Source organism: Podarcis filfolensis (genome assembly GCF_964270895.1).
Source record: "Podarcis filfolensis genome assembly, chromosome: 3".
NCBI classification, from domain to species: domain Eukaryota; kingdom Metazoa; phylum Chordata; class Lepidosauria; order Squamata; family Lacertidae; genus Podarcis; species Podarcis filfolensis.
Window position 1 is genome coordinate 109,555,068 of NC_139606.1, and position 72,089 is coordinate 109,627,156.

A 72,089-nucleotide genomic window follows, 5' to 3' on the forward strand; every position below is an offset into this window, starting at 1 on the left:
TTTGATTATCTCAAGAGTAGCCTATGCGAAGTCCTCTAAGTGATGTAGACTACAACTCCCATCATTCCTGGTCATTGGGCATGCTGGATGGGATGGATGGGAGTTGTAGGCCACACATGTTCTGAAGGATCCCATGTTGGCTACCCTTGCACTAGGCCAAGCTGCTGACTGAGTGCAATGAGCAAATCACCTTTCATGGGACCAAAATCCCAATGCAGCAAGAAGCAGAAAGCACTCCTGCAGAAAGATCTGTTCTCCTATATACTATACATTTTAGAAAGTGTTCTATTTGTCCATCTGTTTGCTATAGGTGTGGCTACCTCTCAATGTACTGTCACCAAACTTGGCATGAAGGTTCCCACAGTCTTCATTGATGTTCAGATGCCAGGCACCATATTGATTCAAGATGATGGACCAAAATATGACATTGGCATGATTTCACCTTTTATTTTTATTTTTCCTTTTCTTTTTCTTTTTCCTTTTCTTTTCTTTTTTGCATAGGTGACGATGTCTCTTGAAATAATGAAGTGGGAGTGGCAATTTACATCAAGATGGCAGGACAAAATGTGGCTTTGGTGTGAATTTGCCCAATTTTTGGCATGATGGGGCAAATTCGCAAATTGCACTACCCATTTGAAAAACACAATAATTTTTGGTTTCTACAAATTCCCAGGCAGTGCCAGGCAGCCTCCACTACTTCACCATGCTGGGGAATCTAGAAAGGCTCTAACATGTCCTTCTTTTGACCAAAGTGGATGGAATTTACAGGCACAGTAGCCCCTCCAAGTTGGATTAAGTGTGTAAAATTGCAAACAAATAGGTCCAAGGGCAATTGTGGTGGAAGCAAAAGGAATTCACTTTCCTCCATAGTGCATTGGAGGGTGGAAGAAAAGAAGTCTGTCTCTTTCTTATGCTTAGATGAGCAAGCAGTGTGTAGTCCTACTTGTACATTAAAAAAAAAAAACTTTGCAGCTTGACAACAGCCCTTCCTTTCCAGTGCTTCTGTCCTCCAGTAGACATTATAGGCTTGAAAAAGTCTTACACTTCTTCAATGGACTTTATAACATGGGGCTTTCCAAAACACTGTCTGTGGAGTTCTGAAAAGCTCTGAATTGTTGTTTTCCATAAAGCAGAGCATCACCGTTTGTTTGTTTGTTTGTTTGTTTGTTTGAAAAAAAGAAAGCTTAAATGAAGCTTTTAACTTTCAGAACTGCAAGCATTCCACATCTGGCAGAACATTGATTGGATTACAGGCCCAGTGCATTATGGGAAACTCCTTGCTAAGCCTGGTTCTCTCTGCTAGGCCTAAGGCATCCCAAAATAGAGGAGAGTCCCTACCACATAGATTGACAAGATAGCAAGACGAGAAAACCCCTTCCTGCTGCAAAAGTTGGGAGTCTGGAGGGACGGGATTATTAAAATGTATTTGAAAGAAAGATTGAGTTTTGTGCTCCCGGCATTTGCTGCAAATACAGTCGCTTCCGATTTGCATCGTGAGGCAGCAGAACTATTTCCTTGTAATTATGTGAACGTCAAAGTGATTGGCAGGGGGAAACGGGCTGAGCTGCTTTGTGACAGCACACCTGCCTGCTTGGTCTGCTGCAGAACGAGGATCTGTCACTGGCGGTGGACACTCGCTCTCAATCCTTAGTTCTCCGAGAGGCGGTTGCCATGGATACAACCCAAAGATTGCCTTTGTTCAATATGAGACTTAGTTTTGAAGCCTTGGAATCAGAATTAGGATAACATTGCGTTCAGGTGGGGGGAATTGTTATCATGCAATCTGCCAGCCCAAATATCAGGCCCTTGTTTTGTGTTTTGTTATTAAGGACACGTTGATAAAGGGCCTACCTGTGCTCCAGAACCAATGCCTTCATTCTATGCTAGACACATGGAGATGGCCGCTGATATCAGGACATCTGTAAAAGGTGAGCCAGGAATGCAGGAACCAGAAACTAGGAATCAAAGTTCAGGGGGGACACAGGGATACACCAGATAAAGGAAGACCTAGGTGGTCAGACAAGGTCCCAAACCAAAGAGGAACTTCTGTGTATCCCTTCCTATCCAGGAGGACCCAATGTGTGGTGCCAGTCCAGGGTCTATATCGCAATCAAAAGGATGTTTCAAGTTGCAGGACTGGTAGTTCATCACATGGGGCAACTATTGAAATTGCAACAGCAGGGATCATTCAGTTTGTAACTTGAGGGTTAACATATTGGTAAGTCAACCAGGAGAGGTGTGCACTATTTTAATGTTTATTTATAAATCATTTGTATGCCACCTTTCTGAGCACAGCCCCTCCAGAGCAGCTCACAACATCACAAAATAGTACATCTATAAAATCCAATAGCAAAAACAACAGAACTATAGCAAGGGGATTTGCCATCCTTTAAAAACCGAAGCCACTTAAAACAAATATCCATATAAATTACCACCCGGCCAACAGAGTCATTGATGTTAAAATAGCCAATTCTGAAAAAACAACCAATGGGGCTAAGAGGCCCAAAATAGACATGTTTTCAAGGCATGCTTAAACATGTAGAATATTCTAAGTCAGGTGGAGCCAGACTCAGTGACAGCAGTGGTGGCAGGTGCCCATTGTGACTCATAGGAAGGAAGGCAAAGAGAGCAACAGTAGGTAGGGCCTGAGCCAATGACAGGAAAATCGCCCGTCTGACTGGTTGTGAACAAGAAGGCAGTCGGCTGTGGAGTGGTTAAGGCAGATTGAGGTTGGTGGGACACTGCCCCATTCAGCCTAATGGAACAGCCTCCACTGCTTCCAAGGACTACATGCCAGTGGTGTTGCAAAAGTGGGTGGAGCAGCAAATGCAGATTTTACCTTGGTCCAGTAGGTTAATTCAATAGTGGCCACTGAGGCCACGCAGGTGGGGCACCATTGCTCTCCCAGCTTCACAAAACACCAGCCTTTACCCAGATAGAGCAGGAAGGAGTAAGGCATGGTGTCAGGGACTGACTAGATGAGGAGGAGTGGTGGAAGCCACCTGAGTGTCAGGAGCTCGTCCTACACTCGAGTAGGACCCTGGCAGAGACACATGCCCGACTGGCATGTTCTCTCCCTCCTGGTCGATCGTTCGGGAGCTTCAAAAGCTTTCTTCAGCCCGAATATCACAGCAACCGGTGCCAACGGACATCGGCACACTTAGGGATCTGCAGAGTCTTCGCAGCTTGCGTAACAGACCTCAGCAACTCAGCATTTTGGCTAATCTACTTTATTTACATATAAACACACACGGAGCACTGCAACATGGCTCCCTCTCTCTCTAGCATCAGGCAGCAAAGAGAAAAGAACAAAGGACAATAGTCCCACTTCATGGAACACAGTAACACAAACATCCTGTCTCCGTCACTTCCCACTCTGTGGAGTCAAAACATACACCGTCATGTGATAGACAACAATCCCATGACTGCAATCATGGAGCAGACATTCTAACACTGAGCCCCCCAGGGAAATCACAGAGGGAGAGGATTTGGACTCTGGCTCCTGGTGGTGGGAAACCAGCCACACCCCAGAGGAGGGGATGAGCTGGGAAGTACTGAAGGCAGGGAGCTTGAGAAATAGTGAAGAGGAGGAAACAGGCAAGGAAACAGGGCAGGGACAGGAATCAGACTTGGCAGAACCACTCTGATAGCTTCTCTGCTGACAGCTTGCAGCCCGCCCTTCCAGAAGAAGGCGTTTGTTGCACGTTGCCAGGCAGAGAGCCAAGCAGACACAGAGAGGGTCCCTTGGGGATTGCCGTAGCCAGAGGGAGGGGCCTGAGATAGAGGGTTAGGGAGTGAAGAAGGGGGAGCTAAAGGCAACAACTGCTTCACCAAGACAGGAGCAACCTTCAGAAGCCTCTGTGTGTTCTTTGTTCCTTAAAAATCATTATAATAGTAATAACTAGCTGTAAGCTAGCCAGGTGTTTCACTCTCTTTCTCTGATCTACAAGCAACCTGCTCTCCTTGACGGCTTCCTGACACATGGGAAGATTGGGCCAATGCAGTGCAGGGTTGGGACAACCCAACAGGATGCTGGACTAAGTGGGCCATTGATTCGTCTTATGATCTTAAAAAAAAAAAGGTAAAGGACTCCTGACAGTTTAGTCCAGTCGCAAACGACTCTGGGGTTGCGGCACTCACCTCGCTTTACTGACCGAGAGAACCGACGTTTGTCTGAAGACAGTTTTCCAGGTCATGTGGCCAGCATGACTAAGCTGCTTCTGGCGAACCAGAGCAGCACACGGAAATGCAGTTTACCTTCCCGCTGGAGTGGTACCTATTTATCTACTTGCACTTTGATGTGCTTTCGAACTGCTAGGTTGGCAGGAGCAGGGACCGAGCAACAGGAGCTCCCCCCGTTGCGGGGATTCGAACCGCTGACCTTCTGATCGGCAAGTCCTAGGCTCTCTGGTTTAACCCACAGTGCCACCCGCAGTTAATCACTAAAGCCATTTGTGTGTTCAGACCCAGAAACCTCCCCCCTAAATAAATTCACACTTGACTCAAATTTTTGGTTTGGTTTTTGGCAGAATTTAGGCCACCACTTTACTGATTACAAAAAGTGACTGGTTGCATAGGCTCTGGTTCAACTAGCTCCCTGCCATGCAGGTAGTGCTGACCCAGGGCACCAGCATAGGTCAGCCAAGGGTGAACACCTGGATAAGCGGAAAGCCTGGCACGGGCTAACTCCACCACCCAAATGTCCCCCTGGACTCAGGCATGGGCACAACCCCCTCACAGGGGTTGACCAAACCATTGAGTCCCTGGATTCCTTTAACGGAATACCCTTCACATAGGGATGGCGAGACCATTCTCCCATCCCTATCACCTGAACCAGAGCCTATCTGCAACCTTACAAGTTGTGATCATTTGCTACACAGCAGGCGAAACCCAAATGGCAACAGCCAATCCGCCAAGTGGGGAAAATTCCTGCCGTGCCCCTGTCCCAAAGACAGATAACACACGATGGCATATCAAGGTCAAGTGCAACAAGCCCTAAAAGTAGGGAGATGTGACCCCAGTCAAGCTTGCAAAAATATATCACTTGCCCGATAATAAATGTTGGAAATGTAAAGAAAATGAAGGTACATACTTTCACCTTTGGTGGACATGCCCAAAGATTAAGGCTTTCTGGGAGATGATATATAATGAAATGAAAAAGGTATTTAAATATACCTTCCTGAAGAAACCAGAGGCCTTTCTCCTGGGTATAGTCGGCCAATTGGTGCCAAAGAAGGATAGAACTTTCTTTATGTATGCAACAACAGCAGCAAGAATACTTATTGCAAAGTATTGGAAGACACAAGAGCTACCCACCCTGGAAGAGTGGCAGATGAAGGTGATGGATTATATGGAATTGGCGGAAATGACTGGCAGAATCCGTGACCTGGGAGAAGAGTTGGTGGAAGAAGACTGGAAGAAATTTAAAGACTATCTTCAGAAACACTGTAAAATTAATGAATGTTAAAATGATGTTGGACTGAAAATAAGTGGCATTAGCAACAAAGTTAATAAGAATATGCAAAAATGAATTGATAAATGGATGAAAATATAAAGTTATAATATGTTAAGATATAGAGTTAAGATAAACGAAAGAGGGTAAGGATTTGCTGACTTGATTATTTAAATGGGAATACGAAAAGGGGAGGTGTGAGGAGGACAAGGAAATAAGATAACGAGTTAGGGTTACAAAAATGGATTTGTTTTTATTTTCCTTTTCTTATTTTATGTACTTTTCTATGTTTCTTTTATTGTATTTCTTTCTTTTTATATGATCTTTTAAATTCATGTCTTTGTAAAACTCCAATAAATATCTTTTTTAAAAAAATTAAAAAATAAAAGTAGGGAGATGTGGGCGGGTGTTCCGAATGCACTCGCTGAAAGAGGAAGCTCTGGGTCACGTGCATGGGCATAAATAGGTCCCTCGAACCATTTGGACTGCGTCCCATTGGCCAGATTGCTTTCGAACTGCTAGGTTGGCAGGAGCTGTGACCGAGCAACAGGAGCTCACCCCATTGTGGGGATTCAAACCACCGACCTTCCAATTGGCAAACTCTAAGCTCAGTGATTTAGACCATAGAGCCACCTGAGTCCCTTATGATCTTAACCCATGGGGTTCCCACAATGCCACTGAATTCAGAATCTAAGGCCGTAATCCTTTACACAATTGCCTGAGCAGATAGACATGTATAGGACTGCAGTGTACATTTTCCTACTTGTGCCACCGAAACCAAGTACAGCAATCCTAATTAGATCTTGCCATTTCCATCCCACGACGCTTGGAAAGAGACACGGTGTAAACCTTCAGCCATATCTATATCTACTTACATCAGCATACATATTTTTTTAGGGGAAGCGACGAAGCTGCAGTTTGCTCACATTCATCCCTCGGGGGATCCAAACGGTAAAAGAGATAACCGTCTGGAGGAAGCTGATTTTCCTTAGAGCACCCTAAGAAAAGACAGCACCAGATCGCTTCCCGAAAATTGCACATATAAAAAACAGAAGACTCTGGTTGCTGAAAACAAAGCAACAATGTCAGATTCTCAGTCTACTTCACTGCCCCCTCCAGCCCCCGCTTGAGTGCTTCATCTCCCAGAAGACCAACTAACTCCAATTACTTTGCCAACAGCTGCCACTGGAAAGGGAAAAAAATATGTGACAAGCTTCAAAATATTTCCTCTCCTTTGGCGTTTTCAAATTTTGAGAGATGGGCAGAAATTGGAGGCCCTCTTCACTGAATCAATGTTGTGCCAAGGAAAGTCTGGGCAGTATTGTTCAGAAATTCCTACATTCTTTTTCTCCAAAAGTTGAAGAAGGGAGAGAAAGTGGTTGTGTGGATTTGTGGCTCAGCGATGATCTGGCTACAGCTTCTTTAAAAACACAACACTTAATTGAATTTCCTGCAAGGGTCACTCGGTGTTTTTTTCCCCTCAGTTGTAAGACATTTAATTAAATATTGTGTATGGGTAGCATCCTCATCACATATTATATTTAATACCCATCCTTCACCATAAGGTGTCAGAGCAGGTTACATCTAAAAAAAGATGTTGCAGTATAATAAATCAAGCGAAACAAGCACTGCTTGTTTTTTTTTTTTTGTTTTTTTATTCATTAAATTTATATCCCACCCTTTTATCTGAGAATCACAAGGCAGTTTACAGCATTAAAAAACAAAAATGCATAATATAATAACGAACAAAACTACCCCTCCGCACACATAGTTTAAAAGGCCATAGATCACTTAAACAGCCAAAAACCAGGGAGACAAGGAATGTTTTTGCCTTGCACCTAAAAATGGGTTGTTTTAGTATCATTCTCTTGGTTGGGTGATAAGATGATAGATAGAATGATAGATAGATAGATAGATAGATAGATAGATAGATAGATAGATAGATGATAGATGATAGATAGATAGATGATAGATGATAGATGATAGATGATAGATAGATAGATGATAGATAGATGATAGATAGATAGATAGATAGATAGATAGATAGATAGATAGATAGAATTATTAGGTGTACATCTTAACCCCTGTGAGCAAATACAAGGAATAGTGCTCTGATCTTTTCTGCAGCTATTAGGGTCAGGATGTTAGCAGTTCTTTCCAGGTCATGTAGGGAACCCCTACCATCTGGAGCAAATTTGGAGATGATACATAGAGAGGAGATGGAGGGGATGTTCTATTGCTCTCATGCAATTATTTCGCATGCAGAATCATTTAATTGGATATAACACAGAGATATTTATCAAAATACTTGTATACCACAATTTCATTAAAAAGGTTATAAATACACATATATATACCATTTCAGAAAATAAAATTAGCCTAACATCTATTGCATATCCTGTATTTGTCCTCCAATTATTTTTCTGATTTGAAGGCTCCTACTCACACACCATTTCAAAGAGTAAAGTCAAATTTAGATATTCCCTTTAATAATTTCTGCTCTTGAACTATTCCAGATTTATAGTTGTAGGCGGATTTGTCCAGATTAAATGACCAGCAGATTACTTACTCAAATAGCATACATTAAGAATGAAGAGTGAATATGCCGTTGATGTTTCTGGAGGTTTTACTACTCCGTCCTGTGCATGCAGTTGAATATGAGAGGCCATGCCATTCCGTTACAGAGGTTGCTGTACTTTTAGATGGTTGGGCCATTGGAGAAACCCAAAAAGGGAGGGCACAAATCTGTAAAAGTGATGCTCAGAAGCAGAGAGCACTTATGCCAGCCTTTCTCAACCTGTGGGTCCCCAGATGTTGTTGAATTACAACTCCCATCACCCCTAGCTAGCAAGGCCAGAGCTCAGGAATGATGGGAGTTGTAGTCCAACAACATCTGGGGACCCATAGGTTGAGAACTGCTGACTATTTGGTACCAACAGTCAAAACACTGCACCATTGAAAACCTGTGATGGAGAGACCATCACAGACTGCAGCAAGCAGATGAAACAATGGGAAGATCACTATTGAGAATTGTACTCATGGGAAAACATGGTCTTTGACACAGCAAATCACAGCATCCAGACTCTGCCTGTCTTGGAAGAGCTGGATGTCTCTCAGTTGATGAGCAAAAGAACACCATTGACTGTCAAGCATGCGAGAAAGCCCCAAGCAGGACAGAATCACAACAGAAGTGCGGGAAGTTAACCTCAAGTCCTCTCTCATGATGCACCTCCATGGCCTTCTCTCGCAGTGTTGGGGAACAGGAGCCATGCTACAAGACATGCACAACTCCAGCAATGTGACCCTCTGCTGGAACAAAGGTGACTGCCATGACTGTAACAACTACAGTGGTATCTCAGGTTACATACGCTTCAGGTTACAGACTCCGCTAACCCAGAAATAGTACCTCAGGTTAAGAACTTTGCTTCATGATGAGAACAGAAATCGTGCTCTGACGGTGCGGCAGCAGCGGGAGGCCCCATTAGCTAAAGTGGTGCTTCAGGTTAAGAACCGTTTCAGGTTAAGAATGGACCTCCAGAATGAATTAAGTTCTTAACCTAAGGTACCACTGTACCATGCAATCTCCCTGCTGAGCACCTGTGTACTATTCAACAGATTTAAAGTCACTCGCTGAAAAGGTCTACCCAGAGTCACAATGCGGCTTTTGAGTTCAGAGGTCAACAATCAACATGTTTTTTTCACTTTGTCAGCTGCAGGAGAAATGCCGGGAGCAGAGACGTCAATAATAATAATAATAATAATAATAATAATAATAATAATAATAATAATAATTTATTTATACCCCGCCCATCTGGCTGGGTTTCCCTAGTACATTGCCTTCTTTCACCTGATGATGGCCTTTGACCTTGTCAGTGAAAAAGGACTTCTCACACTGCTCAACAAGATAGGATGCCCCCACCTAAACTCTAGGCAAATTTTGAAAGCTGTGTTTCGGTATGCACATGGTTTTGAGAAGTGCAAATAAAGTAGATCCACATTAAAATGCAAACTGAGCTGAATTTCTCCCCCACCTCTAATTCCAGGGCATTCCAAGAAAACTAACATGCAGATAGGAGCTGGGTGTATGGCACCAGACAGCTGTACACACACCGTCCTCAAATATAAACCCTGCCCCACAAAATAGCTGAAATGCCTCCTCCCCGGTTTCACAGCCTGGGAATGGCTCCACTCAACTGCATTTCAATTCAGCACCAAGGTTGCAGAGACATCTTGATTTATGCTCATAGTTTTAGCCTGCTGGAACGTAACTGTGTTTTGTTGCATTGTAAGATAACAATTTTCAATAGTCCACATAAGTCAACAGCAACCTAACAGCCTTGGATACCATTAAATAAAACATGGAAAGCGTCTTTGTGTAAGATGAGGATATGCAGACATAACACTCAACAATGATTTAGCATTATGAGAGGGTGGAGCAGCAAGCCTCAGGCTCATACGCTTCCCCTTCATTCAATCCTTGCATGCAAGGGGGTAGAGATTTAAAGCCTCGCATCACATTTATCGCAAACAACCGTTTCCCATGCAGAGCCACTACAGGAAACTGTGGTTTGCCCAAGCCGTAGCTAACAAATCAGAGCATCCAGCCACAGGGATTGCACTGTTTTGATAGCCTGGTTTCTTTGCCAGTTACAATCCAAATGACACTGCAAGCCTGAGACTCCCTGAAATGGGCTCTCATCATGACAGAGCAAACCACAGTTTGCTCCATTAATCTTCCCTGCATGTTGGTGCTGAAAATGCAAAGTTCGGTTTAGCAGCACCAGGCAAAGACACTTGGGGGTGTTGAAGGAGGTGACATCAATTTTGCATGTCATTTCCCTCGGCTAGTAAACACATCAGATTTTGGAAATAGTATGTTTTTTTCTTTCTTTCTTTCTTTCTTTCTTTCTTTCTTTCTTTCTTTCTTTCTTTCTTTCCCAAGACAAGCTGATTCCTCCTTTCCCACCCATCCTACCTCCCCACCCATCCCACTTCCATAGCTTAGGCTGATGGGCTGCTTAATTTCCCTGCCCAGACTTTGATGCCATTAGTATCTCTGCAGCATTATGTGGGTGATTTCTTATTCAATGGCTCAGGGTGACTCCAATCTCTGTGAGCAGCTACTGAAGGGTTTTCATGATGTGACAGCCGAGTCAGCTAGCCGAATAACAAAGGCAGAGCCATCAACCTTGCATGGTGTGGGATGTCGAATTAGATTCGCAGGCAACAGCATCTATATCGCCTGCGAGAGAAAGCTGCACTTCATTAAGCCGGTGGGCGATGAGGTGATATGTGCAAAAATAGGGCTAGATAAGGAATTTGCATTCCATTCACACAGCAGGCAAATATATGAGCCAATGTTCTGATGTGAGCGCAGCAAAACTCAGGACTATCCATACCAGTGACCAGAATGACCTGCCATGTAGTGAATTTGAAGATGCTCAAGATACGTTTAGAGACACCAGCAGGCATGGACAAAGCAATTGGGGCTTTGTAGCTTATGGAGAAAAGACCAGTAAGAAGCAACATTACAGAGGTGTGTAAAAATATGCATGACGTAGAGAAAGTGGACAGAGAAAATATATTTTCTCTCATAACACTAGAACTCATGAACATCCAAGGAAACTGAATGTTGGAAGGTTTGGGACAGACAAAAGAGAAAAGTTGTTCACACAGCACAGAGGTGAACTATGGGGTTTTTCCCTCGCAAGATGTAGTGAGAGCCACCAAACTGTTGTTGTTTAGTCATTTAGTCGTGTCGGACTCTTCTTGACCCCATGGACCAGAGCACGCCAGGCACTCCTATCTTCCACTGCCTCCCGCAGTGGTCAAACATGGTCAAACTCATGTTGGTAGCTTTGAGAACACTGTCCAACCATCTTGTCCTCTGTTGTCCCCTTCTCCTTGTGCCCTCCATCTTTCCCAACATCAGGGTCTCTTCCAGGGAGTCTTCTCTTCTCATGAGGTGGCCAAAGTATTGGAGCCTTAGCTTCAGGATCTGTCCTTACAGTGAGCACTCAGGGCTGATTTACTTAAGAATGGATAGGTTTGATCTTCTTGCAGTCCATGGGACTCTCAAGAGTCTCCTCCAGCACCATAATTCAAAAGCATCAATTCTTTGGTGATCAGTCTTTTTTATGGCCCAGCTCTCACTTCCATAGCTTTAACTATACGGACCTTTGTTGGCAAGGTGATGTCTCTATTTTTTAGGATGCTGTCTAGGCTTGTCATTGCTTTTCTCCCAAGAAGCAGGCATCTTTTAATTTTGTGGCTGCTGTCACCATCTGCAGTGATCATGGAGCCCAAGAAAGTAAAATCTCTCACTGCCTCCATTTCTTCCCCTTCTATTTGCCAGGAGGTGATGGGACCAGTGGCCATGATCTTCGTTTTTTTGATGTTGAGCTTCAGACCATATTTTGCGCTCTCCTCTTTCACCCTCAATAAAAGGTTCTTTAATTCCTCCTCACTTTCTGCCACCAAACTAGGTAGGTCTAAAACATTAGACGAACTGGCTTCTAATAGGCATTTGGGTGGCCACTGTGAGAACAGGATGGTAAACTTGAAGTGACACTGGTCTGATCCTGCAAGCTATTTGTATGTTCTGAAATCTGTCTATTTCTAATCTGTGGCACTTACAGGTGGTTTTACACATTATTGCATTCTGTTTCCACATCAATCTGAGATATTTTTTTTAAAAAAAAAAAAACCCTCACAAAATATGTCCTGCAGGGCATATTCTCAGATGTATTTAAATGTGTCACCTCTCTATAAATAAAAATAGAAATTCAATGATTATTTCCCCCCCCCCAAAAAAAAACAGCCACAAAGTCTTATGAGGAACGGTTGAAGGAGCTGGGTATGTTTAGCCTGGAAAAGAGGAGACTGAGAGGAGATATGACAGCCATCTTCAAATATCTAAAAGGCTGTTACATGCAAGATGAGCAAGCTTGTTTTTTCTCCTGCTCTGGAGGGCAGGACTCAAACCAATGGCTCCAAATTACAAGATGGTAATACAACTGTGGTACTCCATCATGCTCATAAGACCTTAATTCTCGAACCTTTCTTCATAGAAGGTTGATTAAGTGTCACTGGAAACTGGAAACTTGTTTTACATAAAGTGCATGGTTTGAGGGCCTGGGAGAACTGGCTATGGGAGAACTAATCTTTTACAATAAAAATATAAGGGACATCTTGGTGCCTTTGCAACAAGCGTTTTGGAGAATCCTTGTCCATGCTTCTTTTTACTGTGTCTTCCCATTCTGGTACTATTTATTACTATTTATTATGGTCACTCCATGTTTCGGGAGTGGCCTTCCCTCTGAGGTGTGTCATGCTTCAACATTACTGCCTTTCCAAAGGTAGGTGAGGACATCACTCTTTGTCCAGGCCCTTCAAAGGTCGAGGGGTGCATTGTGATTCATTGCTGCTGCCTTTGGATTTGGCCATTGCCGGTGATTTATACTTAGTTTGGCTCCGTATTATATTTTGTTGCATCAGATTTTAAAATGTTTGTTGCTGTCCTCCCACCCTGTGACCCAGGCAAGGGTGGGTTATAAATATCTGAAATGAATAATTTAGCCAGGATACGTTTGGGGACGGGCTGCACAGATATCATATATCAGAGGTTGTTATAGTACACTATTATAGCTTCATTTCTTAACCCATAATAAAAGGGGTTGTTATTTGTTTTGGTTTTTTGGTTGGGGAAGTCTGCTGGAAGAAAATCAAGGGGGAAACATTGTATTCCCCCCTGCTGGATCAGGCAAGATGAATCTGTAATCCTGCTTTAGCATAAGCAGAATTTGTTCTTTTTGTGACATTTTTGTGACTTTAAGTACTAATGTAAATTAAAGAAACCATGGTGAATGTTCCCGTATTGTGACTGAGAGAATAACCTTTTATTTGATAGTCTCAGAGCAATGCTCAGCTGTTAAAGATTCATTATGATTCTTCAGCAGAATTATTTTTCTTGCCTTTATGCGTAGCACTACTGCAAATATCAAAGTTCATATGCAGTATTAGCAAAAGGTCTATCCATACAATGGACTGTGGGTGCCATAAAACCTCTCTCCTCGCAAGCGGGTCGTCTCATCTGCTTGCCTCAGACTTGCAATGGACCCTGAAGCCCCCACGGTGCCCTGCCATTGGCTGATTTGCTCTGATGTCACAGCACCCTGGGGTACAGTGCCAATCTCACTGTGTCATCACCTGCTGAGTGCTAAAGGGGCTGTGGAGGTATCATAATTTGAATTTAAAGGTCTGCAAGCAATTTGTCTTAATTTTTGCCTCTGTAATCAGAATGCCCAGGTCTCAAAGCTCTTGAGTAACTGGAGGCTCCAAGGAGTCCTAGAAGCAGGGATAAGGGACAACTGTCCATCTAATTTGATCAGAAGCAGTTGAGCATCCCAAAACAGGCAGGAACCAGCTGGCTGAATGCTCAGGCTAGCTTGATACTGCAGCCTAGGAAGTGTCCTCAGAGCTTGGTCTTCTTGGATTATGGTAGAAGCAAAAAGTGCTACTGGTGCAGCAATACCTTGGCTATTGGGAGTTTGGGCTCGATTTGTGTGTAATAAGCCATTTCACCTTACACTTTGGGAGGCAAGCAGGAGGTGCCCTTCAAGATGGTGCCTTGAACCAGAGAAATTTGAGAAAATGTGTCTAATACTGACCTGTAAGCCTGTTTCCTGTCCGATCCCCAACAACAGCACTAGCCATTACTAACCAGATATGCCTACCCCAGTGAACTCTGAGTTTCCTGATCCATAAGAATATAAGAAGAGCTTGCTGGATCAAGCCAATGGTCCATCTATTCCAGCATCCTGTTCTCACAGTAGACAACCAGATGCCCCAGTGGGAAGCATGCAAGCATGCAGCAACTTTCTCCCCACCTGTGATCCCCAACAACTGGTTTTCAGAAGCATTACTGCCAGCAACCATGGAGGCAGAGCATGTAACCACAGAGAGCCTTCTTTTCCATAAGGATCCCACAAGCAGACCCCAGTGTGGGGTTGTTGTTGTTTAGTCATTTAGTCGTGTCCGACTCTTTGTGACCCCATGGACCAGAGCACGCCAGGCACCTCTGTCTTCCACTACCTCCCACAGTTTGGTCAAACTCATGTGGGTAGCTTCGAAAACACTGTCCAACCACCTCGTCCTCTGTCATCCCCTTCTCCTTGTGCCCTCCTTCTTTCCCAACATCAGGGTCTTTTCCAGGGAGTCTTCTCTTCTCATGAGGTGGCCAAAGTATTGGAGTCTCAGCTTCAGGATCTGTCCTTCCAGTGAGCACTCAGGGCTGATTTCCTTAAGAATGGATAGGTTTGATCTTCTTGCAGTCCATAGGACTCTCAAGAGTCTCCTCCAGCACCATAATTCAAAAGCATCAATTCTTCAGCGATCAGCCTTCTTTATGGTCCAGCTCTCACTTCCGTACATCACTACTGGGAAAACCATAGCTTTAACAATGTGGACCTTTGTCGGCAAGGTGATGTCTCTGCTTTTTAAAATGCTGTATAGGTTTGTCATTGCTTTTCTCCCAAGAAGCAGGCGTCTTTTAATTTCGTGGCTGCTGTCACCATCTGCAGTGATCATGGAGCCCAAGAATGCATAATCTCTCACTGCCTCCATTTCCTCCCCTTCTATTTGCCAGGAGGTAAGGTAAGGGCACGTATATGCAGCCAACTCATGTGCCTTTTGCGCTAGACCATCCTCCCCCAACCAGATGCCCTTTCGATATTGTTGGACTCCATAAACCCCAGCCACAGTGGCCAATGGCCAGGAGTGATTGCACAAAACAACTGGAGGGCACCAGGTTAGCTAACGCTGTCCTAGGCATTGCCAGGAAGACAAGAGGAACAGTTACGGGTCAGCACTAATCACATATCCCTTACATCATATTTGGCCCCAGGTTATGAATATGCATTGCATTGTCCTTTAATGCTATGTAAGGTAAAGGGATCCCTGACCGTTAAGTCCAGTCGCAGATGACTCTGGGGTTGCGCGCTCATCTCACTTTACTGGCCGAGGGAGCCAGTGTTTGTCCGCAGACAGCTTCCAGGTCATGTGGCCAGCATGACTAAGCCACTTCTGGTGAACCAGAGCAGCGCACGGAAACGCCATTTACCTTCCCGTCGGAGCGGTACCTGCTGATCTACTTGACTTTGACGTTCTTTCAAACTGCTAGGTTGGCAGGAGCAGGGACCGAACAATGGGTGCTCACCCTGTTGCGGGGATTTGAACCGCCAGCCTTCCAATCGGCAAGCCCTAGGCTCTGTGGTTTAGACCACAGCGCTACCCGCGTCCCTTAATGCTATGTACATTAACTGTATTACCCAGTATGGATGGTGGAAACAAATGCATTTAAATCTGGAACAACCAATATGGTGCCCTCGAGCAGCTGTTGGACTACAATTCCCATTGTCCCTGACTATTGGCTATGCTGCATGGGGCTGATGGGAGTTGAAGTCCCATGGTACACTTGGAGGGTACCATGTTGGCTACCATAGTGTAGCACAACTATAACTTTTGGCTGTTGCTAATGCTCTGTGCATGTGTTTTTAGAAGATGATACTGAATTTCTACCTTTATCAACATCTGCTTGCAAATGCAATTATCACCTTTAAAAAAGAAACACATTCTTTTGACCCTGGAGGCCACAAGGAATTAGGAAACCCCAATTTCCTGACATAATTCTGCTTTCTGACTGTAGATCAAGGAGCCGAGGGAGCAAAGGTGTCACAGGAGAGCGAATTTCACGTGGTGATTTGAAATTAGCAACCAGGCCATTGGTTTGCAGGTATCGAATGCAGAAGCAGTCGATGCTAAAATACCAAACAAAACCCAAACTATATAAAATGCTGGAGGAGAGGCAGCAACATTAAAAGCTATAAAAAAGATTTATCAGGAGGTTACAATTGAACTATATGGATTTATCAATAGTGCATTAAAAGCTGGGATGCTTCCCACACACACATACCCATCTGGTGCAATAGATCAAAGGGTATCTCTTTGAAATAACGGTGGAGAGCCTGGGCCAGTTAACATGGAACAAATAATGCAGCAAAACCCTGGTTTGGTTTAAGTTAGTAGCAAAGGCTGCATTCTTTGTAAGTTTCTTCCAGCTTTTTCTGAAATACTGTACACCCCAGGACAAACCAAGAACAGCCGGTGCTGTCTTTATTCTGGGAAAGTCAGTCCCTCATTAAAGAGTCCACAGACATTTCAAGACACAGGAACATAAAAGTTGCCTTACACTGAGTCAGACTTTTGCCCCATCAACCTCAGTAAGCTCTGCATTGACCTTGAATAAGTGCCAACTAAGAGATGGTCTCTTCTGGATTCTATCTAACTGCAACTACTTTGAAATACCCAATTTCCCCCTTGGTATCTGCTCCCAAGAACTGAGCATTTCAGAGGTAGTTATCTGACCAAACTCTTGCTGGTTTCCTGAAGAAATGTCATTATTGAGCTGCATTTCTAAGTAATGCCCACCAGTCTTGGATTGCCGCTATAGCAAGTGGCGTTGGTGGTCTCTGATACGTTCTTCTCTCTTACATCATGAGTGTTGGCTTATATTATGGATGGGTGTTCTACTCCAAATTTGAGGGTGCAGTTCTCCAACGAACACAAGGGTGCAAACATGTGTACATTGGAGGGAAAGTGCATAATAAAAACACACAAATTGGTGAAAACAGCATGCAAAATGAATTATATTAGGAGGGAAAGACGCTTGAAAAAATGTCTGTAAAATTCCATGCATGCAAAAAGCATTATTATTAGGAGAAATGCATACAAAAATACAAATGGCCTTTTTAAAAAAAAAAGTTCAAAGAGATGGAAAAATGTGGAAAAATGAACTGAATAACTTGCCTATTGAACAACCTGCCTATTTTGAATGATGGTTTTGGGGTTAGCTCTTTGGGACCTGTCATGTTCTTCGGTTGAGCTATCTATTGTCGATATATTTCTGCCATGCCCTGGCTTGGGCTCACTAATTATCTCAAGCTTTACAAAAAAATTCACTCTTCTTTACTGCAATATCAATGCAGTTGACTTTGTAATAGATATTGATGCCAGTGAACATTAAATGTTTTAGAGCAGAACATCATCTCAGTAACATATCCTTCCCGACTGCTATTTATTATGGTGTGGGGTATGGCGGCTGTTGTTGTTTTATGGATTCCTCTGACCACTGTGGAACTAAAATACAGGCTCTCCTCACAGGACTAGAAATCGACTGGCAGTACAACCCTATGTGTGCCTGCAAGGAAGTAAGGCCCACTGAATTAAATGGAGTTTACTTCCAGGTAAGTACATATCGGACTGTAGCCATAAAATCTAAGACAGGCATCCCCAAACTCGGCCCTCCAGCTGTTTTGGGACTACAATTCCCATCATCCCTGACCACTGGTCCTGTTAGCTATGGATCATGGGAGTTGTAGTCCCAAAGCAGAGTTGGATTCAGTGCAATAGTCGTTGCATGAATAGTCTTGCATCCAGAAGTGGTTTAGTGTGGTTTGGTGTGGACCTGCTATGATAATTTATTGGCAGGTGGATCACTGTTGCAGTGTTGCTTACTGGGATAGGGTGAGGGAGCAGGGCGGTGGGTGCGGTGCAAATGCACCTGAGGGAAAACCAAACAGTCGTTTGCACCACAAAGACCTCCCTGCTGCCTCCCCAACACCCCAAGTAAGCAACAGCAACCTACCTGCTGGGAAGCTAGCATATAGTGGCTGCACCCTGCCCACCAAGTCATTTCTGCTTGCATCCATACAGGAAACCTACACCCCAAAATGTTACCTCAACTCAGGCACACCTTCATTGTGCAAAGTATGTCCCTGGTAACCTGTGAGGTGGAGAGGGGATGCAGTGGTAGCAATGCAACCAAGTGGCAATGATAAGAGCCAGATCACAAACATGCACACCTCCTAATTCCTCTTTCCTTTTGTTGCTTATGAGACAGGTGGCGCTGTGGTCTAAATCACTGAGTCTCTTGGGCTTGCTGATCAGAAGGTTAGCGGTTCAAATCCCCGCGACGGGGTGAGCTCCCGTTGCTCAGTCCCAGCTCCTGCCAACCTAGCAGTTCGAAAGCACATCAAAAAGTGCAAGTAGATAAATAGGTACCACTCCGGCGGGAAGGTAAGTGGTGTTTTCATGCGCTGCTCTGCTTTCGGTGTTCCATTGCGCCAGAAGCGGCTTAGTCATGCTGGCCACATGACCTGGAAAAACTGTCTGTGGACAAACGCCGGCTCCTTCGGCCTGTAAAGCGAGATGAGTGCCGCAACCCCAGAGTCGTCTGCGACTGGACTTAACTGTCAGGGGTCCTCTACCTTTACCTTTTTGTTGTTGTTGTTGTTGTTTACTGAACACTTGGTTGTTAGACGCTAACTGTGCGTCTAACTCGGTTAGAAAGCAGAAGTTCCATCTGTTGCATTGTATATCTGTGATCTGTGATGGCAGGTTTACACAATCACTTCAGCGTTGGAGATTGCAGTCAACTGATCAGCATGCACAGCTTGAACCAAGCCAATGCCACACCAGTAAAATCAAGAAATGTAGGAAGCCACGTTGTCAAACTCTTTCTCCAACTAACTCAGCATTGATAGCAGAGGGTCACACAATCTGTTGGAATCTCAGCCATATCAGTCAGAGGAATTTGGCCACTCTCCAGGTGCCCGGCTTGGATTCCTTGTTGATCTCCCCCGTCAGCGACTCCCGGCAAGACAAGGCGAGATCTCTATCGGCCGATCCTTCCCAACGTGAGAAGAACACAACCATCCCTCCTCCCTCTGTCCCAGGGAGGGGAGAGAGACAGACAGAAATGTATTTACATGCCTTTATTTCTGTCTTTCCAGCAGTGCAGAGGAAACATGTCTGCACTCTTTCTACAGCAATAGCAGAGAGGGAAGCTCCACCCATGTACTTCCAGTACAGGGTCATGTGACACTCTGAGCTAACATCCGGTGCTCAGTGCACATAATAGACTGTTCCTTGTTCCCACGGTACAGTCCCAAAACATCAACATCCTGTTTGGCTTTCCAGCCATCTGGAGCACTCAGCAGCATTGCTCCTTTTTCGTAACACAATCTACATACACACACATTTTTGCAAGGCCGTTTGTCCCCTGCAAAAGTACAGCGACTTTTTTGACAGTATGTATAGGTCTCCCATGGAGCTATGGTCCTCCTCCATCTTGCACTAGACAGTCCATCAAATGAAAAAGGAAAACCAGCAAGCCTCTCCTTCGCTTCCCCTCTCTATATTCAACATCCAGAATGCATTTCCTGTTGGAAGAAATTAAAACAGAGAAACAAAGTAGGGACTCGTCAGGCGTTGTTACAGCCAGAAGCAGTTTATTGGGTGGGGTGGAGCTCCTACTCTTGCTTCCTAGCAAATAAAGGTAAAGGGACCCCTGACCCTTAGGTCCAGTCATGGCCGACTCTGGGGTTGCGGCGCTCATCTCGCTTTATTGGCTGAGGGAGCCGGCATACAGCTTCCAGGTCATGTGGCCAGCATGACTAAGCCACTTATGGCGAACCAGAGCAGCACACGGAAATGCCGTTTACCTTCCCGCCGGAGCGGTACCTATTTATCTACTTGCACTTTGAAGTGCTTTCGAACTACTAGGTTGGCAGGAGCAGGGACTGAGCAACGGGAGCTCACCCCATCGTGGGGATTCGAACTGCTGACCTTCTGATTGGCAAGTCCTAGGCTCTGTGGTTTAACCCACAGCGCCACCTGCGTCCTCCTGGCAAATAGTGGATAGCTATTTCTTACTGGGATAGAAAGAAGGAGGGGCAGCAGGGAGGTCAGCTAGGTGCAAATGCACCATGGAGCTAATCCAGTGGTCTTGCTGGTGAGTTTGCTCCATACCAACCTCTCTGCCTCATCACCAGTTCCCCATCATTCCTGGTAGGCAACAGTGGTCCACCTGCCAGGAACCTAGCATAGCAGATCTGCCCCACCTGGCAATACGCTTCTGGTTGCAGGTATCTCACACAAGGTTCCCTGAGATCATCTGATTCTGGATCAAGCTGTAGGCTTTTTCCTGTGAGCTTGCGAGTGAAGCCTCTTTACCACCTTCTTAAATTCCTACATGAGTCTGTTTTCTGTACTCCCATTCTTTTATTGCATCCTCTTAACTGCTCTTTGATCCTAAATCTCCCATTTCTTCATGGTCTCCTTGGAACCTATACGTGCTTATCTTAAATTTACGGTTCTCTTTCTCAATGAATGCCGTTCCCATAATATCTATTTTACCATAAATTTCAACAGCCTGCCATTAACCGTTCTTATAGTTTGCAAGTCCCCCACTTACTCCTCCCGTCAAGTCAGAAACCTTACAACACTATTTACTTTAATGTGTCCGTGATTGATCTTTTCGCCTTTCTGCATGTATGTATAAATGAATATATTTCACTACACTGCTAGAGCTCCCATTCTTTCTCCTTTTGATTCCCGTACAGAGTCTTGGAGGATTTCCACGGCATCGTTTTACTCCACTTACTTATTTATTTTGACTATTTTCAAAAGGCTGTTGCCACATTAGCTCCTTGGTGTTCAGACACGTGTGCATATCTAAGCAAATTCCATTTGCGAAGAGCTTAGCTCTGCATATACTAATTCAGTCAGAAAGGTGTTTCATATTCCTTTAGCTAATAACACTAACCTTGCAACACTGAATTAATGGCTCAGTTGGCATAGTCCCAACTGTGCAGAGTGGAATCCAGCATCAAAGCACATTTTTATTTCTTCCTAACTTCTCCTGTATCAAAAAGAGGTCAAGTGACAGTTAGGAGTGGATGGATTTGTCTGTTTCTGGTCTATGCCACTTTTGCATGGTGTTTGTTCATAAGTCTATTCCCTCCTGTTTCTGCATCAATCTGCATTTAAACACACACACACTGCTTTATTTTTGTACATATTTTCCCCACAAACATAGAGATACAGGAAGCTGCCTTATATTAAGTCAGAACATTGGTCCATCTAGCTCAAGATCACTGTTGTCTACTTTCCCTAACAGCATCTCTCAAGGATGTCATATTGGGGACACTTCCAGCCCATTGCCAGGAATTGAACCTGGAATCTTCTACAAGCAAAGCAGTTGATCCATGACTCACCTGTTGCCCTTGCCCTAAAATAAGCATTTGTGTACACATTTCAACCCAATGTCTTTAATTTGCCACATTCCTTTGAGCCAAGAACTGTATTGCCAAATTCTGGAGGACAACTGAGTTCCTATCTCTATATTAGTCCAAGAAGAGTGAATCCTCAGTAGTAGAGCTTGGTGAAATGAGGCCTTGTGTTGTCCCGGGTGAGTACTTTGCCTGATAACTTGTCCAGTTCTCTGCTGTTTTTGTTCTTAGGGCCAAGGGGATGATTGTGAACAATCCTAAGACTCAGAGGAAGGCCAAGCATTCTGTAAAACATATACACCCATGTGTCTGGGTTTAGGCACAGCAGTTCTCAACCTGTGGGTCTCCAGATGTTGTTGGACTACAACTCCCATCATCCCTGAGCTCTGGCCTTGCTAGCTAGGGGTGATGGGAGTTGTAGTTCAACAACATCTGGGGACCCACAGGTTGAGAAAGGCTGGACTTTAGGGGGATCAAAGGATAAGCTGGCTGTCAAGGAGTCTCCACTAGGGGAAGGCAGCACCTTGGGCTCCCAGCATGTACAAAGGAGGTGGTTATTAATCTTTGACCCTTCAGATGTTGTTGGACTCTCATCAGACCCAACAGAATGGCTGGTGGTCAGAGATTATGGGAGGTGGGTTCCAGTAAACATTTAGAGGGCCACAAGTCCCCCATCTCTGTACCAGTGGCTATAGGAGGCTCCCTAACCAAGGAGATCCCACTTGACCTGAGCTTCAGAAGCTGGCCAGTCATAAGATGGATCCAAAAGGAAAGATTTGTATAACTTTGACCTTCAGGGTCAACTCTTGAACGAAAGCATTTCCCCCTCCCCATTCACAAAATTTCTGGGCAAATTTGAAGGTTCCAGCTTGGTGTGGGGAAAATCTCAGGGTTTGGGGGGAGGGTTCAAGCACCACATTGGGGGAAAAATTGCCACGAATTCTTTGCGGCGCTTTAGCAGAAAAGCTCAGAGTTCCAGGTTCTTCAGTGCAGTATATTTATTGTGATATATATATATATATATATATATATATACACACACACACACACACACACATACATACACACACACACACACATATACACACACACACACACACACACACACACACCATATTTTTCGCCCCATAGGACGCACTTTTTCCCCTCCAAAAATGAAGGGGAAATGTGTGTGCGTCCTATGGGGCGAATGCAGGCTTTCGCTGAAGCCTGGAGAGTGAGAGGCGTCGGTGCGCACCGACCACTCTTGCTCTCCAGGCTTCAGGAAGCTATCCGCAAGCCTTGAAAGCCCGGTGGGAGTTCCCGCGGGCTCACAAAGCTTGCGGGCAGCAGCCTGCAGCCCAAAGCACGGGGCACCCTCCGGAGGGTGCCCCGTGCTTCGGGCGGGTGTGCGCAAGGCTTGGGGCGGCAGCCGCGGCTGGGGGGGGAAATAATTTTTTTTTATTCATTTCCCCCCCAAAAAACCGAGGTGCGTCCTATGGGCCGGTGCGCCCTATAGGACGAAAAATACGGTACATACAAATATCTACAAGCTATAATACACGAGCAGTTCATACAGTCAAACAGAGTACCTGGCTGCACCTTAAGGCAAATAGGAAGACTCTCTCTCTCTCTCTCTCTCTCTCTCTCTCTCTCTCTCTCTCTCTGACCACACTCCACTCCTCTACACCACCATCTTTACTGCTGGACAGGTTTCCCTTTTAAACCGATGGCAGCCAATCAACTGTCAGCACATTACTGCTGAGTCATTCTGACCCAGCACCTCCATAGAAAGTATTGCAGGCTATTTGCATCAGCCAGCTGCATCAGCTAGCAAACTCAAGCCTGCAGACTTATTATCTCTCGCAGCATTCTGTGGATCCCAACAAAGATTTCTGCATTGCATGGGGTTGGACTAGATGTCCCTCATGATCCCTTCCAACTTTCCTGTTTTACGATTCTATGATTCTAAAAGACCCTGAATAAAATGAGCCCAATTTCTCATGCAGCAATTCACGCATCCCATTCAGTGACATACAGTATGGTTCTTTTTGAAACATAATGGCTTCCTACACTGAAAGAGGCAGCCTTCAAACTCTGAACGTGCTGCCTATGTAACTTTTTAAAATGTTTTGACAGAGAAGAATGTGTGTGACTTAATCCAGGGTGGAAAAGGGAAATGGAAGTCATACTTCAGCTGAGAGCAGTTAATGATCAATAGCGACAGGTAACAATAAACACAGTAAGAGAGTCCCCCTCATTTTCCTCTCTCTTCCTGCCTGCCATACAACCCTATCATAACTATTCTTGAGGAAAATTAATTTGGCTGACTCTCACTCTTAGAAAGTTACTGTAAATACAATAGGAAAGGGAAAATGAGCTGGAGGGAGGGAATGAAAGATATCTGGTTGAGGACCAAACAAGATGAGCCTGTATAGGCAAACGGTTTGTCTCTGGAAACTGGGTGTTGTTACTGAAAGACCTGGATAAAAATAAATCATTCTTCTTGTTGTCGCTGCTGTTAAGACAGCATCAAACTGCTTCAAAAATTCCCACACACCATAACATCTAGTACCAGGTGTGGCCCTTCAGATTACCTCTGAATACTAGTTGATGGGAGTCACAACTGGGGAGAGTGTTGTCGTATTCGTGACTTAAGTGACTCAGGACCACAATATCTCAGGAACCACATCTCTCCATATGAATCATAGAATCATAGAGTTGGAAGAGACCACAAGGGCCATCGAGTCCAACCCCCTGCCAAGCAGGAAACACCATCAGAGCACTCCTGACATATGGTTGTCAAGCCTCTGCTTAAAGACCTCCAAAGAAGGAGACTCCACCACACTCCTTGGCAGCAAATTCCACTGTCGAACAGCTCTTACTGTCAGGAAGTTCTTCCTAATGAACATGAACCTGAGCATGAAAATTTGAGTGCATTTCTGTGCTTCTTTCTCTCAATTTTCTTAATTCTCCTTGATTCAGTTGGCATTTGAAAGCAAACTTACCTTTTTTGTACTCTTGGAAACAGTAAGAGAAACAAAACACAGACATCTCTTGAAATTCACCCATCTCTAAATTTTGCAAATTCTCCAACTGAGCAATGTTGCATTAAAATTCAGCATATTAAAGTGTGCCTAAAAATGCATATATTGCTGGAAATAACATACAAAAACTCATTATACTAGTGGGAATTGTTTTGCAAAAAATGTGTGCATTGGGGAAAATTGTATACAGTGTGCGTTAAAATAAATTTGCAGTAATATTCTGATGACTTTTCAAAAATGAAAAACCGAGAAAAACTAAAATTGACAAATTTGCCCATCTGTAGCTGTCACTGTGCATTATTTGTAACTTCTTTGTTTGATATATATTGAAGTGCATATATTTGCTCCAGCCTTTTGCTATCAAGGATGCCATAAAGTAAATATGAACAGGACAGAACTGTTGCTCCACCTTTTCCCCAGTCCATGCTTCCATGTGTTTTAAAGGAAGCAGCAAAGACCACGCACACAAATGCTTTGCAACTGACCTGATGTGCATATGAATTTGCATATGTGGATTTGTGGTCCGGGAGCCCTGCATAGGTGCATATTACCACAAGGTAGGCTAACACCTGTAAGAAAGAATTCTTGGTGGGTTTGTATATTGCCGAGTCCCTCCATGCTCCAGCGAGTCTGCGGTTCCAGCAGAGCTTAAAGACGACAGTGTAGAAAATTATCCACAAGTGAGGAGAGGAATCTCGTGAATTGCCGAGATGGTTCAGAAACAGACGGAAATTGAGCAAAAAGCACATGAGCTCCTAGGGAAGTTAGGCAACGTTAGCAGAAAGAGATGCTTCATTAGCTCAGTTAATAAAACGTGTCCCTTCTCCCACTTTGATTGTCACTGTAAAGAAAGACTTTGGGAGGGGGGCAACAAAGGTTCTCTCGATTTTTCTCCTTTTCTTATTTCAGCTGAACTGAAATGTTGCAGAAAAAAGAATAAGAAATGTAGACAATGGCTGGTTTTTCACACACAACCTTTCACAACCCAGCAACACCTGGTATAAAGGTAAAGGTAGGAGACCCCTGGACAGTTAAGTCCAGTTGAATTCAACTTTGGCAGGCAGCACTCATCTCTGCTTTCGGGCTGAGGGAGCCGGCGTCTGTCTGCAGGCAGATTTCTGGGTCACGTGGCCAGCATGACTAAACCATAGCTGTCAAGTGTCCCTTATTTGAAGGGACAGTCCCTTATTTCAGCACCATGTCCCACTGCTGTCCCTTATTGATGGATGTCCCTTAAATGTCCCTTAAATGATGTCCCTTAAATTTCAAAGGAAGCAGCTCCTCTCCCTCCCTCCCTGCCGACCAGGGAGGAGGGAGTCTCCAACTGTGTTGCTTGGCTGTGTTGCTCACCCTATAAGAAGTCTAAGAACGACTGGGGGGTGGAGCTTGCATGCCTTGTGTGTGGCTAGTTAATGCAAGCTGAGGGGGGTTTTGAATGCTGGATGCAATTTTGTTGCATGTGCTGCTGCAAACTTTGCAGTGCAAAGCCAGGCCGGGGAGCCATCTTAAGTTGAGGCTGCATAGGCCTTGTGGTGCATGTGATTCAGATTCTATTCAGTTGAACCTCTGGTTACAAAGTTGGTTGGACAGTGTTCTCAAAGCTACCAGCATGAGTTTGACCAGACTGCAGGAGGACAGGAAGACTGGAGTGCCTGGAATAGGTGAGGCTGCAGGTCCCTTATTTTGGCTGCTGGTCCGTTATTTTCAAGGCTGCTGGTCCCTTATTTTCAAATCTGTAAGTTGACAGCTATGGACTAAACCACTTCTGGCACACAGAGGACCATGACGAGTGCCAGAACGTATGGAAACGCCGTTTACCTTCCCACCACAGCGGTATCTGTTTATCTGTTCATACTTGTATGCTTTCAAACTGCTAGGTTGGCAGGAGCTGGGTCAAAGCAACGGGAGTTCACCCCGTCGCGGGGATTCGAACTGCCGACCTTACCATCAGCAAGCCCAAGAGGCTCAGTGATTTATTTATTTTTTTTAATAAATGTTTATTAGAGTTTTACAGAACATAAAAATCAAACACTACATATACCAACACAAAAAAAACCAAAAAACAAAAAATTCACACATAATACAGAAAAAGAAAAAAGAAAAAAAAAATCCACTTTTAACTTTCAAGATTTCGTATTCCTCTTTCCTGACCTCCTCACATCTCCCTTTTTTGTGTTCCTCTTTATTCCGTCAAATTCAGCAAATTCTAACCCTCTTTCAAATTTCATTTACAATTATAGGCTCCCACTTATTAAGTCTCTAGTTTCCCCTCTTTTTTAACTCCTTTTTTTCCTATCTCCTTTAACCATATCCCAAATGCCATGTTACCTTTACATCCCACATCATTTTAACATTCAAACAGTTTACAATGTTTCTGTAGATAATCTTTGAACTTTTTCCAGTCCTCTTCCATCATTTCTTCTCCCAGGTCTCGGATTCTGCCGGTCATTTCTGCCATCTCCATATAGTCTATCACTTGCGTCTGCCATTCTTCCACGGTGGGCAAATCTTGTGTCTTCCAATATTTGGCGAGAAGTATTCTTGCTGCTGTTGTTGCGTACATAAAAAATGTTCTGTCTTTCTTTGGCACCAATTGGCCGACTATGCCCAAAAGGAAGGCCTCTGGTTTCTTAGGAAAGGTAAATTTAAATACTTTCTTTAATTCATTGTAGATCATTTCCCAGTAAGCCTTAACCTTTGGGCACGTCCACCAAAGATGAAAGAATGTTCCCTCAGCTTCTTTGCATTTCCAACACTTATTATCAGGCAGGTGATAAATTTTTGCAAGCTTAACTGGGGTCATGTACCACCTGTAAATCATTTTCATTATATTCTGCTTTAGGGCATTACATGCCGTAAACTTCATACCGGTGGTCCACAACTGTTCCCAGTCAGCAAACATAATGTTATGACCTATGTCTTGCGCCCATTTAATCATAGCTGATTTAACCGTTTCATCCTGCGTATTCCATTTTAACAGCAAATTATACATTCTAGACAGAGTCTTAATTTTCGGTTCTAACAATTCTATTTCCAACTTTGATTTTTCCACCTGGAAACCAATTTTTTTGTCCAAATTATAGGCCTCTCTTATTTGATAATAATGAAGCCAATCTCGCACTTTATCTTTTAATTTCTCGAAGCTCTGCAATTTCAGTTTGTCTCCTTCTTGCTCCAAAATTTCCCAATATTTTGGCCATTTGGCCTCCATATTGAGCTTTTTCTGAGCCTTGGCTTCCATTGGCGACAGCCACCTTGGGGTTTTACTCTCCAATAAGTCTTTATATCTTATCCAGACATTAAACAGTGATTTCCTGACAATATGGTTTTTGAATACCTTATGTGCTTTAACCTTGTCGTACCACAAATATGCATGCCACCCAAAAACATTATTGAAACCTTCTAAATCCAAAATGTCTGTGTTCTCAAGAAGTAGCCAATCTTTCAACCAGCAGAATGCTGCTGACTCATAATAAAGTTTAAGGTCTGGCAGGGCAAAACCGCCTCTTTCCTTTGCATCAGTTAATATTTTAAATTTTATTCTTGGCTTCTTGCCCTGCCAGACAAATCTAGAAATGTCTTTCTGCCACTTCTTGAAACAGTCCATCTTGTCCAAAATTTGCAATGTTTGAAACAAAAATAACATTTTTGGCAATACATTCATCTTTATAGCTGCAATTCGTCCCAACAAGGAAAGCCTCAATCTAGACCAAATTTCTAAATCTTTTTTGACTTCTGACCAACATTTCTCATAATTGTCCTTAAATAAATTCAGATTTTTCGCAGTCAAATTGATCCCTAGGTATTTCACTTTTTTAACCACAGTTAAACCTGTTTCATTCTGAAACCTTTCTTTTTCCATTGGTGTTAAATTCTTCTCTAGTACTTTCGTTTTTAACTTATTCAATCTAAATCCTGCCACCTGACCAAATTCTTGAATCAGTTCTAAAACTCTTTTTGTACTAGATTCTGGCTCCTGTAATGTCAAAACCAGATCATCTGCAAAAGCTTTCAATTTGTATTGTTTGGCTCCGACCTGAATTCCTTTAATAGACCGGTCCCTCCTAATCATGTTCAGCAGCACCTCCAGGACCGAAATAAATAATAATGGGGAAATAGGGCAGCCCTGCCGTGTTCCTTTTTCTATCTTAAATTCTTCCGTCACCACATTGTTAACTATCAGTTTTGCCTTCTGTTCTGAATAGATTGCTTCTATACCATTTTCAAACCCCTGTCCCACTCCCATCCCTTTAAGATTTTTCTTCATAAAATTCCAAGAAATATTATCAAAGGCCTTCTCCGCATCAATAAAAATTAACACTGCTTTTGTGTTAATATTCATTTGCAACAATTCCAGAATATCAATTATGTTCCTCGTATTATCAGACAGATGTCTGCCTGGGAGAAAGCCTGCCTGGTCCTTATGTATTACTTCAGCTAACACTTTTTTTAATCTATTAGCCAAAATATTTGCGAAAATTTTATAATCCACATTTAAAAGGGAAATGGGACGGTAGTTCTTTAGTTGTGTCTTTTCAGATTCTGTTTTTGGTATCAATGTGATGTATGCTTCCTTCCACGACTCTGGCGCCTTCTTCCCCTCCATAATCTCGTTGCAAACCTCCTTTAATGGTTGAATTAAATGATCTTTCAAAGTCCTGTAATATTTGGAGGTTAATCCATCCGGCCCTGGAGACTTGCCCAGTTGCATATTCTGAATAGCACCTTCAACCTCAGATTCTGTAATTTTATAGTTTAATGTTGTCTTGTTTTCTTGAGATATTTTTTGTAATCCATTGGTTCTTAAAAATTGATCTATAGCAGTCTCTTTCTGTGGCCCTTGCGTATAAAGTTGTTTAAAATATCTCTGGAAACACTTTCTGATCTCCCCCGGGTTCTGTATATTTTTCCCTTCAATCTCAAGATTTGTAATCGTATTTAACTTCTGTCTTTGAGGCTCAGTGATTTAGACCACAGCGCCACCTGTGTCCCAGATATCTGATATACTTAGAGCCAAGCCACACAACCAGTGGGTCCACATGGGGTAGGTCATGTAGACTGTGTCACTACAGAGGGCAGGCGGAGAAGCACCTCTGCCAAATGAGAGCCCTGTTGGATTGGGCCATCTAGTTGGACTAGATGATGCTCGGTGTCCCTTTCAACTCCTCAATTCTATGACTCCTGGTCCAGGTTCGTAACATTAACAAATGCAGAGAGTCTAGCTAGCCCCAAAAGGGAATGGAGTGCCGCTGTCAGGATGCTGTCAGCAACTCCCGGCTGATTGCCAGGAAAGCATAAAGACAAGGGAGGTTTCTTACAATCCTTTTTTATTTCAATCTTTACAGAGAGAGGCTATAGAACCCAGCCTCTTGGATAATGACGTTGTCCGAAGTGAATCTCTCCCACTTCCACATTTGTCACTTCTATGGGTGCTACTATGTGCCCTCTGTCTTTGAGCTCTTTGGTCTCCTACTTTCAAGGCTTTCCGGGTTCCTGGAGAGGGATCTGGAATTCTTTCTATTATTATTATTTTAATTTTTATTCAAAATTAAAACAAAACATATTATCCAGAAACATATCCTTATTTTTCCCCCCATTTTTCCTCCCTCCCCCACAAAACCCACCCACCCCCACCCCCAGCTTCCCCCAGTTCCAGTCTTTGATTTCTCTAAGAATGCTGATTTCTGCATGTTACACAGTTGTATAGATCCTTAAACTATTTAACTGATTATTATCAATAAAAAATTTGTGAATGTTTATTCAAAGTCAGCCAAGGAGTCCAGTTCGCTTTGTTGCGTCTTCAAATACTTTGTAAAGGGTTCCCATTCATCTTTAAAGTCACAGTTATCCTTGCCCCGTAGCTTGTATGTCAGTTTTGCCAGTTCTGCATAGTCCATCGATTTTTCTTGCCATGATTCTTTAGTTGGAGTTTCTTCAGTCTTCCATCCTTGTGCTATTAGAACTCTCGCAGCCGTTGTCACGTACATGAAGATGTTTTTCAGCTTTTTTTGGCAGATATTTCCCTACAATCCCTAACAAAAATGCTGCAGGTTTTTTAACAAATCTGGAATGCTTTCTAAAGACACTGTGTCAGTCAGCTGTTGCCCCTCTGCTGCTTCCTCCTCCTCTCCCATTGTTTCCCAACTTTTCCCCTCATCTGCCTCTGAGCTGTGACCTCCCGCAAACCCCTGTTGTAAATCTAAACTGTCTCCCTCTTCCTTCTCCCTGGAAGGCTAAGGAGGCAGCCTCCACCATTCCTCCTCTGCCCAGCCCTGACGGGCACTCATGGGAGGCACAGGCGGTTACTGAAATTATCTGGGGTTGGCAGAGGCCTCAGCACATATTGGCTACAGGCAACTGCTGGTCCTTCAGTGCCTCAGCATGACTTACCACTGGCACCTGCCGTGAGCACCCGCTACCTGGCACTGCAATTAGCACCACAATGGTCTGGAATAATGCTATATGATGGTCAGTGAAAACAGTGGCTTCCAGTCCATTCACAAAGGATAATAATAATAATAATAATAATAATAATAATAATAATAATAATAAATTTATTTATACCCCACCCATCTGGCTGGGCTTCCCCAGCCACTCTAGGCGGCTTCCAACAAAATATTAAAATACCGTAATACATCAAACATTAAAAGCTTCCCTTTTAAGTTGATCAATGGCAGCCAGGCATGGTGGGCAGAGCTGCCTTTCCCATTAGTGTTAGTGGTTCTTTGCGCCAGGGCGCCGGCCTCTCAGGGGTGCCCTAGCGAGTGAGGGAGCTGCACGGCTTTGCCGGCAACCTCCCCTTTCCCTGCACGCCCGCCAGCTGCACCCCACCAACAATATGGCTGGCAGGCATGCAGCTTCCTTCCCAAGAAGAAGAAGAAGAAGAAGAGTTTGGATTTGATATCCCGCCTTTCACTCTCTTTAAGGAGTCTCAAAGCGGCTAACATTCTCCTTTCCCTTCCTCCCCCACAACAAACACTCTGTGAGGTGAGTGGGGCTGAGAGACTTCAAAGAAGTGTGACTGGCCCAAGGTCACCCAGCAGCTGCATGTGGAGGAGCAGGGAAGTGAACCCGGTTCCCCAGATTACGAGTCTATCGCTCTTAACCACTACACCACACTGGCTCTCAGTGGCTCTCACCACACCAAGGCTCCACAGGAGGAGAGCGATCCCCACAGAGGCTTAGGAAGGGAGCTGTGTGCAGCTTCCCTCCCAAGCCTCTGTACCTGCTAAAGACGGCCCTGCTCCCGGTCGTTGTCCTCCTCCTGCTTCCTGGCAAAAGGTGGCACGCAGCCTTCCCGGGCTGCCTTCTTGGGCGCCCCGACGCCGGAGAGTATGTCCGCCAGCATGTTTTCCTGCTTGATCGCCACCACCACGCTGGGGATTGGGGCGGTGGGGGAGGCAGAGGACATTTTCTACTGTCCGCTCCCTTGTTTTTGGGGAAGAAGATGAAGAGTTTAGATTTGATATCCCGCTTTTTCACTACCCTAAGGAGTCTCAAAGCGGCTAACATTCTCCTTTCCCTTCCTCCCCCACAACAAACACTCTGTGAGGTGAGTAAGGCTGAGAGACTTCAGAGAAGTGTGACTGGTCCAAGGTCACCCAGCAGCTGCATGTGGAGGAGTGGAGACGCGAACCCGGTTCACCAGATTACAAGTCTACCGCTCTTAACCACTACACCACACTGGCTCTTGCTGGGGGGGCACAGGAGGGATCTTTGCACCACGGCGTCAGAGATGCTTAAGACGGCCCTGATGATGGGTATATTCTACCTCCACTGTCAGGCAGTATGCATCTGAATGCCAGTTGCTAGGAAGTGGAAATCAAAAGTGCGAAGAACAGAGGAAGATGGAAAGGAATTGCTGAATCAATTAACAGAAGTGGAGTACAAAAAGGGAGGTGTGAGGAGGTCGCTGAAATAAGTGAATGAAAGATAAGATATTGAAATTATTTGGTGTGTTTTAAACTGTTTTTATTTTGTTTTGTTAGTTTAATTGTATTGCTCATTTTGTTTTGTAGTGTTTAAATTGTTGGAAAAGTAATAAATATTATTTTTTTAAAAAAAGTGCGAAGAGGGTTGTTGTGCTCAGGTTCTGCTTCTCATAGGCATCTATTTGGCCACTGAGAGAGCTAATGTGCCTTCATTTCCTGTGTTTTTAACCAAGCATGGATGGGAGTCTGCTGTTGCTGCTGCCGCTACCCACCTATGGATGCTGAAGGGCACTTGCCAGGAGGGTCTGTCAAATACAGAGACCTACATCCACAATTACCGTATTTTTTGCACCATAACACTCACTTTTTTCCTCCTAGAAAGTAAGGGGAAATGTCTGTGCGTGTTATGGAGGGAATGCCTACGGGTGGCATGCCTACGGATTTTCCTCCTCTAAAAACTATGTGCGTGTTATGGTCAGGTGCGTGTTATAGAGCGAAAAATACGGTAAGTCCCAAGGCATGGAGTTGCCTTACAACACAGATCTCAGCTACCTGGGCGTTCCTCAGAGAAATGGAACAGCTTTTAAACCAATTTAAGTCCAAGATATTGCTATGCCCTAAGTCTTTTTTCTCTATTTTCCCTAAGGAAGAAGGTAATTATCAGTTTCCTGCATTTGCTCTTTGAGCTTACATTGAAATAGTTTGCGACTTTCCAAACATCCATTAAGAGAAGGGGGGGGGAGAGAGAGAATGATCAATGAAACCTGCCTTGAGTTCCTAGCAAGATTGCAAATGGTTACACAACAAGACCAACAACAACAACAGAGTATCATGGGGGCAGCTCTCCGCGGCTTTCCCACCCCCCTTTTTCATTATCAGTTTGCCCAAAGGATAATGACTCGAAAGGTCACTGCGGTGGAAGGAAATGGCTTAGGTTTTCAATTCAGATAGAACATACAGCTTTGCCATTTAAAAATAAAATAGACTAAACCAGACATCTTAAACCAAGCACACAGACTAATCCCACAGACACTCGATCTGTTGGTTTCCCCCCCCCTTAAACCCTCATTTCTGATTTAAAATGTTGGCTACATAATGAGAGCATGTGAAGTATAGAGAAGATCCACACCAAAAGCACATCCAACAGATGGAGTTGGAAGGGACCCGAGGGTCATCTAGTCCAACCCTGTGCAATGCAGGGTTGTCAACTAAAGCACCCATGACCTCTGCTTTTAAACCTTCAAGAAAGCAGAGTCCACCACTTTCTGGGGGAGTCCGTTCCACAGTCAAACAGCTCTTACCATCAGAAGGTTCTTCCTGATGTTAAGTCTACTCCCTTTACCTTTACGGAAGCCCCACATGAAGCCCTCAGGAGTCAAGCTGTATTTTAAGTTGGGCCTTATTCCCATCTGCACTCTTGCATCATCATAAAGCAGTCTTCCTATATCCAGGGATCAGCATACACAGGTGGGATTACCTACAGAGGAGAAGCAGCTCGTGTGGGGAAGTCAACCATGTTTCTTTACACTAGCTGGCTATAGACCAATTAGGCAACACCCCATGTCTTGTGATGCTGACTCATTATATGTTACTGAGGGTGGATCTACACATGGGGGGGGACACTATAAATAAGTCAGAAATTAGATCGTTATAACAAAAGAAAAAAAATCCCTATGGAGAATCGTGTTTTATAATTTCCTGCTCTCTGGCACCACCTGGTGTTGCATGTTTATAACTGCATTCAAATCACTGTTTCTTTACTAATGTAGCTGACTCCTGAGTCATCATTTCTACTTAGCACATAGTGTTAACTCCTTGATGCCCACAACACTCCATCAGATTTGAACCAGGTTTCCCAATCCAACACTCTAAGCTCTACACCTTACTGGCTCTCTAGTATGCAAGAGGTGGGAACTCTCTCCAAAAAGCCATTCCCACAGAAGAGGGGCCTCTTTTAGCTAATGGGGCCTGTACTGAGATACAGTGGGTGTGACCATTCACTTCACACTTTTGCTTCTAACTCTTTTTCTCTGTTGCCCCTGGAGAGTATAGCCAGATTTGATGAGCTTAAGTTGAAAAAGGGTAGGTTTTGCGCGCATGTTGCGTGACATTATGCATTGGCAGTTGGAGCTGTTGGACAATGGAGCCCTTGACCTTTTCTTTTCTTTTTGATGAATTATTCTTTACTGATTTAAAATTTACATATCTATGCAAACATTATATACTATCTCTTTACATATGAAGAAAAAGAAAAGTAAATAGAAAATAGAAAATTTCTAAAGGAATAACGAAAAGGGGGGGAAAGAAGAAAAAATAAAGAAATAACAAAGATAAGAAGTAAAGAAATCAAAAGAGGCAAAGACAAGACAAAATTATTTACACAGTAAAAGTGTTCATCAACACAATCCTTCCCATCTTTCTCATTATACTATAATATAAACATTCTTTTTTACACAGATTTATATTGTATAATATCATTTCTTTCTACTTTGTATACATCCCTCTGATCTTTTTGTTTACAAATATCGCTCAATTTCTGCTAATATGGAATTATTTGTACAATAAAGTTTTACATATTTCCTTTCTCTTGTTGTTTTTTGTTTCCATATTCCTCTAACTGATCCCATCAGTTTTGCTAATTGTAGATATTCTAACATGAGTATCTGCCAGCCCTTGACCTTTTCCTTGTTAGAGGTCTCCATGCAAAGGCTGGGCTGCCATTGGTTGAAGATATTCTTGCTCTGGATTCCCTGCATCAAGCAAGGAATTGAATGAAATGGTCTGGTTCCCTCCAACTATGTGATTCTATGTTTCTATAAGCTAAAAGAAAATTCCACATTCCCATCTCCTAGGCTGGCACACTTTCATGAAAGTCAAATACAAGATTTATTATATTTGTTTAATGCTTCTTGCCAGAAGCAGAGGAAAAAGGCTTTTAAGTATCTTAGCTTTAGTCACAGTCTATAGTACATGCTGGTTCAACCAGCATGCAAAAAAAGATAAATGTTTTATACTAGTGATTTACCAGGCAGAACAACTGGCAACACTAGCTAAAGCTGGATTCTCTAGTCATCTTTAATTGCCAAAGCTCTATGGTTTATTTTTATTTTATAGTTTAATCGCATCATGTCTGAGAGTTTCAAGGTACATAGAAATGCCACCATTATAGTGGTGTAGAGGTTAAAGTGCTAGACTAGGACCTGGAAGACCAGGGTTCAAATGCGTACACCTGTGAAACTCACTGGTTAACACTGTTGTTGTTGTTGTTGTTTAGTCATTTAGTCGTGTCCGACTCTTCGTGACCCCATGGACCAGAGCATGCCAGGCACTCCTGTATTCACGCTGAGTGATGCATAGTTTTATTTTATAGCTCTGTCCTTTCAGAAACCACAGGCAGGCTCACAATCTTCCTTCCAGAATCCCCATGCTCCACCACTGACTTGTTGTTGTCTAGTCGTTTAGTAGTGTCTGACTCTTCGTAACCCCATGGACCAGAGCATGCCAGGCACTCCTGTCTTCCACTACCTCCCACAGTTTGGTCAAACTCATGCTGGTAGCTTCGAGAACACTGTCCCACCATCTCGTCCTCTGTCATCCCCTTCTCCTTGTGCCCTCCATCTTTCCCAACACCAGGGTCTTTTCCAGGGAGTCTTCTCTTCTCAGGAGGTGGCCAAAGCATTGGAGCCTCAGCTTCAGGATCTGTCCTTCCAGTGAGCACTCAGGGCTGATTTCCTTAAGAATGGAGAGGTTTGATCTTCTTGCAGTCCATGGGTCTCTCAAGAGTCTCCTCCACCACCATAATTCAAAAGCATCAATTCTTTGGCGATCAGCCTTCTTTATGGTCCAGCTCTCACTTCCATACATCACTACTGGGAAAACCATAGCTTTAACTATACAGGTTAACGCTGGGCTGATTGAAAAAGAGAACTTCACACTGCAACATTGCGTTGCAGGTCATCTGTGTGTTTATATCGAGAAAGTTTATTCTATCATTTAATTGTACTGTGGGTTTAAGTTCTAGAGACCTGGGGGAAAGGAATAAAATCTGATGAACAACACTGCACATCTTCACACACATTTGTATTTTAAAAAGTTTCCCCCAGGATTTTTGTAAAGGCAAAGCAGGGGCATAAGGAGGACAATGATTTGCTAGGGACCAGTTCCAGAAATGAGGGGTGTCCCCAGTCAATAGGGTCAGTTGGAACATATTTGTTTGTAAATGTCAGCGTTCATTACTTACTGATCCTCCTGCGGATGAATTCCTCTTGCCTGGTGCCAGAGTTCAAAACTTTTCTTGCCCAATTGGGGCATGGACTTTCATTGCAGAGCTCTCATTTGACATTTATTTGTTAAAGGTTTTGTAGTTGTCTGAAGGCCTCTCCTAGGGATGAGGGGCAGCTCAGCCCTTTACACATTCTGCATTATTTGAATGTTATTTAGCATTGAAGGCACAAGATAATCGATCTTTCAAGTATGAGCATAAGGATGGATGAATCTGCCGGTTTCGGTTTCTCTGCCTTTTCCATTTCTTCCAGTCCAGAGCACCAAATTTCTGCATCAGTTTGCATTTTTTTAAAAAAAAAGTTCTCATGGATATTCATCAGAATTTGAGAGCAGTTATTCCTTCCAGTGTACAGTGGTACCTCTGGTTGTGAACTTAATTATTTCCGGAGGTCCGATCTTAACCTGAAACAGTTCTTAACCTGAGGTACCATTTTAGCTAATGGGCCTCCTGCTGCCATCGTGCCGTTGGCACACGATTTCTGTTCTCATCCTGAGGTAAAGTTCTTAAGCCGAGGTACTACTTCTGGGTTAGAGGAGTCTGTAACCCAAAGTGTTTGTAACCCAAGGTGTCTGTAACCCGAGGTACCACTGTATGCATTTTGTGTCTAATTTTACCTGCTATACACATTTCTGCCAGCTATTTTCCTTAATGGAATGCATTTGTGTACATTCCTTCCACTAACATATACATATATATGGAACGCCCCTGAAAAACCACAATGTTGATGAGTATGTCCAGCAGAGCCACAGAAAATAACCAATCTGTTAGATGTGGCACATCGGGTCAGGTGGAACTGCAATGCTCACTTCTGGTCAGGTGTCTCACTGCTGTTAAACAGAAGGCTGAAGCAGTGCAGAAACTTGATACAGTACAAATGCACGGCTGAAGCCAATTCAGCTTTCCCTCCACTGTATTGTGACTTTATGTTGCAACCGCTCTGAGGCCTGCAGTTATAGGGTGGTATACAATTTTAATAAATAATAGTAATAATTTGCCCTGCACCTGAGCCTCCATCATGCCAGTGTGGTGTAGTGGTTAAGAGCGGTAGTCTCGTAATCTGGGGAACCGGGTTCGCGTCTCCGCTCCTCCACATGCAGCTGCTGGGTGACCTTGGGCCAGTCACACTTCTCTGAAGTCTCTCAGCCCCACTCACCTCACAGAGTGTTTGTTGTGGGAGAGGAAGGGAAAGGAGAATGTTAGCCGCTTTGAGACTCCTTAAAGGGAGTGAAAGGCGGGATATCAAATCCAAACTCCTCTTCTTCTTCTTCTTCTTCTTCTTCTTCTTCTTCTTCTTCTTCTTCTTCCTCTTGTCAGGCACTGGAGTCAGGAGTGGGTCAGCAATAAAAAAACACCCGCATCAGTGAAGTTAATAATAATAATAATAATAATAATAATAATAATAATAATAATAATAATAATATTATACCCCATCCATCTGGCTGGGTTTCCCCAGCCACTCTGGGCAGCTCCTAAAATATTATTAAGAACACGATAAAGCATCAAACATTAAAAACTTCCATAAACAGGGCTGCCTTCAGATGTCTTCTAAATGTCAGGTAGTTGTTTATCTCTTTGACATCTGATGGGAGGGCGTTCCACAGGGCGGGCACCACTACTGAGAAGGCCCTCTGCCTGGTTCCCTGTAGCTTTGCTTCTTGCATTGAGAGAACTGCCAGAAGGCCCTCAGAGCTGGACCTCAGGGCTGAACAATGGGAGATGGGCCTTTGTAGGCAACGGAGGCCTGCTGTGACCATTTGGCCCGTCATTTTGAGGAGCAAGTTGCTCAAGGCTCTTGTGATTTAGATGTTGCCATTACAGTCCCAGCTGAGGTGTCCCATGCTACTTTGACTTCGTGGGATTGTTTTCAGTTCACGAGGCCCGAGGTTGTCGACAGGACGCTTGCAGGAATGCACCCACCTACATGCGCCCTTGATTTCTGCCCATCACGGCTGGTGAGATGGATAGAGGTTGACCAGGTTGCTCCAGGAAGTGGCAAATGCTTCACTTAAAGGAGACGGTGGTGGGAACACTTTTGAAAATGCCACTCCTTGACCCAATTGACAGTAACAATACTCGCCCAACTGCAAATACCATATTTTTCCGTGTATGACAAGGTTATTTTATTTAAAAATTATGCTGAAAGCTTGGAGTCATCTTATACATGGTTAGTGGAGAGGTGGGACGGGTGACTGGCGGCTACCGTGTTCAGAATATTGTCTGTGGTGTTTTTGCAGGTGATTGGTGGGTGTGGCAAGGTCCGCTGGCTATTGGCTGCTGCGGCAATTGGGCAGGCGATTGGTGCTTGCTTTCAGCGAGCAAGCAGACGATTGGTGACTTTGTCGATGTGCGTGCAATTGGCTGTTGCGTTCCTGTGAGTATGCGATTTTCAGTACCCCCCCCGAAAGCTCAACAACTCTGGGCAATCTCCCCCACATTTTCTCTGTGGAGTCCCAAAAAAGAGGGGGTGTCTTATACATGGGGGCGTCTTATACACTGAAAAATACAGTAATCCCTTTCTAGGGAAGGTGACTGAGTGAGTCATGGCAGATCAACTGCAGGCATTCCTGGATGAGACTGAGTATTTGGATCTATGCCAGTCTGGGTTCAGGCCTGGGTCTGGATTCAGGGTGCTCCTTTTCAAATGGCTTTGCCACCTGACCTCCTGCTTCCCATGTGACCTCTCCTTCTTCTCGAGCAATGCCCCACAGGATCTAATCCTCTGTGTAGCAGCTAGCAACCTTCCTGCTTTCCTTCTTCCCCTATTCCCTCTCAACCATATATTTAACTAGGACATTTAGCCCTTCCCCCAGGGTGGGGTGGGTGATCTCTGGAACCGCCTGGGGCCAAGTGTTCACTAATATAAGTATTTTTGTGCGCACCTTAACATTAGTATATGCATTTCTGTATATATTATGATTATTTGGCTTGAGAACAGCACTGCAAAATTTGACAAAGAGTGAATTTGGAAGGCTGGTTATGTTTTGGTGCACTTTTCTTTTTGAAAGTGCAAAATAGGTGGGTTTGCATTTAAGTGCAAACTGTATCCGATTTCTCCCCCATCCCTACAAATAACAACACACATACAGACTTATTTACTTTGTAATCTTCAGTTAGCTGTTATCTAGAGGAGGCCCTCAGCTGATGGATAAACATTACAAAGAAAAAGCAGAGGTAATAGAAAAGATAACTCCCCATCTTAGATGGCAGGCTCCAGCATAAAACAGAGTAATTCTTATGTCAGGTAAGTGAAGATATCCAGCAATAATCCCTGGCCATCTCACAGCTCAGCTTGATGTTTAAAGTCTCCCCCACAAATATGGCCTGTTTTGTTCCTTTACCAAGCTAAAGTACCACCCTGGGAAAATAAACAGTGGGATGCTATTTTTCATTTGCCTCATAACAATTGCCTGTGGCATTTCTGGGAGAAATCACATTGATTTCCACAACCCTTTCAATGAGGAAGAATGTCGGTATGCAGAGATTGCAGGACTTTGGATATGGGTTTTTTGCAGGTTACCTTGGCTCAGAGATGGGCCTTTCTGCTAGCCATGAAAGGGGATCCAGGTCTTTGGAGGGTAGCCATCAGATGGCAGACTTCCTCAGTGTTGGATGTAACATGTGAAGAAATCTGTGGGCTCAAGTCATTACCTGCACCACCTCCATTTTTTCCAAGCCCCCCTCTTCACAACCGACTGTTGGGTGATAACGCAATGCAGCGTCGCCCAGGATTCATCACTTCGGTCTCTCCAAGGGCATGAGCACACGACTAGCAGAGTCCAAACAAAAGCTCAGCCTTGAAGAGTAACATCTAAGCCTAATTCATTGCAAATTAAAGCAAACGTAACAGAACAAAGAAAAACATGGCTTCTCTCTCTGTCTGTTTTCCTCGGAGAGAGAACTGCAAAAACAATAGCTATACAGTCATACCTCTTGTTACGTTCGGTTCAGGTTACATCTTTTCAGGTTGTGTCCCGCGGCGACCCAGAAGTACAGGAAAGGGTTATTTCCAGGTTTTGCTGCTCGTGCATGCGCAGACACGCAAAATGACATCATGTGCATGCACAGAAGCGGCGAATTGTGACCCGTGCACGTGCAGATGCGGGTTGCGTTCCTCTCAGGTTGCGAACGTGGCTCCAGAACGGATCCCTTTCGCAACCAGAGGTACCACTGTACAGAGCGGAAACAGCGTACAGTGGTACCTCAGGTTACATACGCTTCAGGTTACATACGCTTCAGGTTGCAGACTCCACTAACCCAGAAATAGTGCTTCAGGTTAAGAACTTTGCTTCAGGATGAGAACAGAAATCATGCTCCAGCGGCGCAGCGGCAGCAGGAGGCCCCATTAGCTAAAGTGGTGCTTCAGGTTAAGAACAGTTTCAGGTTAAGTACGGACCTCTGGAACGAATTAAGTACTTAATCTGAGGTACCACTGTATCTCCCTTTCCACTCACAAGACTCCAATAATCAGTGCTGGAATGTAAACAGCCATGTGACATGTAACAATCCCACACATCTGCAGCATGGGAGGAATGGAATTCTCAACACTGACACAGTGCCCTTTTCTCCTGCTAGGGACTTGGGACTATGAATCACAGAATCCGTATTGGTTGGTAGGCACTGGGACTTGTATGGCAAAAGTCTGGGAGCCCAACAGCAGGTGAAGCAAGAGCTACTGCCAACTGTTCATAAGTAGGAGAGCATGTGTGGTGGCTAACTTAGAAAAGGTTGGTGGCATGGAGCTCTGTTTGCCCTTCTTCCTGAGCTGCCATTGTTCAGGGTCCTTGGTGTGGTTCCCTTCCGTTCCTCCTGTGATAGGAATTTTATGGTCTTAGATATATGGTAATGTTCATAAGCGTACCAACCAAGCACGTACATAGATCAGCACAGGAAGACCAACCTGGAACCATTTTGATTCCTAAACTGAGCAAATGTTTTCTCTGCAAGGTCAAAGTGGGAAACCTCCCATTGTCTCTTTCCTCACAAATCCTGTCTTAAGGGCACATTTAAGATATGAATAGGGGGTGAGCCTGTGACCTGGCCCAGGAACTAAGTATTTATTATTACAGAAGACTAGCCAGGCTCCCCAGGCAATCCAATCAAGTAACCTGCCAGACAGGAGATAAACAACGACAGGAGAAAAACAACATTCAAATTTCTGCTTTAAGACCGCTGTGATGTAGGTGTGATGTATCTGAGGGGTGGTCTTAGGTTACACTCCTTCTGTGATGTATGTATGATGTTTCGGGGGGGGGGGTGATCTACAGGGTGGCAATTTCAAAAGTCTTTATAATGCCTTGTGCGCCATTTTTCTGGGTTCCTCTTCCTCTCCTGCGGGTGAGGGGAGCACCATGTTGCAACAGTTCAATAAAGATCAAGCTTGCTAGCTGCTTTGCTTCCCAATATTCTCTGGTTGGCCTCTGTTATTCTCTCCTACCAATAGGGAACCTGTGTAAGGACTCTATATGGGCTCTTGGATACCCCATAATGGAAAAGGGCCATTTTTGTTTACGACACTCCCTGCTCCAGTCCTGGTCATTTTGGATTTTCTGAGGATTAAAACAACCACAACAACACACATTTAAAGAGAAAAGGGTCTGGGACACTTGTAAGATGTCATGTGGATGATCCTATATTAATGGAGACACAGGCTTGTGGGAATCCACATTTTGCTCGGACAAGTCCTTAGGTGGCCTTAAATAAAGGGATTCAACCAATTTATGGAGGATAAAGCTAAGAAATAGCTATGGACAGCGGAAGCATGCTTTTGGACTTCCCATAAGGGTTTGGCTGGCCACTGTAAGAAGAGTCTCCTGTGCCTGCTGCCTCCCGCATCTCGGTCTCCCAGAACATGCAGAAAAATGAAGATGGCAGAGCAACAAGAGACAACATGACAGAGCCTTAGGCTGCAGGGGAAGGAATCAGGGGAGGAGCCTTAGAGAGCAGTGGGAAGGCAGTGTCAGCCTTCGGGAAATCGGCTTCCTCCTCTCATGGCAGTACACTGGTACCTCGGGTTAAGTACTTAATTCATTCCGGAGGTCCGTACTTAACCTGAAACTGTTCTTAACCTGAAGCACCACTTTAGCTAATGGGGCCTCCTGCTGCTGCCGCGATTTCTGTTCTCATCCTGAAGCAAAGTTCTTAACCTGAGGTAATATTACTGGGTTAGCAGAGTCTGTAACCTGAAGCATATGTAACCTGAAGCGTCTGTAACCCGAGGTACTACTGTACAGTGGTGCCCCGCAAGACGAATGCCTCGCAAGACGGAAAACTCGCTAGACGAAAGAGTTTTCCGTTTTGGAGGTGCTTCGCAAAACGAATTTCCTATGGGCTTGCTTCGCAAGACGAAAATGTCTTGCAAGTTCCTGCGGGGGTTTTTTCTTTCCCCCCCCTTTTTCTAAGCCGCTTATCCGCTTATCCGCTAAGCCGATAAGCCGCTAAAAGCCGCTAATAGCGCTAATCTGCTAAACCGCTAATGGGCTTGCTTCGCAAGACGAAAAAACTGCTAGACGAAGAGACTCGCAGAACGGATTCTTTTCGTCTTGCAAGGCACCACTGTAGTAGGATTGCAGGGCCTTCACTCTAAATTGCATTTGCCACAGACTTCAATAGATTGAAATTTTGTTTTCATTGTCCCGCAAAGAAACACTCTGTCTGTCTTTAAACTTAGGTAATTGCTAGTGCAACCTGTGCTTTAAAGGATTTTAATACTCCCACAGTGCTGTAAGCACAGCAAGACTGTGACATGGAAATTGGCATAGGAACATCCACACCAATAAATATGTGTGTAAGGGGCAGGGTGTTAGTTTTTATGTTGGTGTGACTTGTTAGAAAAATCAGTTGAGTTTTTCCCTTATTTCAGTTCCAGTGGTCTATGATTTCTTGAATTAGTTTCAAGTGGGGCTGTTGATTTGGGGGGGGGATAGAACTGCCATCCATTATCCTTTCAGTGGAGAGGTTAGGGTTGCTAAATCAAAATCATTTGCTCACCCAGCAAAACAGGGATCCTTTCATTTCCAAGCTTCAGCTACTAAAATTTCAGAGGAGCCCCTAAGTAAAGCATAAACAACTGGTTTAATGTCCCAAAATGGAACATTACCTTCTTCCCTGGTGCAATTTTAATTGTTAAATTTAAACTCTGCAGAGTGAGTCTCCATAAAATGTAATGAGCTCCTCAGCTGGGCTCTCGGTTATGTTCCAGTCCATTCATATGAATGTGTGCACATCTATATCTATATTTCATTTAAAAAATGTAGCTATTTTTGCTTTGTTCTTCACTGCCTCATGAGTTCCTTTCGCAACCCACAAAGGTGCTCTTATGCCATTGTTGCGTTGACTTCGACAGGCAGAATCTGACTCTCAGGAATGGCTGAGAGCTTCCCAAAATTTTCTCCTGCCTGTTCTGAGGCAGCCCTGACCTGCTGTAACAGCGCCACAGATGATTTTGTTCAGTTGCTGCTTCAAGCTGAGCTCATTGCTACCTAGAAACTGAGGCCGGCTCTGATCAAACAAAGAATCGGCAGTTAAGCTTGCTAATTCTGTGGTTGTCATGGAGCAAGCTTGGCTATATAAAAAACATAGGTCTATGAACCGACTTCTGCTTCCAGAGCCTTCATAGGGTGGTTATGGCAGGCTGTGAATTCACAGTGCAGCTGAGCGGGTGGCGAAGAAGTCAGTGATCTTGCATGCTCATCTTTGCCTTTGAGCAAAAAAACTGAGATGCAGGAGAGGATAAATTAGTTGCCTCCCAAAACAAATACTGACCATGCAGGTTGTGAGCTTGTGGGCTTTGGGGAGGGAGAGGGAGGGAAAACAAAAAGAAAGCCCCTAGCAGAATACCAGATATTAAATGATTTGTTTAAAGCAGGACAACCTTAGCCTCTTCAGGCAAGCTGAGAACCTAAAGAGAGACCTACTAGACTGGATCAAAGATCCATGTAACCTAGCATGCTTTTCCCCCCACAGGGGCCAACCAGTTGCCTCTGCTTTGAGGCAATAGACCTCTTAAGAAGAGCCTGATGGATCAGGCCAGTGGTCCATCTAGTAGCGCATCCTCTTCTCACAATGGCCAACCCAACGTCTATGGGAAGTCCAAGAGCAGGACCTGAGAGCAACAGCTCTCTCCACACTAGTGATTTCCAACAACTGGTATAGAGAAGCAATTGCCTCTTGCAGCAGAGACAAAACATAGCCATATGGGTTGGTAGCCCTTAGTGATAGCTCCATGGGTTTGTGTGGTCTTCTTCTGAAGCCATCCAAGTTGGTGGCCACCACTACTTCTTGGAGGATCAAATTCCATAGTATTAACTGCACACTGTGTGCAGAAGTAAAGGTTCTAGTCGTGACTGACTCTGGGGTTGCGGCGCTCATCTCGCTTTATTGGCCGAGGGAGCCGGCGTACAGCTTCCGGGTCATGTGGCCAGCATAACTAAGCTGCTTCTGGCGAACCAGAGCAGCGCACGGAAACGCCGTTTACCTTCCTGCCAGAGCGGTACCTATTTATCTACTTGGACTTTGACGTGCTTTCAAACTGCTAGTTTGGCAGGAGCAGGGACTGAGCAATGGGAGCTCACACCGTCGTGGGGATTCGAACCACCGACCTTCTGATAGGCAAGTCCTAGGCTCTGTGGTTTAACCCACAGTGCCACCCGCGTCCCTTGTGTGCAGAAGTACTTCTGCCTTAATCTACCAGTATTCAGCTTCATTTGCCTCTGCTACTCTTGTCCCCCCCAGCAACTGATATGGAGCATCTGAATATTATAGGTAGCTAACATAGTGTGTTCCTCCTCCTCCGTGGATTTGTATACTGCATTTTTACAACCATTTTAGCTGGTGTCCATCCCCACCTATTGCGGCAGTGCATCCATCAACTGTTCGGTCCCTTGTAGGATAAGAGTGTGCATAGGTTCCTCTTCCCTGTGGTCTGGCCCCCATGCTATTCCTGAAACATCTTCATGGAGTGGACCCCTGGGTGGGACAAATTATGCCATTTCCTCCTATTCTAGGGTTGCCCTCTCTGGGTGCTGGCAACATTTTTGTGAGAAGAAACCACAACATTCGCCTTGCTCCATATAGATCAAGGCTGGTGAACCCATTCTCAGTCCAAGGGCCACACTGCCTCCATGGGCAACTTTTCAGGGGCCGCATACCAGTGATGGGCAAGGCGAGTGTCAAAAGTAGGCAGAGCAATGGATGGGGCTCTTGCCTTTCTATAGAGGTCTATGTTCCAGCCAGGCAACCTTCTCTCCATTCCATTCAGACAAGCAAGAGACCTGGTCACAGTTCAAGGACACTTCCAGCCATGAAAAATCACTCAAGGAGCAGGACTAGTTGCAGGAGGTAACGTATGGGAAGAAGGTGCATGTAACTTCAGATATTCATTTGAGCCTAATGCTATTTTTGCTTTAAAAACAACTCAGTGTAACTTTTTGATCTACATTAAAAAGGGGAGGGGGGAAAGGCCAGGATATTTTATGGCATAACTAAGCAAACTTGATCAGACACCGAAATGGGAAACCAAGATATATGCAGCTTTTCGGTAATTAAGTACAAAATCACTTATATGGGTATCAGTCACTGTGTTTATCTTTCCATTTGCACAACTCACATTTTTTGTACTTAAATCTTCCGATTTGCCCTGCCACAACCTTATATCTACTGCCAGCACAATTTGAATATGAAAACAAATTAAATTTTGTAAGCTGCTACCATATGCCACACTTAGATGGCCCATATATTTCCCCGCTAAATAGAATACTGGTGCGGTATAGGGATTAATTCGCATATGCATGCGAATTGCTTAAATAATGACTTACCACGTGGTGATTAGTTGCTGAAAAAGTGGGCCATTTTCCTTGGAAAGTATTGTGTCTGTAGTTCTGGGAGGCGATATTTATGTTTGGTCCAGGGTGTTCGATCTGTGATGGCTCTTTTTGCACATGTTACTGTTATCAGCTGATGATCACACAGGGTGTGAACACAGCTTCTGCTGGGGTGATGTAAACTAGCTGTTCCCAAGTGAAAGGTAAAATGTTCATGGACTGAAGTTTGTGTGGGTCTGTGCAATCCAACACATATCACTAGCATGGGTGGTGTGAAGTGGCCCGTGGATACCAGCAATTTCACTACCTGGGTCAAAGTGGTTTTCTTCGTTAGTAGTCTAAACCACTGGGCAGGGGTCAACAAACTTTTTCAGCAGGGGGCTGGTCCACTGTCCCTCAGACCTTGTGGAGGGCCAGACTATATTTTTTTGGGGGGGATGAACAAATTCCTATGCCCCACAAATAACCCAGAGATGCATTTTTTTAAAAAGCACACATTCTACTCATGTAAAAACACCAGGCAGGCCCCACAAATAGCCCAGAGATGCGGGTGTGCAGCCTGGGAGTCATTTTGGACTCACAGCTGTCCATGGAGACACAGGTTAATTCTGTGTCCAGGGCATCTGTCTACCAGCTCCAGCTGGTACGCAGGCTGAGACCCTACCTGCCCATGGACTGTCTCGCCAGAGTGGTGCATACTCTGGTTATCTCCTGCTTGGACTACTGCACTGCGCTCTACGTGGGGCTACCTTTGAAGGTGACCCAGAAATGCAGAATGCAGCAGCTAGACTGGTGACTGGGGTTGGCCACCGGGACCACATAACACCGGTCCTGAGAGATCTGCATTGGCTCCCAGTATGTTTCCAAGCACAATTCAAAGTGTTGGTGCTGACCTTTAAAGCCCTAAACAGCCTCGGCCCTGTATACCTGAAGGAGCGTCTCCACCCCCATCGTTCAGCCTGGACACTGAGATCCAGCGCCGAGGGCCTTCTGGCAGTTCCCTCATTGCGAAAAGTGAGGTTACAGGGAACCAGACAGAGGGCCTTCTCAGTAGTGGCGCCCACCCTGTGGAACGCCTTCCCATCAGATGTCAAGGAAATAAGCAGCTATCTTATTTTTAGAAGACATCTGAAGGCAGCCCTGTTTAGGGAAGTTTTTAATGTTTAATGCTGTATTGTTTTTAACACTCGATTGGGAGCCGCCCTGAGTGGCTGGGGAAGATGGGTGGGGTATAAATAATAAATTATTATTATTATTATTATTTTAAATAAAAGGACACATTCTACTCATGTAAAAACACGCTGATTCCCGGAACGTCCATGGGCCGGATTTAGAAGGCGATTGGGCCAGATCCGGCCCCTGGGCCTTAGTTTGCCTACCCATGTTCTTGGGCTTGCCGATCAGAAGGTCGGCAGTTCAAATCCCCGCAACGGAGTGAGCTCCCGTTGCTGTGTCCCAGCTCCTGTCAACCTGGCAGTTCGAAAGCACGCCAGTGCAAGTAGATAAATTGGAACTGTTGCGGCAGGAAGGTAAATGGTTTCTGTGTGCTCTGGTTTCCATCACAGTGTCCCATGGTGCCAGAAGCGGTTTAGTCATGCTGGCCACATGACCCAGAAGGCTGTCTGTGGACAAATGCTGGCTCCCTCGGCCTGAAAGCGAGATGAGCACCACAACCGTCCAGGGGTCCTTTACCTTTTTGCCAAGTACTGGTGCAGACAGATCAGTCTTTGCTCCCCAAAATAAAACCAGCCTATTGATACTACATCAGTAAAAGTAATCATAACTGTGAAAGCCACTTAGGGAAGGCTTAGGGAAGTGGTAGAGCATCTGTTTGCATGCAGAAGGTTCCAATCTCTAGCATTACCAGGTAGTGACTGGAATGTTACCTATCTGAATTCCTAGGGAGCCCCTGCCAGTCAGTGTGGACACTATTATGGGATGTTATTGTGATTCAGCATAAGGAAGTTTCCTGTAATCCTATGTATTTAACAGATATTATGAGGGAGGGTTCTGGCTCCCTAACAATAACAAAAAATGTCATCTGAGCTCTTAGATAGTCATAACAGAGAGGTTATGTACAAATTAAAGAACATAACAACAGCCTACTGGATCATAGCTGTCAACGTTTCTCTTTTTTTAAGGGGAATTTCCTTATTCCGAATAGGATTCCTTGCAAGAAAAGGGAAAAGTTGACATCTATGTACTGGATCAAGCTACTGGCCCATCTAGTCCAACATGGGCCATGGGCCTGATCCAACAGGCTCCTATGTTCTTACATTTATTTAGAACATCTCTATCGTGCCCCTCTAAGCCTTCTGAAGATCGTAAAATAGAATTATAAAATTGTAGGGACCTCAAGGGTCATCTAGTCGAACCCCCTGCAATGCAGGAATCTCAACTAAAGCATCCATGACAGATGGCCATGCAACCTCTGCTTAAAAACCTCCAAGGAAGGAGAGTCCACAACCTGCCAAGGATCAACAAAGTAAAGTAGTGCCTCGCCATTAGTAAGAAAAGTATAATAACTCTCTTTCTTCTGCTCAGTACTAGCAGAAGTATAGTAAGCAACAAGGGTGCTTACCTTTGCTCATTTTCTTTCCCTCTGGTGTATTTTCATTCACTGAGAGAAAATGGAGCAAGGAAGGAAGCGTACAAATTTATGTGTTTATATCTTAGGGTGGCCATACTTCTGGAATTTCCTGGACACAGCCAGAATATGGGAGTCGCTAACAGTGCCCGGGTGTAAATTGCTGAGATGTCCATTAAAATCCGGACATATGATAGCCCATGTCGAAAGTCTAGTTTTTGGTGAATTTCCTTAAAAAGAGCTCAGCAATTGCCCCCCCAAAACCCCCCAAAAAGCTCAACAACTTTGCCAAAGAATTTTTAACTTTTTAAAATATGGCAACCCTATTATATCCGTGAGAGTCACATGGTGGAAGATTTGCCCTTCTGTCTAATGGCTTTATTTACAAATGTCTAGGATTCGTTCTTACAAGAATAACTGAACATTTGGAGGTGAGGAGTCTAATCAACAAGAAGAACAATAGAGGTCGCCTCCTATGCCTTTGCATGCTGTGTTCACCAAAGGTTTGTTTCTCCTCTGCTGCAAATGCAATAGCGTGTTGTAATGATCAATGACTATATAGATGTTGACATCCTGTATTCTGTGTATCAAACTGTGGGTTTTGCCATGACCTGTGGCCTCATCCAATCCATATATAACGTATATTCAAAAGTATCCTTCTTGAATTTTCCTTTGTTCCATGGCTAAGCAAACAAATTTGCTTTTTTAATTTTGCTGGCTAGCTCATCTTACCAGCAAGCTCCACACTTGTAATTGTCTGATCCATGCTAAAAGGGCAAAAGGGGAAGTTATTATGCAGAAGGCAGAAGTTATTATCAGTCATTTAATGAGGAGAAACACAAACCATATGGGAGGTTTTTTTAATGTTTGGTTGTAATTGGTTGAAAAGAATAAAAGAAGAATTCCCTGGATGTCTAGATCCAGATTTGGGGCGGGCAAATACTCTCTTGGCGAGAGAGCCCCAGCAGGGATTTAAAATCACAAAACATACAAAATGCTGTCAATAAATGGAAACACATAAAAAAGATGGGCCTATATCATATTAACTCCACCCACCATGACAGTTCCTGTTTTGGATGATGATGATGCCTGCCCCGCCCTCATGCTTTTGATTTGGGTGGCAATATAGCATCTCCAGACAGGACAATGTGCCTCTGTCATTAGTCCGATGGGCCCTGTTCCCACTCCACCCCATTAAGCATATTTGTTTAATTGCACACTGAAATGGAGAGTGCCTGAATCATAGAATCATAGAATCATAGAGTTGGAAGAGACCACAAGGGCCATCGAGTCCAACCCCCTGCCAAGCAGGAAACACCATCAGAGCACTCCTGACATATGGTTGTCAAGCCTCTGCTTAAAGACCTCCAAAGAAGGAGACTCCACCGCACTCCTTGGCAGCAAATTCCACTGTCGAACAGCTCTTACTGTCAGGAAGTTCTTCCTAATGTTTAGGTGGAATCTTCTTTCTTGTAGTTTGGATCCATTGCTCCGTGTCCGCTTCTCTGGAGCAGCAGAAAACAACCTTTCTCCCTCCTCTATGTGACATCCTTTTATATATTTGAACATGGCTATCATATCACCCCTTAACCTCCTCTTCTCCAGGCTAAACATGCCCAGCTCCCTTAGCCGTTCCTCATAAGGCATCGTTTCCAGGCCTTTGACCATTTTGGTTGCCCTCCTCTGGACACGTTCCAGTTTGTCAGTGTCCTTCTTGAACTGTGGTGCCCAGAACTGGACACAGTACTCCAGGTGAGGTCTGACCAGAGCAGAATACAGTGGCACTATTACTTCCCTTGATCTAGATGCTATACTCCTATTGATGCAGCCCAGAATTGCATTGGCTTTTTAAGCTGCCGCATCACACTGTTGGCTCATGTCAAGTTTGTGGTCAACCAAGACTCCTAGATCCTTTTCACATGTACTGCTCTCAAGCCAGGTGTCACCCATCTTGTATTTGTGCCTCTCATTTTTTTTGCCCAAGTGCAATACTTTACATTTCTCCCTGTTAAAATTCATCTTGTTTGTTTTGGCCCAGTTCTCTAATCTGTCAAGGTCGTTTTGAAGTGTGATCCTGTCCTCTGGGGTGTTAGCCACCCCTCCCAGTTTGGTGTCATCTGCAAATTTGATCAGGATGCCCTTGAGCATGTATATTGTATGTATGTATATTGCTGGAGGGTTTAACCTCGGAAAATTCCACTGAGAAATACTAAAGCTTGAAATAACTCTTTCAGCTTCTAGCTGGGTTAATAACTGTTAATGTTCTCTGCTCCTTCACGTGAGTGTTTAACCTTAACTCACATGGTCAAGGTATTCCATTGCAAATCACCGTTTTGAAGGGAGTTGCCTTTGGTCATTTGTTTCCAGGTACAGCAGGAGATGGATAGGCAAATGGGTTTCTTCGGAAGAGAATGCAGCTCCAGGCTAATGCAGACTGTAAGGAGAGAGAGACCTTAGATTCTTGGTCTGTTTGGAATTCTGTTATATTTCTTAGAAGGTGCTTGGTCAAGCGTATGTCTTACGGAACTTTTTGGATATATTATTGATTTGTTTTGTACCTGTTTTTAAGAAGTTCTGGTTAGTAAAGCTTTGAACTATAAGTAGGGATCTGAACCATTTTTATTCCAGAAGGACTCAGTTTTTATGCATCCAATTGCTTCAAGCTGTGCAATATTCGTATCTGCAATAACTCCCACCCTGCCTTGGCAGGACTCTCAGTGAGGTCTTGGATGGGGGTCCTTCCTCTTCCCTTTTCTTGCCTCCCATCCTTCTGAACATTTCTATCTTCTCACTGATGTGGGTTTCTAACGTGCTATAAAGCATATCCACTGAACTGTGATGGCAACCAGCTCTAAAGTAGTACCAGAGATGCTGCTGGTAGCGTGTGTGTTTTTTGTGTGTTTTTTAAAGTCTCTTAAAAATATCCTTTTAAAATCGTACGCGGAAGAAGAGTGCTGAGATGGAAGGGAATCATTCCAAATGCCATCTGCATAGTGCTAATTATACACACTGTTGTTATTTGTCAGGATAAGATATTTCGGAATGATATCTGTAAGCCATCTGCCGAAAGCCTTATTCGCATTCCTCAGATCACCAGTATATGCTGCCTCTTCCTCACCACCAACACCAACTTAGGTAACCATCTGCAGTTTTCGCGAGAGTGACTCAATAGAAAACAGCTTTCTCAAAGCGCATTGTGGATGTACAATTCAACAAGGTTCCCTCTTAATTAGTTATTTTGAGTTGTTTATATCTATCACTTTCTAAACAAGCCTTTTGAAAGCTGAATATTGGGTGCTGCTTTGCTAAAAAAATAATTAAAAAGTCCCCAGATTGAACATGCTATTTTCCCTTCCCCCCACAACCTTACATATTTCCTTTGGTTTTAAGGAATAAAGACCCAAAGGATCTATGTGTGCAGTGCTGAGCTCTGTTTGAGCTTCAATTATGCTATAGATGTAAACATGTGGTCCAATCCACCCAGGAGCATGTTTTTGTTTTGTTTTTAAGTGGGTGGGGGTGACGGTGGTCCAACATTAAATTAACTATTAAATTCCAAAAGGATCTCAACTGCATTGAAAACACACAGTTCAAGAATAGAAGCTCTGTATTCAGGGCTCGGCCTCTTCACTTTCTACCCCAGTTCTGTTTCTCTCTCCCTCCCACCCAACACATTTGTGTTCACAGTTCAGTTCAACTTAACACCTCCTTCCCCTGAAAGGCTCTGCTTTCAATGCAGTCAGTTGCTGAGCCCCAGAAAACCAATTAATTAATTTTATCTCGTAACGGTTATACAACGCTTGATTAGAGGCGGGGAGGAAACCCTCAGAGCAGTTTACCAAAAGGAAAAAAAACTCCAAGGAAATCATTACAATACTTTAAAATGTAGAAAAAAGTTGAAATACGAAATTAAATTTCACATCAACTTGAGTTGTATTTCTCCCTCTCCTTGACCAATAAGCCTTGACCCCAATAAGCAGAAGACTTTTTGGCCTAATCATCCCTGGAGACAGGCTTAGGTCACTTCCATACCTAACATTTCAAGCTCATGGCTTTCCCCCAAGAATCCTTGGTTTGTTAAGGGTCCTGGGAATTGTAGTTCTGGAAGGAGTAAACTACAGCTCCCATGATTCTTTGGGGGATGTCATGTGCTCTACATGTGTTTTCAAGGGGTAGTGTGGATGTGACCACAGCGCTTGTCCGCACGCCTGCTTGTCCCATGCCTAGAAAGCGTGGGTCCGAGTGGTTTTCCACTTGCCCCTCTCCTTTCCCACTCTTTAGCCCTAAATCGGCACAAACAGCCATCCATGGAAAACCTGATTGCCATTTGCTCTGATTGAGCAATAAAGAGAGCTTTTCCCCAGGGAAACGCAGTGGGGGGAAAGGAAGTATGGATAAGTCCTCTCCTGCTCAAACCTAAGATGGACTCCAGCCTCTTCTGCCCTTCCTCTTCATGGATACCTTCCAAGCCACTCATGCCATGCTTTCTCTGTATACTGCTATAAATGGAGTACATCGTTCCAAGATTGCTCCCACACAACACCTGGTAATATCAACCAGTTTTTCCTGTGTGACTCTAACACACTCCTGGTTAAAGAACAGAAGGCACTTTCAGGGGGAAACCAAGCTGCTGAGGTTGACCCATTTTATTCCTGAGCTTTGGCCGGATACCAATGCACTCGAGATTTTGCTGCATTCTGACCCAGAAACAAGTTGCTTCACTGGTAGCAGGCAAAGAATAATAAAAATGGCATACCTGCGCAGGGCAGTAGAAATGTACGTCCCCAGGGTGTGTCTGCTACATCAGATTATAACCTTGTTCTGTTTCACCTGAGCTGCTGCTGTTTTCTTACCTCCATAGAACCATAGATTCATCAAAGCACTATGAGTGCACTACTTGAGCGTAGGGTATTCTCAAGTACAAACTAGAGGGGGGAGTCCTGCTTTTGGCCCCCATCTTGGGTCTTCTGTTTTCTTAATAGCCACATGTTGAGCATAACTCCCTTTATAGCAGGGGTTGCGGAGCCTTCACAAAGAAGGCTTTGTGGGCCTTTCTGGACAACCTTCCAGGGGCCAGGGGCAAAAGTAAGACGATCAGCGAATGTAATTTTTTTTTTGCTTCTCAACATTAGTCTAGGTTTTATGCATACTCTCACACCTCAGTCTGTTCCCCATCCAAACAAACAAGAGGTATTATCAGAGTTCAGGGACACCTTCCAGCCAAGCAAAAATACTCAAGGAGAGTAAAAGGCAGGTCTAGGAAGAGTCTGGGAGAGCAGGGGGTTGTGTTGGGAGAGAGTATGTCTACGGAGCAGTTGTATCTTTGGGAATCTGCCAAGGGCCAAAAAGGAAGGTCTGCTTTAAAGGAAACCTTAAAGGTAAAGGGACCCCTGTCCAGTCACAGATGACTCAGGGGCTGTGGCGCTCATCTCGCTTTACTGGCCAAGGGAGCCGGCATACAGCTTCCGGGTCATGTGGCCAGCATGACTAAGCCGCTTCTGGCAAGCCAGAGCAGCGCACGGAAACACCGTTTACCTTCCTGCCGGAGCAGTACCTATTTATCTACTTGCACTTTGACATGCTTTCTAACTGCTAGGTTGGCAGGAGCATGGACCGAGCAACGGGAGCTCACCCCATCACGGGGATTCAAACCATCGACCTTCTGATCAGCAAGCCCTAGGCTCTGTGGTTTAGACCACAGCGCCAACCATGTCCTACCTTACATGCCCATAAAAGGTAAAGGTAAAGGATGCCTGGATGATTAAGTCCTATCAATGATGACCATAGGGTTGCAGTGCTCGTTTTGCTTTCAGGCCGAGGGAGCCGGCGTTTCTCCACAGATAGCTTTCCAGTTCATGTGGCCAGCATGACTAAACCACTTTTGGCGCACGGAACACCGTGACGGAAACCAGAGTGCACGAAAACGCCATTTAGCTTCCCACCGCAGCGGAACCTATTTATCTACTTGCACTGGTGTGCTTTCAAACTGCTAGGTTGGCAGGAGCTGGGACAGAGCAATGGGAGCTCACGCTGTCACAGGGATTCGAGCCGCCGACCTCCTGATCAGCCAGTCCAAGAGGCTCAGAGGGCTCTCTGTGATCAGAACACCGGGTTTCCTGGTTGTTTGGACGCTGTACATGCGAGGAGAGAGTTCCTCATGGGGCTTCCTGTACAGAAACTTATGCTGAGTATTGGTTGTTTAAAAAGGAAGACTCAAAGTTGAGGTTCAGGTCTCAAAGTACAATCCTGCTCCATCTGTACTTTGAGTGTACTCTACACATGGCTAATGCACACATCGGGCTCAAGTGCCAAGGATTAAACCAATAGTCTCAAGCAGTATCCATGTATGTGTGAGGTAATCCCAAGGAAGGACTCCAAGGCGTGTCATGGACTTCTATTTACCAACCACCACACACAAGCCTCTTCAGGCCAGCTATTGGTTACTACTTACCTGACAAGTAATGCACCTGTTAATTGCATCCCAACAACCGACATCACATCTGGTTTGTTCTTCAATCTGCAGGAAATAAGCGGTGCTGAAGAAACATGGTTGAAGGCTGCTATCATTCTCACAATTGCATTACTTTCCAGGAGCCTTCTGTACAAGCCGAACCGTCTCTACTCAAAAGTAAGAGCCGCTGCATTCAAGGGGTTCTACTCATGGGTAAATGGACATAGGATTGCAGCCTCTGCTGCATGCTGGGTGAGTTTAACAGTTCCACCTCCCTGGGAGAAAAAAACTTATCTACAACCATTATCAGATTACTGTGCTGTTTTTTCACCTCGTCATTATCAATTTATGGTGTGAAATAATAGTGAAATTATTCTAGAGAACAGTTGTTTTTTCCTCTCGGTTTCTCTCTCCCCCGTTGCATTTTTAATCAGGCTGTTAGCAAGATCTCATTAGCAGCGTGAGGAAGTTGGCCAAATATTCCCAGTCCCTCTATACTTGGAAGGTCTCCTTGTTTCAGATACTTTGTTCCCTGCAGAGAGAGAAAGAAGGTAGCATGCAAGGCTTTGCTTCACAGATTTCACCTGCTCCACACCTGATGCAAACAAAGATGGTTGTGACATTGTGTGAAGATAGTGGCGGGGAACCCTTTTTTCCTGACTATGGATGAAATTCTTCCAGAGTTGATATTTTGGTTTGGGTGTAGAAAACCCTATACAGCTTGGGACCAGGATGCCTGAAAGATTGTCTTACCCCTTTTATACCAAATCAATCAATGTGCTTTGCAGGTGAAGGCCTCTTGCAGATACCATCTTATCGGGAAGTGTCATGGCACCCACCCTTTGGGATTCTCTCCCCTTGAATATTAGGCCATCTCTTTGGTCATTTTAGCATCAATTGAAAACCTTCTTTCAACCAGCCTTTTAACCTGAGATCTTTCCCAGTCTGCATCTGTTTGGGGATTGTTTTAAAGATGTTCTGATTGCTTTATCGATTGTGTTTTGGAAGGAAGGGCTTGTTCTTAATTTGATAAATAAATCCAGGAATTTGTAGTCATCTCATCTCACCTCCGAGAAGAAGGATGGGGGAGCTTTGACCTTCCAGATGTTGTTGGACTCCAACTCCCATCAGCCTTGGCCAACCAGAACATTGGTCACAGATGATGGGAGTTGTGGTCCAACAACCTCTGGAGGGTCATAATTTCCCCACCCCTGTCTTAGAACTTCCAGCTTCTGCAGGCAGGGATATTAAATCCAAGGGGCATTGGAAGATGATATCCCAGGATCATCCTTTCTGTTACCAAGTCTTGATGAGTCTCAGTTTGTCCTTTGAGCACCGTAGTTCCTAATCGTATTTGCACAGATCATTATTTTTTTCCCACCAATATCTCACTCCCCGAGTTTCCTGAGCAGTAATAACCACTGAAAAGCACTTTACTGAGATATATTTGCTTCCAGAGAGGAATGGAAAAGGTTTGTTTATGCTATCCAGTGTGTATTTTTCACATCAAGGTTTCTGCTTTATTGGCACGTCAATGCTTGGTCAACCCTTAAGACTTTCAGCTTTTAAACACAGCACTGAAAACTGCATTAGCAAATATGTGACTCACAAGCTTAATGCTCAAGATGTTGAGCTGCGCGGAATAAATACCATTGCCCTTCTTTGTAACAAAGGAGAAGAATACACATAGCAGGACTATCAGGACAATAATTTCCACTCATCATTCCTGTTAGGAATTACAGTTTCTTAACCAGCCCTAAACAATTGACATGTGAGCCCTGTGATAGACCACTTTCCTCTTCTGTTCACTTTCATTATTTTAGCCATTACCAATCATCACATACAATCCTGTACAAAATGTTGAGGAAATGTCAGTCTACATATTTTAATCCACCAAAGGTTATTTATCTACATCTGTGTTTATAACATGACAGAGAACAAATTCAGCACGCGGTTGTGTTTATTTATTGCAAAATCCAGAACTCATAAAGCTTTCTTAGGATATTCCTGTCCTGCAAATTTGTTTATGAAAATGGCTTTCAAATAGTAGACCCATGTTTGCAATTCTTCAATATACCTTGAAAATATTTTGCACTCTCAGGATGCTCTGGCCTTATCCTGAACAAGGAAACCTGTGGCCCTCTAGGTGTTGTTAGAGTCCAACTCCGACCAGCTAATAATAATCATAATAATTTTATTATTTATACCCCACTCATCTGGCTGGGTTTCCCCATCCACTCTGGGCGGCTTCCAGCACATAAAAACATAACAAAATGTCAAGTGTAGCCAATGGTCAGTGATGATTGGCACTCAAATCCAACTATATAAGGAGGACCATTTGACCCCCTTCCCTGGTGTATTCACTTGGGGCATTCATCAGTTCAGCAAGTACTACTAAAGCACCCACTCTTTAATGGATAGGGCAATTTTTAAGGAGTAGGGCTAAGAGTGTCAAAATTATTATTATTTATACTTTATACCCTGCCCATCTGGCTGGGTTTCCCCAGCCACTCTGGGTTGCTCCCAACCAAATATTAAAAATACAATACAGCATTAAACATTAAAAACTTCCCTAAACTAATTGTTTGGAAGCCATTTTTGCTGGTATGAAGAAGGAAGAAGGAACTATTCAAAGTGATCTTTCCTCCTCATGTTTCACTGCTCTCAAGCAAAGGAACATATGATCAGGCTTTGATAGCATGCACTGCAGCTACATGGTGCTGTGCCATTCTGTGTTGTGTTTACATCTCCTAACAAGGTTAGCCTCTTGTTTTCTACAAGAGAGAGAAAGAAAAATCACCGATAATGGCATATAATAACATGCTGCCAATTGCTCTTCATCAGTACCACCCCACTCTCTCAGCACTGAAGCAGACCTCCCACAAACAAACAACAATTCCTTCTGTCCCTGATCCCTTTCAAGTAAGAACATAGGATTAGGTCAACGGCCCATCAAGTCAACGCCTGGCATCTCCAGGTAGGGCTGAAATCCTGGAAAACTACTACCAGTCAATGTAGACAGCACTGAGCTAGCTAGACCCTTGAGTCTGACTCTGTATAATATGCCTCCCTCAGTTTCCAACGAACACACAGCCAGCAGTTGGCCTGTTGGCACTTCTTGCATGGGGGTCATTTGAACACCTCACCTATCATGGTAAAAAGCAGGACAATCTAGTTATCAGACAGGTACACATGAGACTTAATAGGACTACATTCCTGCTGTTGGAATTGCATTACAAAAAAATTATCGGTTGTACCAGGTATGCATTATTGCACAGCTGAAATTACTCCTCAGTTTAATGTTTCATATTCATTTAATTTGGTGTGTTCTTTTATATTTAGCTGGCAACCGTCCAGACTGGCTGGGGAAACCCGGTCAGATGGGCAGGGTACAAGAAATAAGTTGTTGTTGTTGTTCTAATTTTAGAAAGTCGCCGAACTTGACAAAATGGCTATGTTGTTGTTGCTTAGTCGTTCAGTCATGTCTTACTCTTCGTGACCCCATGGACCAGAGCACACCAGGCACTCCTGTCTTCCACTGCCTCCCGCAGTTTGGTCAAACTCATGCTGGTAGCTTCGAGAACACTGTCCAACCATCTCATCCTCTATCATCCCCTTCTCCTTGTGCCCTCCATCTTTCCCAACATCAGGATCTTTTCCGGGGAGTCTTCTCTTCTCATGAGGTGGCCAAAGTATTGGAGCCTCAGCTTCAGGATCTGAAAATGGCTATAGGTGATGTGTTTATGAAAAAATCCTGAAATCACCCACATGGCTATTCTTGGAGGGAGAGGGAGAGAGAGAGAGAGAGAGAGAGAGAGAGAGAGAGAGAGAGAGAGAGAGAACGTCTTGATGCCAACCTATCAGCATCAGAGGAAGCAAGAGGGCACTGGAAGATGTGAATAGTCATATAGTCAAGCGCCAGGCTGTTTGATCCTTTGGTCCAAGGCATCGACCAACTGTGTCATCATCATCATTGCTGGATTCCCCCAGGCATCTCAGCTGGTAGGATAGTCAACTCACACATCTGGGCAGGAACTTTGCATCTTTATCTTTACATCTCTAAGTAAATCCACACACCCTGTTCAAGAGCTATCTCTGTTTAGAGAGCACCTTCTTTCCTTTCCGAAATCCAATATCTGAGATATTGGCTGTGCTATTTTGCTTTCCTTGAGGCTGCCTCTCGGCCGCTGCAACTCCACGTAATCTGAATTGATGGGCATTCCACCAACAGATGTGAAGTGAGACTTATGCGCAGCAGTGCCTAAAGATATTAAAGAGAGAAATTCATCTGCCAACATGGCATGGGGGGGGGGGCAAACGCTTGCCAACCTGATGCACTGCCAAGTAATATATAAGCTTTTGTGGGCTCCCCACCAGAAAAAGAAAAGTGCTATTATAGCTTGTACTAGAGACTGCCAACCCTGCCCCCTGCCAACACCCCCATCCCCCCAGCTCTTGCATTCCATTCTACATCATAGTTGCTGCGCCCCTAAACTAGTTGCACTCCCCTAAATTCACCTCTGTATAGTGGTACCTCGGGTTAAGAACTTAATTCGTTCCGGAGGTCTGTTCTTAACCTGAAACTGTTCTTAACCTGAAGCACCACTTTAGCTAATAGCGCCTCCTGCTGCTGCCACACCGCCGCATGATTTCTGTTCTCATCCTGAAGCAAAGTTCTTAACCCGAGGCACTATTTCTGGGTTAGCGGAGCCTTAAGCGTCTGTTACCTGAAGTGTCTGTAACCCGAGGTACCACTGTATTAGGACCAGGCTAACAGGGACGCGAGTGGCGTTGTGCGTTAAACCACAGAGCCTAGGGCTTGCCGATCAGAAGGTCGGCGGTTCGAATCCCCGCAACGGGGTGAGCTCCCATTGCTCGGTCCCAGCTCCTGCCAACCTAGCAGTTCGAAAACACATCAAAGTGCAAGTAGATAAATAGGTACCGCTCCGGCGGGAAGGTAAACAGCATTTCCGTGCGCTGCTCTGGTTCGCCAGAACCAGCTTAGTCATGCTGGCCACATGACCCAGAAGCTGTATGCCGGCTCCCTCGGCCAGTAAAGCGAGATGAGTGCCGCAACCCCAGAGTTGTCCACAACTGAACCTAATGGTCAGGGGTCCCTTTACCTTTTTAAATAGCTGGCTAATAAATATAAATAAGATATTGTCATTCTACTACCAGCCATTCCAGTGGCTTATACCAGAGGGTGCTACACTAGCCAACTCCAACTGCTAAGCTCTGCACAAGGTAACTAAACCAGACTTAAATCCCAGACTTTCGGTCTAACTGGACTGTAGCTAAGACTGCATAAATAGCATATCATCGTTGGAAACGAAATGGTTGTATCTGTCTTTTCAACCCCTTGTAATCCAGAGAGAGCACAAAATGGAAACCAGGTCAGGCAATCTAGTTGTTTTTTTAAAAAAAAGCTTTGCATTTCTGAGCAAGGCTGGATAGGTCTGTGAACTTGCATTCTCCTGGTTATCTCCAGTTATTTTAAATCTCTCACTTTCCTTACTGGTTCTAAGTGTTTGGCAAACGCTGCCCGGGAAGAACTACTTACTTGACTCAGTGCTTCAGTGTGTCCTAAATTTTCCCTCCATAGTTCATAACCCGCTTTCTGTTCGTACACATTCTGGCAATAGTCTGAGAGCACTGGAGCTTGAAATGAGAAATCCTGAATGATGAGTCCTCACCGCTGCTTAATCTCTAGCATGGGGAACCTACAGAAAAAGCCCATCGCAGAGATTAATCACCAGCATGGACCCGGCGCATCTCTTAGCCCAGAGATCAATGCTGACTGACCACAATGGCTATGTTCCTCTTCCACTCTTGAAGACAGTATGTTCCTGAATGCCCATTGCTGAGGAATGCAAGCTGGGAGAAGGCTTATTGCACTCAAGTCCTGCTTTCAGGTTTCACACAGACATCTCATTGGTAGGGGATATTGACAATGCAGTCAAACCAACAATGCGTGTTTGCTAGACAGGCACACGATAAGAGCTCAGAGTCCTGTAAGTTTCCTAGAGAGGAAACTCTGAGAGACACTCCCATGGTTAGCCCTGTTGCGTGGCAAGTTCCCGCCCCCCACCAAGGATAAATAAAGACACAAGACACCATAATTTAAGGTTAAATGGGCGAATTAGGCCACAACTTTATTGAATTCAGGAAAGAGAGGCATTGGCTGAGGCATTGGTCCTATCGACTATCCGGCTCCAGCCCATTTGCTGGAGACATGGGAAGGGTTAACACCATAGTGGGGGAGTCTCCTGCTGAGGCACGTCAACTAGGAGCTCAGGGGCGTGCCTTAGGCCCACCCCTCCATAGGCTTCGGACAGGGCTACGCCCAAGAGTCCTTTATCGGACCACCCTTCGTTCACTGGGGGGAGGTGATGGCGTTCCTCCCCCCCCCACTTCCTCTAATCCCCTTCTTACCAATGCCTAACCGCCAATGCCGAGGAGTTGTGACGAGTTGCTACGAGGTAGGCGAAAAACCAAATGGCTGTAAATTGCCAATTGGGAAAAATTCCTACCATGCCCCTTGCGGCGACAGACCGAAGTCTATAGTAAAGTCAGAAACCTACCTAAAGGGAGGGAAGGTGGGAAAACGTGGGGGCTAGCCGGCAAAAGAGGGCGAGCCCCGGCCGCGCCGGCCCTGAATAGGACAGGCCACGCCCCCCCAGCCACCCGATTGGCTGGCTGGGTGGACGATGACGCCGGGATTCCCCTGCTCTCGTGGGGGCTGAAACCAGCCCCCGCTCACGTGGGGTGGGCGTGAAGCCCACAACCCCACCTCCTGGGCAGGCCGGAAGTGGCTTTAGGGGGAGGGCATATCCATACATATAATCTCCTCACCTTTAAGAAAAATGTAGGGCCCCAAGAGAGTAGGGCCCTAAGCTATAGCTTGTTTAGCTTATATGTAAATCCAGCACTGAGAGGTGTTGGAACTTCACTCCAGCACGCTCCAGTTGGGGGCGGGGGAAGAACTGCTTCATAATATATGCAATTTTTTGCACAGAATTTTGCCTTCTGCTGTTTGACGAACCATTCCCCTCTAATGTGTCATGTAGTTTTGTACATTAGTGCCATTTAGATAGATCTTTATTTTTGTGCACTCTTGGGAGAACTGCATCCAAAAATTCAGAGAGGTGCAGATAACCGTGTTCACTTAATGGTTGAGGAAATACAGCCTAAGTAGGTTTGCATTAAAATACAAGCCAAACTCATTTCTCCCGCCACCCTTAATACCATTTTTATATGTGCTCTCAGGAACCTATCGCCAGTGTGCTAAACCCAAAGACCTTTTGATGCTCAGCCTTCCTTGTGTTTATCTCATCTGTCTCTTCCCTCTACCCTCAACTTTGCTGCCCTCAAACATTCTCCTATTGTTCATGTTAATTAGCTGACGTGGATCCCAGACAAGGACAAAACACACTCCAGAGATCTTAGAAGATAATGTTATCTGGCACCTTCAACAGAAATGCTGGCAATTAGAGAAAGGTTCCCTTTCCCTCCCTCCTTCCCCTTGAGCCCATTAATGTATCACGAAGCTGAATAACTCTAATCAGAACAAAACTAGTAATTAATATAGTAAGTAAGCCGCCTATTATCTGTGTGTTTAATGGGCAGGTGCTGGAGCAGATGTGGTTGACTGCATCCTCGTTGCTATGGAAACCCAAGCATCCACTGCACAGATAACGCACGCATCCTGGTCTAGAAAGCATCACCCGCTTGGTAGTGGGTTTGGGGCGGGGGGGGGGAGTGGAATCCAGCACAAATCGTTTGCCTTTAAGTGGAAGTGACATCTGTCAAGCTCCTCGGGTCCACAAAAAGTAGGGCTCAGTGCTTTCAGAGGTCCATCGAATTTCAGCTGGGTGCTTTGAAGTCATCCAGGTTGCTTGCCATCTCTACATCTTGTGAGAGAAAGTTCCATTGTTTGGATCTCTGCTGGGTGAAAAGGTGTTTTCCGAAAACTTTTCTTTTTTTAAAAAAAAGACCATACCCACACTCTCCTAACAGATATCAAGCTGTTCATTCATATAAACGATTCTCATTAATTCATACAAAGTATCCAAGTGCCCAGCATTATAATGTCCCAGGGACAGCACAAAATTGTTCTTGTTGCTTTTAATCCATCACCAATTTCCCCAGAAACAATATAGTACAAGCCATGCTGTTTGGTGTAATCATATCTGCAAAGATGCTTTAGAGAGTTTGTGCAGTAAACTATGGGCCTTGCTTTCACAGGCGGCAGTGGTGACCTACAACTTACCTCAGAGTTGGGTGCTGGAGAAAACACCATACAGGGTTTGTCATTGAATTGACTCAGCCTTCAGTGCTCACGGGAAGGACAGATCCTGAAACTGAGGCTCCAATACTTTGGCCACCTCATGAGAAGAGAAGACTCCCTGGAAAAGACCCCGGTGTTGGGAAAGATGGAGGGCACAAGGAGAAGGGGATGACAGAGGACAAGATGGTTGGACAGTGTTCTCAAAGCTACCAGCATGAGTTTGACCAAACTGTGGGAGGCAGTGGAAGACAGGAGTGCCTGGCGGGCTCTGGTCCATGGGGTCACGAAGAGTTGGACACGACTAACCAACAACAACAAAACGTTTGTGAGAGACTCTCCTGAACCCTAAAAATTAATAAATGGTGAGATTTTGGTTATTTGGGATGTGAAGGGAGAAATGCAAGAGGAATTCCTGAGCTAGCCTATGCAAAATGAACTGCCCAATCTGGGGCCATTAAGAAACAATGCAGGGCCATTGGGACCAATTTGCAATGCAAGAAAACTGTCCTCCCCCCTCCCTTCAGGTGTGAACAGAGACTAGAGATTTAGAAGGTTGCCAGGGTAAACTGGGTGTGAGGTGACAGGAAAAGAGAGTTTTTAGCAAGGTGTTCTGGAAAGTAGGAGGAGGAAGAAAGACTAGGATCCATCTTGGGTAGGCTGGAAGGAGACAGATTGAAATTGCAGAGCTTTGAGAAACTAAAAAATAAAGTGCGAGACTGGCTTCATTATTTTCAGATAATGGAGGATTACAATTTGGACAAGAAAATTGGCTTCCAGGTGGAAAAATCTAAACTAGAAACAGAAGTGCTAGAACCTAAAACTAAGATCATGTCAAAAATGTATAACTTGCTGCTGAAATGGAATACACAGGATGAAACGGTTAAGTCAGCTATGATTAAATGGGCACAAGATATTGGACATAACATTATGTTTGCCGACTGGGAACAGTTGTGGACCACCGGTATGAAATTTACGGCATGTAATGCCTTAAGAGAGAATATTATGAAAATGATATATAGGTGGTACATGACACTAGTCAAGCTTGCAAAAATATACCATTTGTCTGATAATAAATGCTGGAAATGTAAGGAGGTTGAAGGCACATTCTTTCACCTTTGGTGGACGTGCCCAAAGATTAAGGCTTTCTGGGAAATGATTTATAATGAAATGAAAAAGGTATTTAAGTATACCTTCTTGAAGAAACCAGAGGCCTTTCTCCTGGGCATAGTAGGCCATTTGGTGCCAAAGAAGGACAGAACTTTCTTTATGTATGCTACAACGGCAGCAAGAATACTTATAGCAAAGCACCGGAAGACGCAAGATCTACCCACTCTGGAAGAATGGCAGATGAAGTTGATTGACTGTATGGGACTGGCAGAAATAACCGGCAGAATCCGCGACCAGGGAGAAGAGTCGGCAGAAGAAGATTGGAAGAAATTCAAGGACTATTTACAAAAATACTTCAAAATTAATGAACTCTGAAAGATGCTGGATTGAATTTATGTGGTCTCTAGCTGTTATGATAAAAATAACTGGGATTAAAATTGTTTAAGTCATAAAATTTAAAAAGTTGATTGGAAAATAAGGTGTTAGTTAAAAGGAATGTTAAGAGATTAGGATTTGCTGGATTAACAATTTGAACTAGAAAACAAGAAGGGGAGGTATGAGGAAGTCAAAGAAACATGTTATTGAAAAACTGTTATTGAAATTGATTTGTTTTTAATATTTTTCTTTTTCTTTTTGTGTTTGTATAAAATTGGAAAATTCAATAAATATTTATAAAAAAAACAAAAAACAAGAGAGTGGAAAATAAAATAAAAAGTAGCAGGAAAAAAAACATCTTGGGTAGGCTGGCTGAAGGCTGGCTGCACTGCTGTGGAGGACCAGCACCTCTTGAAATGACCACGATGTAAGATCTGGACTCCCTCCATGCAGACTTAAGGTGTAAATAGGTGAATAAACCATATTTCTTAAAGCTGTTGCAGTCTCTCCCGTGTCTCAGTTCTCCAAAGGAACGGCCTCGGCCCAGTATACCTGAAGGAGCGTCTGCACCTCCATCGTTCAGCCCAGACACTGAGGTCCAGCGCCGAAAGCCTTCTGGCGGTTCCCTCGCTGCAAGAAGCCAAGTTACAGGGAACCAGGCAGAGGGCCTTCTCGGTAGTGGCACCCGCCCTGTGGAATGCCCTCCCATCAGATGTCAAAGAGAAAAACAACTACCAGACTTTTAGAAGACCTCTGAAGGCAGCCCTGCTTAGGGAAGCTTTAATGTTTAATAGGTTATTGTATTTTAGTGTTTTGTTGGAAGCCGCCCAGAGTGGCTGGGGAAACCCAGCCAGATGGGCGGGGTATAAATAATAAATTATTATTATATTATATTATTGACCCAGGGTGAGTGCCTGGAACCCCCAGGGATCTTGCAGAGAGTGGTGATGGCACACGACTTTTGTAACAATACCCTGCAATATGCCAAGCAGCCCAATCTGAACCAGCTACTCTCCCAGACCCTGGGCTCAGTCCCACTTCTGTTTTCCCCACTGCTTTCCTCTGGAGTAAACTCATTCATTGCCACTGACATGCAGCAAACATCGGGTTTTCTCTGGATTGACTTTTGCTTCCATTTAGCACTGTTGTAAACAAAAACCTGCCCTTTTCCCTTATGGGGTATCCAAGAGCCCATATAGAGTCCTTACATAGGTTCCCTATTGGTAGGAGAAAATAACAGAGGCCAACCAGAGAATATTGAGAAGCAAAGCAGCTAGTAAGCTTGATCTTTATTGATCTGTTGCAACAGGGTGCTTCCCTCACACACAGGAAAGGAGGAGGACCCAGAAAAATGGTGTGCAAGGGCTTATAAAGACTTTTGAAATTGCCACCCTGTAGATCAAGACCACCCCCAGAAACATTATGCATACATCACAGAAAAGGGGGTCTAAACAGAAATTTAAATGTTGTTTATCTCTTGTCCTTGTTTATCTCCTGTCTGGCAGGTTACTTGATTGGATTTCCTGGGTAGCCTGGCCAGTCTTTTGTAGTGATAAATACTTAGTTCCTGGGCCAGGTCACAGGCTCACACCCTATTCAAACAGACATATCCTTAAGGCAGGATTTGTGAAGGAAAAGACAATGGGGAGGCTTTTCCATTTTGACCTTGCAGAGAAAAGATTTGGTCAGTTTAGGAATCAAAATGGTTCCAGGTTGGCCTTCCTGTGCTGATCTATGTATGTGCTTGGTTGGTACACTTATGAACATTACCATATATCTAAGACCATAAAATTCCTATTACAGCTCTAAAGCGCGGGTACCCCAGGGGAAAGGCAAAACCACTTGGACCCATGCTGTCTAGGTGGATGACTGTTTGCTTCCCAAGTGTCAGGGAACTGCCATCGGAGCCCAGAGTGGAGGTAACACTCCCTGACGATGCAGGATAAGGGACCAGCAGGGGGAGAGAGAACACTTCCTTTGGGGAAGGGAATAGGCGTGACACCAGGAAGAGAGGGGAGGAGGGAAGGACTTCGGAGAGATGGCTCCAAGACTCTTCCACAGAAACCAGCGGGGAGAGCCCAGGACCCCCGCTGGCCACGCCCACTCTGCGCAGAAGACTTCCACGCAGAGAATTTAGGCGGAGACTTGGTGTCAAACAGCTATTATGCTGGAAGAAGTTTAGGAAACACCCACTGACGGATTCTGCCAGTGACTGACACAGCCACGGAGTAAGTGCTGTGCAGCCAGGGAAAGGTTTAGCCAGACAATGTTGCCTAGAGCAGCAACCACCCCTTACGCACGAGCAACCCCAATTCCCTTCACACCAAGAAACCTTGTTACATCCAAGAGGCTAGCCAGCCAAATAGCAAGACTCCATTGCATCAATACCCCTGGAATGAAAGGACATATATTAAGGTGAAGCACTGCCTCGATTATCTCTACAGTAATTCTTTTGTGGGGCTTTGGCAGCACATGTTGCCGATGCAGCTTTGCGGTGGCTGGAGGAGATGGATGGCAGCTCTTCCCAAACGATGTGTGCCCATAAACAACCAGCCCAGCTATTAAAAGGAAGCATGTTTGTTAGAGATCGCTTGTCTTCTCCCCTGCGCTCTGTGCATTTTGCTTTGTTTCATTGAAAGGGATGCTACTATCCAACCCGTGTCTGCACAAAGCAACAAACCTCACCCAATATATCTCCCCCTCCTCCCATTCCTGCTTTTTTCCTGACCCCCACCATCACACAGAGAGATCCTCAGCAAATGTGCGGACTCCAAAATACCAAGCTGAACGACAGCCTCATCATTCAAGCAGTGCATGCAGATGGTTGACATTCTGAAAGGATACAACTTGAAGCCTCTCTGTATTATCTTGGGATTTAAAAGATCTTACTCGAGGGTAGTCAGATCGCTTCAGCTAAATGCACTGCAATGCAGTGGCATGTTGATGTGGAAAAGGCTGGCAGTCTTAACCTTTGAGAACAAGGAACGAAAACATGATTTCCAGCCATTTTATTCATTTATTTGCAAGATTCATATCCTGCCCCTGCCCCTCCCTTGCTAAGCAATCCCAAACCGTTTCATTCATAATGCATATGCGGTCTGGTTCTTAGGAGTGAAATGGGTGTGTCGCTTTCCCACGCTGCACACCAAGTTTATATCAGAAGGGGATGATGATGTTAATTGTCATGGTGCTATTGTCCTTCTCTGACCTTGAATTTGTTATTGAAGACTGAAACGTGCACACACCATTCAGGGCATATTTGATAAGGGACACAAGGACTCACAGGCAGGAACAGAGGAGAAATCAGATTCCATCGGATTCCAAGGTGAACTTACTTAATTTGCACTTTCTAAAAAAATGCATGTGAACCAAAACGCAGCCGTCCTCCGAAATTCATTTGTAAAAACTTGCTTGCTTCGTGTGGCGGCACCTACACTTCGGAACTCCCTGTCTATTGAGATCAAGCAGGTGTTTTCATAGAATCATAGAATCATAGAGTTGGAAGAGACCACAAGGGCCATCGAGTCCAACCCCCTGCCAAGCAGGAAACACCATCAGAGCACTCCTGACATATGGTTGTCAAGCCTCTGCTTAAAGACCTCCAAAGAAGGAGACTCCACCACACTCCTTGGCAGCAAATTCCACTGTCGAACAGCTCTTACTGTCAGGAAGTTCTTCCTAATGTTTAGGTGGAATCTTCTTTCTTGTAGTTTGGATCCATTGCTCCGTGTCCGCTTCTCTGGAGCAGCAGAAAACAACCTTTCTCCCTCCTCTATGTGACATCCTTCTATGTGACATTTCACTGTAGTCTTTTTGGCACCTATAAAAAGGAGTTCCAAAGCACAGCTGCTGCCTCACTGAAGTATCAACCCATTGCAAAGGGGTTGTTCAAACGCCCTTAAATATTATGTTGTAAACAAAATCTGCCCTTTTCCCCTTATGGGTATCTAAGAGCCCGTACAGAGTCCTCATGTGGGTTCCCTATTGGTAGGAGAAAATAACAGAGGCCAACCAGAGAATATTAAGAAGCAAAGCAGCTAATAAGCCTGATCTTTATTGATCTTTCGCAACAGGGTGCTCCCTTCACACACAGGAAAGGAGCAGGACCCAGAATCTGTTCGGAGTCAATTTAGTCCGGGGGTCCGGCACACTTCCCTGGCGCAGCTCTGACCTTTCTCAAAGACCTTTGACTCCAGCAGAGTAAACACAGCAGAAGCAGAAGCAGGAACGTTCTGTCGTGTGGTAATAACTCAGGCTGAAACACAGCAGTCTCCTTATCTTAAGTCTTTATTCCTTAGCAAAACACAACATCTATAAATCTCCTTCCTGGCGACAGTTCGCCCATGTTGCTCCTTTCTCCACGGAGCTAACACGCACACTGTGTGTGTCTTTTTCTCTCTCTCAGAGATACTGACCACTCCCACTTCCGTGTTCTAAACACACCTCTCGGAATGTGAGGCGTCATCACTCAGAACTCTTAACCCTGTAAGTTCTGAGCCACTCCCAACACCCCCTCTCGAATCACGTTCTGAGAGGACTTCTGAGTGTTCAACACCTTCCCCATTGCCTTCCGCCCCTTCCTGGCATCGTTGTTAGGCACCAGTTGAACCTCACAAACCTCAGGTTCGCACTGTGCGAAACCAACCCACGCATTTGTGACCTGAAACCTCTCAGGTGGAATTCCCTTTGTTGCCCGTGAAGACCGCCTGGGCACAAACTGGGGTTCTTCTCCTGACCCACTGGGGCCAGCTTGTGCGTCTTCTTCATCAGAGTCCCCCTCTGACTTGACACGTCTGTGAGCATTCTCCATTATGCGCACAGGAGATGAGGGCTCACTCTTGGACACTCCTTTCACAACCTGTGGAGACGCCTCCCCCTGGTCCTGATCCTGATCATCGACCAGATCACCATTACCTGGCTCTCCCTCCTGCTCAGATTCGGATTCAGACAGACAATCTGAGACAGTGTCATGGCTGACTTTGCGCCTTGACCTATTTCCCTGCTGCTCTTTGAACTCAGCATGCTTGCTGACCAGAAGCTTGGTCTGATCACCTTCTGGGTATGCAAATCTCCACCCCTTTGTCGCGGGTTCATACCCACAGAAGATCATTTCCTGGTACCTTGGACCACCTTCTTGCTGCAACCACTTTGGTACAGGCACCATGGCTCTGCAACCAAACGAACGGAAGAAATGCACCTGTGGCTTCTGTCCGTTGAGCAAGAAATATGGGGTGTCACCTACCACTGCATTGTAGCACCTGTTCATCGTGAAATTGGCCGTTTTCACTGCCTCCCCCCAGAAACTGTGAGGCAAACCAGAGTCATCCAGTAAAATCTCGGATGCTCGAACCAGAGCTTTACTCCTCAGCTCTGCCACGCCACTCTTCTGAGGCGAAGTCACCTTGTGACGTATCCCCCTCTGGCGAAAGAAACCCTTTAGAGCAGACCCAGTGACCTCAGAACCACGGTCAAACTGGAAACCTTGCACCTTGGTGGAGAACCTCAGTTCCACCTCTGCAACCCAATCTTTGATCAGTTGCGCTGCTTTCTCCTTAGCTTTCAGCGTGAAAGCCCAGGAGTTCCTAGTAAAATCATCTGTCAGCACCATCAGCCACTTGGCCTTGCCCAGACTTGGCTGTGGCATACCTAAAAGGTCTGCATGCACAAGCTCAAAAGGCTTTGTGGTTACTCTTTCCACCCTGGGATGACTAAATCCCTTGTTCCTGGCTTTCCTGCAAGCCTTGCAATTCAAAGGTTTACCACATTCTTTTACCTTGCAACCGTTGGTGCACTCTGATAACATCTGGACGTCCTCACAGGACCCATGTGACATTCTCTTGTGCCACACGCAAGCACACGACACATGAGTGTGCCCCCCTCCCTCTAGAGGTGATTCCAGAACAAAGAGGTTGTTCTGATTTTTCCCAACACGTACCAGTTGCTCTCCACCTCTGGAAATGGTACAAACATTGTTTTCAAAACTCACTGAATATCCCTCCTGTAAAAGGCATGGTACAGATAGCAGGCAATGTTTTATCTCAGGGAGAACATAAACCTTCAATTCAGCCTGTAAAAAAGAGACAAACATGTTAGAAACATGGGTTACACGTCCCTGTGAACCTGTAGCAAATCTAACTGTTTTCTCAGTTGAAACAGCCTTGCAGTTCCACATTTGTCCATCAGGTGGCGCTGTGACCAGATGGGCATTCGCAGCCGAGTCAACAACCCAACGTAGGACTCTCCCCCCTCCGGAGTTGTCCTTCTTTGTTGCCTTAGCAACAGACTTCCTGCTGCTCCCGACCTTGGAGCCTGCGTTGCAGGTGTTCTCCAAAACTGCCATCGACGCAGTCAGCTGATAAGCGTTCTCACGCCTGCTCCCTCTGTTGCCATGGAAACCCGCCTGGTTCCCATGGGAAATGTCCTTGGGACTTTCCTGCTCTGGCTCCCTTGCTCTCTGTGGGCAGTTCCGACGCAGATGTTCAGCCGAGGCACAAACAAAACGTCGCCTAGTGGAAAACTTTGCAAACTTGCCTTTGGTCTTCTCTGCCCCCCCAACCTTTCCAGCAGCACTCCTCCTCGAGGCTTTTCTGCCGTTGGGAAAATGGCCTTTGGCTTCTGCTGTGGTTTCTCTGCAAACCCC

The 72,089-nt window shown here is 44.7% G+C and overlaps 1 long non-coding RNA gene across 1 annotated transcript in view; it reads left to right on the forward strand.

Annotated features, from left to right (window-relative positions):
• LOC310758908 overlaps positions 1 to 1,922 on the forward strand; it is an 18,945-nt gene extending 17,023 nt beyond the window's left edge. The window contains exon 3 of the long non-coding RNA XR_014546083.1: positions 1,830 to 1,922. This is a non-coding gene — a long non-coding RNA (uncharacterized lncRNA). The remainder of the gene's footprint in view (positions 1 to 1,829) is intronic.
• The last annotated feature ends 70,167 nt before the right edge of the window (positions 1,923 to 72,089 follow it).